Source organism: Grampus griseus (assembly GCF_964374135.1).
Source record: "Grampus griseus genome assembly, chromosome: 19".
NCBI lineage: Eukaryota > Metazoa > Chordata > Mammalia > Artiodactyla > Delphinidae > Grampus > Grampus griseus.
Genome location: NC_139013.1, coordinates 4594028 through 4661637, shown reverse-complemented (window position 1 = coordinate 4661637; position 67610 = coordinate 4594028). Strand labels below are relative to the sequence as shown.

The window sequence follows — 67610 nt, the reverse complement described above, 5'->3', positions numbered from 1 at the left end:
CGCTGAGATGTAAAGAACCTGAGCTTCATTAAGTCTTGAGACCATGTGAGCGATGTTAATTAAAAGACAGTGGGTTCGAGTCCCAATCTGAGGTGTGTGGTTTCACTTCTCTCCCTGTTATACTCCCTTCCTCCCAACTCTCTAGCACCCCGTGGGGATGCTTCTTTCCCGCTCTCTCTCTCTCTCTTCCTCTGCTCTTCTAGTCACTAGTCCTCTTTCTCTCCCAGCACCAAGCTGCTCTGAAGGCCAAGGTTCCAACTCTTTTATTCTCTCCCCCAGTTCCATGTGTGAAGGGCCTCATCACTGTTACTCCCCCGCTACCGCTGATCCAGAGCCCCTCTCTCTATGTTGCTCTCCAGTCCCTGGAGATCCGGCTTTTTAATTGACTTCTCTATTTTATTCACCTGCTACAATCAAGGCTTAATCACTTTCATTTTCCGTCTCTTTACAAGTCCTCGGCCACCCTCTATGGTCCCATCGGTTCTCCCCCATTCTTTTCTCCTTCTCAGTTTTTCTATTTCTCCCAGTCGCTCTGTCTCAGCTTCTCCTGATTCCCCTCGCCCCCATATTTACGGTGATGGCGACTGAATAAGATGCCCGCGCACAGGAAGGGACCACTTTCCAATGGAGGTGGTGTCACACGGCTGGCCCAGGTCACCTCCCCCTACACGGGGTGAGGGGAAGGGCTGACTAGGAAGGGGAGGCCTGGGGAGCAGAAGGACCGGCCTGAGGAGACGCGAGGACAGAGGCGCTGGGAGGGAGGGCGGGGGGCCTCAGGAGAGGAGCGGGCTCTCCAGAACCCCAGGACCGGGGAGAGGACGCAGCCTGTCCGGGAGCGGGGCGGCCGGCGCTGCCCTCCAGGGGCCGAGGAGCGAGGCTGGGGGGCGCGAATCCACCTCGCGGAAGAGGACTTTATAGGGGAAGGCGGAGGTAGTAAAGAATTTAAAGCAGGAAAATGTCACGAATAGAGGTGTCTACCTGGACCGAAGGTAGAAAAGCCAAGGGCACCGGGACCCGCCTCAGAACGATTTCAAACCCAAAGGAAAACATACCCGACCTGTAACGGCGATGTCTGGATTTACTGGGTCGGAGGGCCGGCTGCTGGGAGTTAAGGTCCATAGTGACTCCCAAGACCCTGAGGGTGGAGTCAGCGGGACCGCGCAGCACAGATTTACACTACAAACGAGAAACACGCTGGGCAGTGCAAGCTCCAGTCCGCACTCTCCGCTTCCCAGTCCATAAAAAGCTGCGCACGCAGTCTCCGGCAGGGCTTCCGGGGGCGGGGCCTGGGCGCCATCCTTCGAGGGGCGGGGCGAAGAGGGAGCCGAACCCTGTTCAGGGAACGCCGGGCTGCGGGGCCGGTGATGGGGAGGGAGGGGTAGTTCCCCCTGCCTCGAAGCTGCTCATTTTCAGTGTCTGTCTGGAGAAGGGACTGCGAGGCGCAGGTTTAAGCTAGAAAAACAATGTTAACTCACGGCTCCCAGTGTGACCTTCGCCCCGGTCTGAAAGAAACTGCGCGTGCGCATCCGGGCTACTGCCGGGACCTGAGCGGAGCACCAGCAACAAGGGGCGGGGCGTGAGGAGCCCAGGCCTGCGCAGCGACTGCGAGAGGGAGGGGCGCGTGCCGGCTAGGGGCGTGGTCTGCGCGTCTCTTAGTTTCCCTCCCAAGCTCTTTTCAAAGTTTAGACATGCTTTAGGATCTTTGTGTCGTGTGAGGTAGCATTGCTTCCAGCTTAGTTTAAGTTATTGTCTTTAATAGTTTTACAGTAAAAGCTTACAGTTGTGTGGGCCACTTATTTTGGAAATTAAGATATTTTCTTTTTAATAAGCTGAAAACGGTTTAAGTCAGAACCTATTTCTGCCAGAGGGTTGAACGCCCGTCCTGAACTGAGAGAACTGGGATCTCAGTGAGGGATTGATGGTGTTTGGAGCCAGGAACATTTCCTGCAGTTAGAATTAATTTAAGCAGTTTAAATAAACAGCAACTGGAGTTATCTCTGTAGGGATTACACAAACCTCTCCCTGGGTAGAATGGGCTCTTTAATACTAAAACGCTGTGAACAGCATTTTGTTTCTAGTCTCCATTCACCCAGGAGGCCAAATTTAACTGTGTTCAGTTCCAGAGGCTCTGATGGGGACAAGACTTGGATGTGAGGAGTGGAGGGCTAAGCAGTGACAATTTAGGTCCCTAATCTTTGCTTTAAAAAAGAGCAAAAGTTTTTTATGAACTGTATAAATTTGTCGACAAAAAAAAAAAATCAATAGTCAATCTAAGGTAGAAATGGAATACTTTATTTAAGCCAATCTGAGGATCATAACCTGGGAGACAGTCTCTCCGAGAGCTCTGAGGACTGCTCGGAAGAGGTACGGGTGAAGCCCAGTATATATGTGATTTTGGGGAAGAGATACAGTGCAATACAAGCACACGTATTGGAAGAAGGTTACTGCTATTGGTGAGGAACAGCTGTCTTAGTTAATGGTTTTATTGCTTTTTTTTTTTTTTTTTTTTTGCGGTACGCGGGCCTCTCACTGTTGTGGCCTCTCCCGTTGCGGAGCACAGGCTCCGGACGCGCAGGCTCAGCGGCCATGGCTCACGGGCCCAGCCGCTCCGCGGCATGTGGGATCTTCCCGGACCGGGGCACGAACCCGTGTCCCCTGCATCGGCAGGCGGACTCTCAACCACTGCGCCACCAGGGAAGTCCCAGTGCATTTTTAACTATGGGAAGATGCAAGAAACTGGGTTCATAAAATTGTCTCCTAAAAATATCTATCTGTGGGCCAGTTCTGCCAGTTTTCCCGGAGCAGAGAAGAGAGTGCCTCATGCTGATCTTCGCCCTGAATTCCTGTCAGGGTGGCTGTAGTTCAGTGACTGCGGTGGCTAATGTGTTTCTTGTAGAACTGGATGGTGAGCAACATTCTCTATTTTACAACCCCTTCCCTTTCGGTCTTAATTTCAACCAAGTTTTGGGAGGCATTTCGTGACCAATTTGTCCCATGGTGCTAAGAATGCTCATTCCCAGGTCAGGTGAGGATTTCGTGGATGGGCTCCTTGATGTGCTGTAACTGGACTAATCCCTGTTAACAGTAGACAAAAGCCTCTGGACCGCCTATCTTACCAGTCTGTTATGGTCCAGGTTCCCTCTTGTTGCTTCTTCCCATATCTAGAGTTACACTATTACAATCATTGATCTTATAGGACTATATTTGGTCAACTGTTTCAAGTCACATAGTCACTATTATTTTTATCGGAGGCTCGGTCACACATTTGGTAATGCAAGAAACAATAATCTTGTAAAATAGGCAGAATACAAGTAGTATAGCTATTATCATTAATAAGGTCCTAAGTAAGTATTTAAGTTACGAACTTCCACTAGGTGCGACCCATTATCTCCCAAGGTTGTCAGACCCAGTCTGTTCTGCACCAATTGTTATCTCTTTTTTTTAACCATTTTTAAAAATTGAAGTATAGTTAATTTACAGTGTTGTTAGTTTCAGGTGTACAACAAAGTGATTCAGTGTTATATGTGATTATATGTGTTCTGTGTTATGTGATTATAAGTGTTATATGTGATTCACACATATAACATATATTTATATATTATATATATCCTAAAATATATATATAATATATACTTTTTTCAGATTCTTTTTCATTATAGGTTATTACAAGATACTGAATATACTTCCCTGTGCTATGCAGTAGGTCCTTGTTGTTTATCTATATTACATATAGTAGTGTGTATATCTTAATCCCAAACTCCTAATTTATTCCCCCCACCCCCCCTTTCCCCTGTGGTAACCATAAGTTTGTTTTCTATGTCTGTGAGTCTATTTCTGTTGTAAATAAGTTCATTTATATCAATTTTTTTAGATTCCACATATGTGATATCATATGATATTTGTCTTTCTGTGTCTGACTTCACTTAACATGATAATCTCTAGATCTATCCATGTTGCTGCAAATGGCACTATTTCATTCTTTTTTATGGCCAAGTAATATACCATTGTGTATATATACCATTTCTTAATCTATTCATCTGTTGATGGACACTCAGGTTGCTTCCGTGTCTTGGCTATTGTAAATAGTGCTGCTATGAACATTAGGGTGCATGTATCTTTTTGAATTAGAGTTTTCTTCAGCTATGTGCACAGGAGCAGAATTGCAGGATCATATGGTAACTCTATTTTGAGTTTTTAAAGTAACTTCCATACTGTTCTCTCCATAGTGGCTGCTGCAACTTATATTCCCACTAACAGTGTAGGAAGGTTCCATTTTCTCTACACCCTCTCCCTCATTTATTATATGTAGACTTTTTGATGATGGCCATTCTGACAAGTGTGAGGTGATACCTCATTGTAGTTTTGATTTGCATTTCTCTAATGATTAGTGATATTGAGCATCTTTTCATGTGCCGATTGGACATTTGTATGTCTTCTTTGAAGAAATGTCTCTTTTGATCTGCCTATTTTTTGAACCAATTGTTATCTTTAAGGGAAATAATAGATTGACATTGTACATAAAGTTCACTACAGATGTCTGCATGTATAACACAGGTGGCGAGTCACCATGACCCCTTACAGGAGTGAGAAAGGAATGTTATCTTTTAAGGAGTTATGTAGCTAGCACCAGAAGAATAAAGTTGATCTTTAATGTCGAGCAGGTATTTTTCTTGTCTTGCCTTTAAAATATGAACTTTAATTCATCAAATTGCATTTTTAATATAATTGTTATTCTATTCCACACTTGAGATAAACTTGTTCACTTCATCATACACATATCAATAATATCTAAATATAATGTAATTTCAAATTCATTATACATTCATTTTGAAAGTACCTGGAAAGTTTATTTTTTATTTTAAAATTGGAAGGCATTTTAGCTCTTTGTTTTCTATTTCTGAATGTTCAGGTATGGATAACGAAGCTTGTAAAATATATAGTCTCCAGATGACATTGGGATTATTTTGACCTAAAGAATAATCGATTTTGCATTATTTCTATGGATATTTAGTAGGGAGGTATATTCTCTTTAATATGAACACTAGAGAAAGTAAAACTAGTTTACCTGAGGTCTGATAACTTCATTTCCACCCTCAACAATATTTAATGGTGTTCAGGAATTAGTAGAATAGAATGCAGTAAGCTAATGAGGGCCCATTTAGGAAAGAAGCTTGTCTTTCTGACAAACACACATTGGTTCTATGCATATTTTTCCTTTGTCTTCTCTATAATAGTAATGGTGATACTTTCACAAGTAGGAGACTTGAAGAACAAAGCGGTTTGTCTGCCCCTTGCCTACGTTTCCTCCCTCAAGTCTTCCAGCTTCCCGTCTACTGTTCGGTTCAGACACCAGCTTCCTGCTGTTCTACCTTCTACTGTTGGTTTACACAATCTCAACAAACCCAATCAAGTCAGCATTCGAGGCTGTGAATATTTAAGCCAATGTCATTGCAAACAACCAAGAACTTTTCTCCATCGAGCGGTCTAGGCAGCCAGGAGGCCTCTCCTTTTTCTGCTGATTTTAGGCTCTTTTATTTCCGAAATGGGTCTTGCTCAGCCTGAGGCAGCTACCCCTTGGTTGAGGTCACTGCAGTCCCGGTTGAGCTTACACTTGCCCTTTGCACTTGTTGAGGGTAAGGGGCATTGTCTGGATGGAGGACCCTCAGCTAGACCCATTTCTGCTGTTCCTGGTCAGCTCCTTCCTCACTCTTTCCAGGGCAAAGGATCCCTGCACACATCTGTCCCCCAAAGTGAAGACCATGCCGGAGGGTGTACGAGTTTCACTCTGTGTTCTTCTCATTAATTTGCTGACTACATACGGAGTATGTACTATAGTCCAGGCTTGTTTTGTCTGCATCAGGGGTAAAATGATAAGCCAGTGGGATACACTCCCCTACCTTATCCAGGCTGTTTTTCCATAATGGAGACAAGCACACCCTGTCACTTACTTACAGCCGTGCAAGTCAGATGCCCCAAAGCAAAGGACGTGTGCACTCATTCTCCTGTGGCCCTCTACTTCCTTGCCCTCCCTGGCATCCCCATCACATCCAGCTGTGCCTCCTCTGTGCGGTCCCCGTGTGGCTCATCACAGCTGGAGAAAGCACACCCCCAGATTGACTGGTCTCACTTCAGATTCCTGGCTCTGTTCCCTCACATTCCCTATGTGTCTGCTCCATGCCCTTCCTTTACAGGCCCTCATAGGTCCAATTCATCCTCTCCCATCTTTTCTCTCAAAGGCCCTGTTTCTTCTTCATTGAGCCCCTGGAGCGAAGGGAAGAGATCTCCTCTAACTGGCTCACCCATCTGCCTCAGGGCCTGTGTTGTCTCCTCAGTATCGACTGCGAAGAGTCTGTCCCTGCTCCTGGCTGCGGCTGACACTGCGATTGTGCCCTTGTTGCCAACTTCACTCTGTGTCAGGACCGCATGGCATCCTTCCTCCACTGCATCATGTATTTGACTTTTAGGGGGTTATTTTCATCAGCATACACAAAAGGTGGTGTTGCCCATCTTACACACAAAGACCAACACACACACATGCCGAAACCTTTTTATGCACTCTACCATCTTTAAAACAAAGCATTCTTAATTAACTACATTTTCCCACTACTAAGTACCTTTTTTCTATGCTCCATTTCAGAGCACAATATACTACAAACTTGTTTATGTTCTTTGTCTTCAATTCTTGCCTCTAGTTCTCCCGTGAACCCCACCCAATCAAGCTTTCACATCCACCATCCACTGATACTTTCTTTACCAGTCACCAATGACCTCCTCTTCTCTCAATCCAATAATTTATTTCCCCTTCTCATCTGGGCATTTCCAGAACACATTGTTTATATTAGGACACCCTGTCACTCTATTATTATACATGTACACCTTCATTCTTTTTTTTTTTTTGGCGGTACGTGGGCCTCTCACTGTTGTGGTCTCTCCCGTTGAGGAGCACAGGATCCGGATGCACAGGCTCAGCGGCCATGGCTCACGGGCCCAGCCGCTCTGTGGCATGTGGGATCTTCCCGGACTGAGGCATGAACCCGCGTCCCCTGCATCGGCAGGTGGACTCTCAACCACTGCGCCACCAGGGAAACACTTTCATTGTACTTTTAAACATTGTACCTTATTGCTGAATTACCCTTATGGAATATAAGCTACTGGAAGCTAGGGCATTTTGTTTCCTGCTATGTCATCAGTGATTAGAATCATCTTTTTTTCCAAAGGGGATGATGCTCTCTTTCTGTCACATTATTGTTTTATTTAAAAAATTAAAAAAAATAATTCTTTTGGTTGTGCTGCACGGCATGTGGGATACTAGTTCCCCGAGCACGGATCAAACCCGCAGCCCCTGCGTTTGAAGTGTGGAGTCTTAACCACTGGACTGCCAGGGAAGTCCCAGAATCACTTCTTACTGATAGAATGAATGAATGCATTTTATCAGTGCAAAGAAGAAAGTTTCTGTAATGGGTACAATCACAGATTAGTAGTCAAACGGTCAAGTAAAATATATTTGTGACACTGAATTCCTCACTTCCATAACTTTCCAACATAGTGTTACTAAGCATCTGTCGTAAACGGTCACGCTGCGTTTTGTTCACACATTGTGAATTTTAGGCAACATGGGCTAAACGGATCTAACTCATCAGGGAAGTAATGTTTTCATGGAATTTTTCCAAACCACCAAATATTAATTTCAGGATTCCCTCTCCAATGCTCCATTCTACTCCCAAAACAAAATAATAATCTTATTTGTCACGTAGGTTTGTGTTTTTGTTTTTGTAAGTGACCGACTGCCTAGAAAACAGTGAATGAAACAAGTAGGAGGTTTATCATTCTTGGCTAACAGGAAGTCCAGAGGGTGCCGTGGGCGGTGTGATAGGTCCTCTACCCTTCTACCGCCATGAGCACTTAAGTCTTCGGTGTCCTAATAGCAACCTGGCTGAGGGATGACAAAGAAGGGTGAAGGCTGAGGGGTAAAACCCTTTTCATTATTAGATTTTATCCTGTTTTCATGGCAACAATAATCCCAGACATTTTTTCACCCAAATATTATTAGCTAGTTGTGTTAAATGGCCACCATAATTGATAAGGGATTGGAATTTTGGAATTTCATATTCCCACCTCAAAAACAGAGGAAGGTAAAGGAAAAAGATGTTCAAGAAAACATTTTTCAGATCAAAGTAAAATACCCCTTTTATTAATGATATTAAATGACAAGGTAGCCAAGGATAATTGTGGGAAGAGATATATCAACTGACTTTGTTCTAAGGCCTGAGAGTATAATATTCCATGCAACTCATGGCCAGTCTATGAGGTGTTCCAAATGAGGCAAAAGTTATTAGAGGACTTAGTGTTGTCTAAATTACAGATTTATTTCCTTTCAGCTTCATCTCAATCTAAACAAACTAAAATAATTCTTCAGGGACTCCCCTGGTGGCGCAGTGGTTAAGAACCTGCCTGCCAATGCAGGGGAACACAGATTCGAGCCCTGGTCCGGGAAGATCCCACATGCCACGGAGCAACTAAGCCCGTGTGCCACAACTACTGAGTCTGCGCTCTAGAGCCTGCAAACCACAACTACTGAGCCCGTGTGCCACAACTACTGAAGCCCGAGCGCCTAGAGCCTGTGCTCCGCAACAAGAGAAGGCACCGCAATGAGAAGCCCGCACACCACAACGAAGAGTAGACCCCACTCAGCACAACTAGAGAAAGCTCGCGCACAACGAAGACCCAACGCAGCCAACAATAAATTAAAAAATAAAATAAAATAATAATTCTTCAAGTTTTAATACAGATATTCTGATTCTAGTTTAGAATAGTTATAGTTTAATGTCATCTCTAAATGTATTTTCATATTGGACTACAACTTAATGGAAATATAACTGTTATATCATAACTCAGTGATGTTCAGAATTGGGAAAGCTACAATAAATATTTCCCATGAAGCAGCAGAGATGTCAACAGGATTTCCCTGGAAATGGTAAACATACTCAATTGAGGGTGAACTTAAAATGCTATTTTAAAGTTATGTTTGTTCTGAAAGACATGAAATAATTCTTACATTATACTTCTCAATTATATTTTTCACTTTTAATCATTTTAATTTCCACATATAGTTGCATGGTAATTACACCAACATAATGACTTTCTTCACTCTTTTAATTGCTCCACATCAAGAGCTACGTGTTCCCCTAATTTCTCAGCCACTGTGCAGCTAGGCAAGACCGTGAGAACAGTTTCACCAAATAGAGTGTGAGTGGAAGTAATGCATTACTCATCTGAATGACCAAATCTATATGTCATAAATTACAATATCACAATCAGAGCTTCCTCTTATACAAATATACCTGAGAGAAGGGAAAGCACATATCCACAAAGACTTCTTGTAAAAGATGTCCACAGAAGCATTTTTCTTAACAGCCAAAATGTGTAAAGAACCCCTCCAATGAGTGACGACTGGGTAATCAAACTGTGGATATTACTACCCAGCAATAAAAAGTTATGAGGCACTAATAAATGTTACAATATGGATGACGCTTGCAGAGAGTAAACTAACTGAAAGAAGGGAGAAATAAGGCCACGTTATATGACTTAATTTATATGAAATGCCCCAAAGAGCCACATTCAGACCGAAGGTAACTTAGTGTTTCCTTGTGGCTGGGGATGGAATATGGAATAACTGCTCATGTGTGCAGGTTTGTTTGTTTTTTTTAAAGGGGAGTGATGAATGATGAAAATACTGTGGTTGGACATTGTAAATATACAAGTCCTACCATACTGTGCACTTAAAAATTGTGAATTTTATCATACGCAAATTACACCTCAACAAAACAAACACAATCTAGTATCTCCATAGCAAACTCAGGAAAGCGATCTGCTCTATCATACTAACCATGGCCTACCAGGTGTTGGGGACATGAGTTCCAGTTGCCATTGTACTAATGGAAGGAAAAGACGATGACAGGAATAAGGGCAAGACGGGGAGGAACTGAAGAGATACACTGTAAGATAAAATTAACATAGCGAGTTTCCAAAAATTCCAGTGATGCACCTGCACATTAGCAACAAGTCTCCTGCTTCCACATTCTGAGACTTTGGTTCATTATCTCGTATCATTTCAATTCTCTCAACCTAAATGAAAAACGGGAGAGGTCTCTTTCTTTGTGTTTAATATAACACGTGCTTTGTACCTGTCATTGCTCTACGTACACTTTCATACCACACAAAACTGAAAATAACTTTGATTTATGCATCCTCCAGATTCTTCACTGAATCCATAAAAAGGAAATACAAATTAAATATACAAATTGGGCTAAACAGTATTTTAAAAAGACGATAAATATGACTAACAAAATGGAATGTTACTACAGTTTAGAAACTATGAAACATATTACTTATTACTGTAACTTCAAATAGATTTTTATAGCCTTTCAAAATGGCTATTATGGGGCTTCCCTGGTGGCGCAGTGGTTGAGAGTCTGCCTGCCGATGCAGGGGACACGGGTTCGTGCCCCGTTCTGGGAAGATCCCACATGCCGCGGTGCGGCTGGGCCCGTGAGCCATGGCCGCTGAGCCTGTGCATCCGGAGCCTGTGCTCCGCAAGGGGAGAGGCCACAACGGTGAGAGGCCTGTGTACCACAAAAAAAAAAAAAAAAAAAAAGGAAACTCATGAACACCGATCCTTTCAAATTATTTCCCTGAGTGCTCCAATTACAAAAAATAGGCTGTTATATTTCTTTACTTCTGAAATTTCTGATATTTTCTTATATTTTTCGTATCCTTACTATATTTCTATTTTCACTTCATGTAAAGGTGCAATCCATGGGTCTAATTTTGGCCTCCATGCACAAAAAGGCAGGCAAAACTATAATCATATCGTGTATACCCATGAATGTTGGGAGGCAGGTATTAGGGTGTGAGAATCTGAAATTTCACTGTATTTTTATTATAGGCACAGAAATAATCTAGGATACACCATGGAGTGAATAGCTAAATGCAAATTATGAATATACATTTTCAAAACTGTAAGTTGTTTGAGTCTAACATGGAAAGAGATTGTTATATATGCCATTCAACCCAAACAGCCAAATAATGTATTATTAGTGTTCATCTATTCTGTCACTCCCCAGGCTCTCAAATTTATATCATATTGTATCTTAAAATTGTGTCCTAGTTTTTCTTGGTTACACGGATATGAATAAACCCCACCTAAAGAAGTAGGTCTTTTTGTTTTTTTTTTTTGGGCCGTGCAGCGCAGCTTGTGGGATCTTAGTTCCCTGACCAGGGACTGAACCTGGGTCCCTGGCAGTGAGAGTGCGGAGTCCTAACCACTGGACCGCCAGGGAATTCCCAAGAAGTAGGTCCTTTCATCTTACTGATCCCTTTCCTGAGACCATCATGGTGACAACTGAAAAGCATGTAATGAAACTATGACATCAACAGGTTTCTAACTTCAGGTTGCAGGTCATCAACAATAATGCAGCCTTTTCAAGAAACCTCAAATAACTAAATAAAAAAATTTCACAAACTGAAGATAATTAAACTTTCCCACAGATGTCCTTTCTCCATTGGCAGATTTAGTTCCCCCAGTATAAATTCTCTTATGTGTAAGTCGACTGACAGCGCTGGTTGAACACTTTATCACCTTTGTTACATCTGTAATGTTTCTTTCCGGTATGAATTCTTTGTGGTGGATCCTGAGGTCACTGCTTAAAGGCCTTGACACACTTGTACAGTTTCTATCTTACGTGAATTCATTCATGACCACAAAGGTCCACATTTCTGACAAAGCTGGTCACTGTCATTACATGTGGAAGGTTTCTCTCTGGTAAGAATTCTGTTATGTTCCACAAGCCTGGTTGCAAGCTTTGCCACGTACTTAAGGTTTTATATGATTTCTCTCCTTGATGGAGTCTCTGATCTTAAGGCTTGACCACCTGCATAAGTTTTATCTCAATCCTTATATTCTTTCTACTATGAATTCTCCGATGATCCCCAAAGCTTCAGCTTTTAATAAAAGCACTGCCACGCGTATCAGCTTTGTGATGTTTCTTTTCCGTATGTATTTTCTGATGCCTAGCAAGGTTTGTAAATTGGGTGAAAGCTCTGCCACACTCACTACACTCGTAAGGCTTCTCACCAGTGTGGATTATCTTATGTCGATTAAGATGCGAGCTATCTGTAAAGGCTTTGCCACACTCACTACACTTATGAGATTTCTCTCCAATGTGAGTTCTCTTGTGACGCCAAAGCTGTGAATTCTGGACAAAAGCCTTATCGCATTTATTACATTTATAAGGTCTTTCTCCTCTGTGGATCCTCTGATGTGCCGCAAGGTTTGAGTGCTGGGTGAAAGCCTTGCCACATAAGTTGCACTGGAGTTCTCCAGCGTGAGTTCTCTCATGACCCCAAAGCTGTGAACGCTGCATCGAAGCCTTGACACACACACTACATTTACTGGTCTCCTTCCCGGTATGCCTTCTCTGATGCCTGCTAAGACTTGAAATTTGGGTAAAAGCTCTGCCACACTCCTCACATTTGTACGGTTTCTCTCCAGTGTGGATTGTCTTATGCTGAGTAAGATTTGAATGTTTTGTAAAGGCTTTGCCGCACTCAACACATATATAAGGTTTCTCTCCAGTATGGATTCTCATGTGCTGGGTGAGGATTGACCGCACGGGAAAGGCTTTGCCGCACTCGTTACATTTGTAAGGTTTCTCACCAGTATGAATTTTCTCATGAATCCAAAGGAGTGAACGTTGAATGAATGACCTCCCACACTCTTGACACTTGTAAGGCTTCTCCCCAGTGTGCAGCCTCTGATGACTTGCAAGGACTGAATTGCGACTAAAGACCTTGCCACACACATCACATTTGTATGGTTTCTCTCCTGTGTGGATTATCCGATGGTTCCTCAGGGCTGAGTGCACACTGAAGGCCTTGCCACACTCATCACATCTGTAAGGTTTCTCTCCAGTGTGGATTGTCTTATGTTGCGTAAGATTTGAATGCTTCCTAAAGGCCTTTCCACACTCAACACATAGGTAAGGCTTCTCTCCAGTGTGGATCCTCTTATGCTGAGTAAGGCCTGAATGCTTCCTAAAGGCTTTGCCACACTCATTACATGTGTAAGATTTCTCTCCAAAATGCACCGTCTGATGACTTCCAAGGATTGATTTTCGACTGAAGACCTTGCCACACACGTCACATTCATATGCCTTCTCTCTTGTATGGATGACCAGATGTCGAGTGAGGTTTGAGCGCTGATTAAAGGCTTTGCCACACTCTTTACATGTGTAAGGTCTCTCTCCAGTATGAATTCTCTGATGACACGCAAGGTGCGAATTTCGACTAAACACCTTACCACATACATCACAATTATATGGTTTCTCTCCTGTGTGGATTAACTGATGTCTACTGAGGTTTGAGCCATAAGGAAAGGTTTTGCCGCACTCATTACATTTGTAAGGTTTTTCCTTGTATGCTTTCTGGTCTTGTGCCAGTACTGAAGGATCCATAAAGTCACTCTTATATGTATTAGAAATATTGGTTTGGACAATAGAAGAAATTGTCTGAAGTGGTAAAAATGAGGTACTACTGTTGATACTCTTGTCAGCCTGATTAAATTGATCAAATTTCTCTTCACTTTTAAATATATGCAGTTCATCCCGAAAGCTTAATGTAAGCTTATTTTCAATAAGTTTGTTTCCAGTATCCCTTCCACCATGTTGATTTTTTCTGTCAGTGAGATTTTCACTATGGGTTCTAGGCATTCCTTTGTAATTTCTTTCATCATCTCTCCACTGACACTCAAACACATGCATGTCTTCCTGGATCTCCCTGAAGTAAAAATCTCTGATTTCATGGCTTTCATGTCTTCCCAACATCACTGTTTGGAATACTTCTCCTGTGTCACTGTTCGCTTTTGGTTTTAATTTCTTGATCACATGTATATGAGAGACAGCTACAAGATATAAAGAAACATAGGTATCCTATTAATTACAGATCGTAAATAAATGTTTCATGTTGAAAACGTGATATGACGCCAAAGGTAATACTTATCCTGAACAGAGTTATAAAACTTCCCAACCATGATCTTCAAAATTTTTGACACACTGAAGAAATAGGATCCTTTATTAATGAAAGAATAATCACATGTAATTCAAATTAATTTTAGGGTAGCCTAGTCAAACACCCTATGACAAAAACACTCACATTGTGGAAACTTAGCTCTCAAAGGAAGGGTATTTTCCACCATGACCACAAAGATCACATACCTGTTGGCAGTAAACATACTGCTGTCTCATAACTGAGGAGAAAAAACCATAATATATATTTTATGCATAATTATTGTACATAAATAAGTACTAAAGGACAATGTACTGTAATGGTAAATAATCCAAAACAAGCTTATCTAATGAATAATCTAAATAACTCGCCATTTAGAATCACAAACCATTGCAGCATTGAGAAAATAAATCAATAAAACAATTTATAAGAAAACAAAATATTTATCTGAATACACATTATAAATCCACATGTCCCCATTGAGAATAGGCATTTTACAGCATTAATAAGTGGTGCGTGTCAGATATATTGCATAATACAGGCTGAAAAAACATCATCTATAAATCACAATATAAATTGATAAATATTCTAGTAAATCATGATAAAGCCAGCATAAATAATAAGTCACCATATTATAGAAAATTTTACTCTGTGGAACTCTTTTTTTTTTTTTTTTTTTGCAGTACTCGGGCCCCTCACTGTTGTGGCCTCTCCCGTTGCGGAGCACAGGCTCTGGATGCGCAGGCCCAGTGGCCATGGCTCACGGGCCCAGCTGCTCCGCGGCATGTGGGATCCGCCTGGACTGGGGCATGAACCTGCGTCCCCTGCATCGGCAGGCGGACTCCCAACCGCTGCGCCACCAGGGAAGCCCTACTCTGCGGAACTCTTAACATTTCCCCTTTAAATAAAGAAAGGACTTCTATTCTAGAAGGAGCACACAATATGAGAACTGGGAGTTATGTTGAAATCACCTACTCATGCAATATCATGTCAGGAAAATACATAACATTATAAAGAAGAGCTGGAGAAAGAAGTCAGAAGTCACAGTTATGATTTCATGACTGCAGTTATATCAGTCAATTAATAGAGGAATTCCCTCTCTATGCAGTGCCCTTTAATTATCCTGTTCACTGGCACCAAATTATATGTGATACAGAGTAATGTGCTTTGAAAATTTACTAATTAAGGTCAGAGACAACATTGTTGAGAATATACTGCAAAATAAAAACATACAAGGTGCATTGCAGACAAAGGGATATCTCATAATAAATATGACAGAAAGTTGACACATCTTGTTACAGAAAAGTAACTTTTTGAGTCTTTACTGTAAAACATACAATATTCTAAGCCATCTAAAAACACTAATTTGGGGACTTCCCTGGTGGCTCAGTGGATAAGACTTCACGCTCCCAGTGCAGGGGGCCTGGGTTCAACCCCTGGTCAGGGAACTAGATCCCACATGCATGCTGCAACTAAGAGTTCACATGCCACAACTAAGGAGCTGGCGAGCTGCAACTAAGGAGCCCGCTTGCTGCAACTAAGACCCCACACAACCTAATAAAAAAAACCAAAAACCAAAAAACCACTAATTCGTTTTAAGGCTTGAGGTAAAACACCACTATTTTTAAAATAAGGACAGCAGATTCACAGGGTTTATGTACATAACACAAATTTACACAGAAAGTGAGAGAAGCAAGATTTGAACCTGTACCTACAGAATCAGACATGTTCCTAAGCATGACTGGCCACTCAGGCAGTACAGATTACAGAATATTACAACGAATACCAAGAGCTTAGAAAGAAATACTTCAAGGGAGATATAAGAACTCAGCTGTGTCACTGTAACAGTGTGACTCGGCCACTCCTCCTGGAATTTGCTTTTGAGTCCTCAGCCCTGTGCATTCTGATTCAGGTCCTGTCTGGAGAAAGTTGTTCAGTGGATAAATAGGGGTCATTTTTTACAGTGTGAGTAGTGCAGGGGTAGGGTGGGGGGGTAAAGGAGTGTTGTGGAAATCGGGGAGTTCCAGAGTACAGACTTAATAACTCTAGGAAATAACAGTGTATTCCATCCAAGTCAAGATACCTGGTGAGAAAGGTCAGGTCTGAGGAAGGGCAAGAGTGGAGGGCAGGGAGTAGCAAACACGTGGGTGCACAGCTTGTGTTTGCATGTCTGTGGGTCTACAACCGTACGAGGGTGACTAAAATACTGAGCTCAGAGGGAAAGAAGAACTGGCAAGGAGCACAATGCTGTCCCAGTTTTAACTAATGTAATCATATACAGACTATGGGGCAAAAATGGAAGAGCAGGTTTACACCCATATCAATACATGCTGTGAAATTTGTTAAACTGAGTATCTCATGCGTTCCATCTCCAGGCATGTATTCAACACACAATGATATTCCAGGATATGTGCAAGAATGGGAGAATAAGGAAATGGCCATCAAGAGGAGATGGATGTGTTTACTCTGTACACACACATGCAGGTACAATAAAATGTTATCAATGGTACAGCAAAATAGGGGGATCTTGATTTCAAAATGATGATCTCCTGGCTGGGTGGGCAGAGAGTTTGTCTGGAGAAACCAAGATAGCAGGAGGTCTGAGCTAAGGTCTGAGCATTTTAAGATGTGATAATGTTAGTTTTTTTTTTTTTAAAAAAGAATTTTATTAAATAAAACACTACTTATATAAAATCTTTTAAAAAAGAAATCTAAGACTCTTTGTTTGGTATTAAAAATAATAGTGTCCCTTTTCCTGGGGTCTCTAATTACTTGAACTCATATCCTGGATCTCTTAATACAATCTCCGCCATATAAAAGGCATGAGGAGTGATGTCAGCAAGATGGTAAGACCAATAAACTCAAGGCAATGATTACCCCATGGAGACACCCAGTTAATAACAATATACAACCAAAGGGGGAAAAAAATCCTTTGGGAAAACTCTGGAAACCAGTAATAAGCTGCAGCACTCAAACAAATGACTACCCCCAAAACACTGAACCAAAAAGTGTCCGAAAGATCATGACGATTTGCTAGCCTTTGACTCACTCACTCCCCAGCACATTGCTGTGAGAATGAACAGGAGAAGCCTCCCAAAACCCAGATCTGCCCTCAGGAGGAAATGCAAATCAAAACCACAGTGAGATATCACCTCACACCCCTCAGACGGGTTACCATCAAAAAAGACAAGAGATAACAAGTGTTGAGCAGAACGTGGAAAAAAGGGATCGCTGCTGGGAAGAATGTAAACTGTTGCAGCCACTATGGAAAACAGTATATAATTTCCTCAAAATATTAAAAAAAACACACCCCGCTATCATATAATGCAGCAATTCCACTGCTGGGTATATATCGAACAAAATAAGATCACTGTCTTAAAAAGATACCTGCATTCCCATATTCATTACAGCAGTATTCACTACAGCCAACACACAGAAACAACCTAAGTGTCCAAAAGATGAATGGATAAAAAAAATCTAGTAGACATACACAATGCAATATTATTTAGCCACAGAAAAGAAGGAAATTCTGCTATTTGTACCAACATGGATGGACGTTGAGAGTATATGCTCAGTAAAATAAGTCACACATAAAAACTAATACTGAATGATCTCACTTATAGGTGGAAATATATATATATATATATATATATATATATATAAAAGAACAAAAAAGACCAAAGCTAGCAGAAGTAGAAAAAAGTAGATCAGAGATAAATGAAATAGAGAATAAAAACTACAGAAAACCACAACCACAACTGGGAGGAAGCTTCCCAAATTCCAGCTCCTTCCTTAGGAGGAAATGCAAATCAAAACCACAGTGAGCTATCATCTCACACCTGGTAGAATGGCTATCATCAAAATGTCAAGAGATAATAAGGGGAGGTGAGGATGTGTTGAAAAGGGAACCCAGTGCAATGCTGGTGGGAATGTAAATTGGTGCAGCCACCATGGAAAAGAGTATGGAGCGTTCCTCAAAATATTAAAAAACAAACAAACAAAAAAAGAATGAAACAGGAGGGAAGGAGGCAGGGCACAACCTTTGAAAGAATGACAAAGCCTGAGGACATGACATAAACTGATTAGAACCAAATGGATCCAAGATGACTGACAAGTCAACTTTTTCCACTAGACCTTGAGCCTCAGTATACGCTCACATCAGCAAGCTAAATGACACACCCACAAGCGCCATGACAGTTCCAACACCAACCATAAGGATCACAAAGTGGGCAGTGGCCCAATTCCTGGAAATCCCCGCCTCTTCCTAAAATAGCTGGAATACTCCTCCCACTCATTAGCCTATGAAATTACCCGCTCCTATAAAATTACCCGCTCCTATAAAAACTGACAACCCTATACCCTGGCACTTTTCTCATCTGAGACAGCCCACACTCTGTCTGCAGAGTGTGTTTCTCTCTAAATAAATCCACTTCTTACCAATCACTTTGTCTCTCACTGAATTCTTTCTGCCATGAGACATCAAGAACCTGAGCTTCATTAAGTCCTGAAATCAGGTGTGTGATCTCAGTTGGAAGGCTGTGGGTTTTGGCCGGGTTCGAGTCCTGGCACGTGGGTTCAAGTCCCAATCTGAGGTGCATGGTTTCACTCCCATAGGATATAGCAATCCCACTTCTGGATACATACTGAAAGGAAATGAAATCACTACCTCAGATATCTGCCCCCCATGCTGCTGCAGCATGATTTACAATAGCCAAGACATGGAAATAACCTAAGTGTCCAACGGTATGTAAATAAATTTTAAAATGGTACACACACAATGGAATATTATTCAGCAATAAAAAAATTAAGTAGTAAATCCTGCTACCTGTACCAGCATGGACAGACCTTCAGGGCATTATTCCAAGTGAAGTAAGTCAGGAGAGAAACACAAATACAGTATGACCTCAATTATATCACACGCAGTGGAATTTTAAAACAAAAACAAAAGCGAAATGATTAGAAAAAGAGTAGAATAGTGGTTGCAGGGGCTGCGGATTGGCAGTTTCAGTTATAAGGCGAATAAGTTCAGGGGATCTAATACACAGCATGGTGACTGTTGTTAACAATACTGTAATTATATACTTGAATTTGATAAGACAGTAGATGTTAAATGTTCTCACCACACACACACACAAAACTGTAATTATGTGAATTGATGTATGTGTTAACTAAGCTGTGGTAATTATTTAGCAATATATTATATGTATATCAAATCATCACTCTGTACACTTTAAATTTACACCATGTTATGTTTGATTATCTGTCAACAGACCTGGGGAAAAAGAAAATACAAAGGAGTACACAAAAGAGATCCTGGCTTATCATGTGAATAAGTATTTCAAAAAAAAAAAAAAAGCAGAGAGAGAGAAAGGAAGAAAAGATGGGGGAAAAAAAAGATCTCAAAAGACCAAAACAGAGCCAAAGCTCCAGAAGGAAAGAAATAAGAGTAAGATTAGAGATAAAGGAACTAGAAAATTTAAAAAACACAATCACAAAAACTAAAAGTTGGTTCTTTGAGAGACAAAATTTACACTCAGCAAGATTAAGAAAAAATCAGAAGACTCATAGCTAAAATCAGAAATGAAAGAGGGAACATTACAACTGATTACAACTGATGCTACAGAAATCGAAAGGATTCTAAGAGAATAGTATAAGCAATTCTATGTGTAAATAAAGAGTGGTAAACCAAGGAGAAATGGCTAAATTTTTAGCAACACAACCTCTGAAGACTGAACAATTCAGAAATACAAAAACTGAACAGACCTATACCTAGTAAAGAGACTGAATCACTAATCAAAAAGCATTCAACAAAGGAAAGCCAGATAGCTTCACTGCAGAATTCTACCCAACATTTAAAAACAAAGAATGCAAAAAAACCCAAAAAAAACAATGAATGCCAATCTTCCTCAAACACTTGCAAAATAACATGAAGTGGAGGAAATACTTCCAAACTCATTCTATGAGGACAGAATTACTCTAACACTAAAACAGACAAAGACACTGCTAGAAAACCACAGACCAATACCTCTGATGAATACTGATGCAAAAATCACAAATAAAACGATAGTAAACCAAATGCAACACCGCATTAAAAGAATTATACACCACGACCAAGGGGGATATATTTTTGGAATGCAAGGGTGGTTCAACATATAAAAACTTTTCCATGTAAACCTGCACATTAAAAGAGTAAAAGGATAAAAAAAAGCTACACAATCATCTCAATTGATGCAGGAAAACGATTTGAAAAAAGTTAACATGATAAAAAACACTCAGTAAAGTGGAATACAAAACAGCTACCTCAACACAGGAAAGGACATGTATTAAATGGCCAAAACATCATACTCCATGTTGAAAGACTGAAAGCTTTTCCTGGAAGATCACGAACAAGACGATACATGCTCTCACTATTTGTATAAAACATATTACTGAAAAAAAATTACTAGAAGTGCTAGCCAGAATAGGAAGAAAAAGAAATAAAAGGTATCCAGATAGAAAAAGGGAAGAAAATTATCTGTTTCCAGCCGATATGATCAATTGTGGAGAAAGACCTGAAGATTCTGCAAAAATCCTGCTAGAACTAATGAATGAATTCAGAAAAGTTGCAAGATATATTACCAACATGTAAAAATCAAGTGTGTTTTTATACATTAACGATGAACAATCTGAATGAAAATTGAGAAAACAATTCCACTGACAATAACATCAAAGAATAAAACACACATAACCTTAGCAAAGAAGAAGATTTGTACACTGTAAACTAAAAACATTGCTGAAAAATATTAGGAAAGATACAAATAAATGCAAAAATATTCCAAGTTCATGGACTGGAATAAAATATTGTCAAGATGTCAATATTACCCCAAACAATCAACATCTTCAATGCAAATACCTAGCAAAATCCCAAGTGTTTCTTGCAGAAATAGATAATTTCATCCTAAAATGCATATAAAATCTCAAGAGACAAAGAACAGCAAAAACAAGCTTGAAGAGAATAAAGTTGGAGGTCTCCCACTTCCTTATTTCAATACTTAACACAGGGCTTCCCTGGTGGCGCAGTGGTTAAGAATCTGCCTGTCAATGCAGGGGACACGGGTTCGAGCCCTGGTCTGAGAAGATCCCACGTGCCGCAAAGCAACAAAGCCCGTGCGCCACAACTCCTGAAGCCCATGCACCCTAGAGCCCGTGCTCTGCAACGGGAGAAGCCACTGCAATGAGAAGCCCGCACACTGCAACGAAGAGTAGCCCTTGCTCACTGCAGCTAGAGAAAGCCCGCACACAGCAACAAAGACCCAACACAACCAAAAATAGATAAAAATAAAATAAATAAACTTATAAAAAAATACTTAACACAAAGGTACACTCATCAAAAACAGTGTGGTACTGGCATAAGGACAGAGAGACCAGTGGAACAGAATAGAGAAATAAATGTCAGAAAGAAACAATGTGTATATGGTCAAGTGATGTTCCACAAGGGTGTCAAGACCAGTCAGTGGGGGAATGATAGTGTATTCCACAAAAGATGTTGAGAAAACTGAATATCCACATGCAGAAGAATGTAGCTGGACCACTGGCTTACACCACATATGTCTAAACATGAGCTCCAAAAGTATAAGACTCATAGCAGAAAACAGGAGGAAACCTTCATGACATTGAATTCAGCAATGATCTATCAGACATGACATCAAAAGCACAGGCAACAGAAGTAAAAACGGATAAACTGGACTGCATCAAAATTTACAAGGTATTGTGCATTAAAGCACACTCAGTAGAGTGAAAAGACAATCTACGGCATGGGAAGAATATTTGCAAATCATGTATCTGATAATAGGTTAATATTGGGAATATAGAAAGAATTCTAAAAGGGTCTGATCAGCAATTCCATCATGGGGGTAGGGGTGGATCCCCACACCAACAAGCAATGTTCAGGCATCAGCTGGGTGTCCTACAGTTGAACTCAGTTGTGACACTATCTACCTGGAGATAGTCATATCTGACAGGCTAAGGGCTTGGTGTTATAAAACTGCCCCCTTCACCTCACACTTTAGATGCCAATCTCAAGTCCAGGATGTCACCAGGGCTTCTGACCAGCAGCCTACAGATCGGAGGTTCCAACGATTTATTTGTTAAGAATGTTTCATAGAACTCAGAGAAACATGTTACTTATTAGATCATCAGTTTATTATAAAGGATATAACTCAAGAACAGCCAGCTGGAAGAGATGCATAGGGCAAGGTATGGGGAAAGGGTTCGGGGTTTCCACGCCTTCCCCCAGACCACCATTCTCCCCAAATCTCCACGTGTTCACCAACCTGAAACCTCTCAGAACCCTCTCCTTCTGGGTTTTCATGGAGGCTTCATTACGCAGGCATGACTGATTAAATCAGTGGCTATTGGCAGGCAAACTCAATTTCTAGCCCCTCTCCCCAACCCCTCCAATCAGGGGTGAGACTGAAAGTTCCAACCTTCTAATCACATGGCTGGTTCCCCTGGTGACAGCCCCCCATCTTGAGGGAATTTCCAAAAGTCACCTTATTACCATAAACTCAGCTGTGACTTAAGGGGGTTTGTTATGAATAACAAGACACCCATTCTACCTTCATGGCTCTGAAGTAGTTTTAGAAACTGAGGACAAGACACCTAATATTATACCAAAAGATGCTCCCATTGCTGTTATCACTCAGGAAATTCCAAGAGTTTGGGGAGCTCTGTGCTAGACATGGGGAAGAGGGTCCTCCTCAGAACTGAACCATGTTGGCACCCAAATCTCAGACTTCCAGCCTCCAGAACGGTGAGAAATAAATTTCTGTTGTTAACAAGCCACCCAGTCTATGGGACTTTGTTAGAGGAGCCAAAACCGACTAAGAGACCTGTGATCTAGCAATTTCATTTCCCTGTATATGTAACAAAGAAACTGAAAGCAGGATCTGGAAGAGATATTTGCATGCCCGTGTTCACAGAGGCATTATTCACAATAGCCAAGAGGTGGAAGCAACCCAAGTGTCCACTGACAGATGAATGCACAAAAAGGTGATTATTCAGGCAAAACAACAAAAGACTCAGATCCCAGCATGTGCTACAACATGGGTGAACCCTGAGGATGTTACGAAATAAGCCAGTCACAAAAAATACGAGTCCACTTATGTGAGGTTATCAAACACAGTCAACTTCATGGAAACAGAAAGCAGAATGGTGTTTGCTAGGGGCTGCTGAGGGGGGATAATGGGGAGAAATCAAGTGAGTTTAAATACTCATGGTCATCAACTGAATCTATAGTCAAACAACAAGAAAAACGTGGTATATGTTAACTCTTCTAAGCTCAAATGATGTAAAACATTATGAAAGTTATTTGACACAATAAAAAAAAGAACATGAGGTCGGGGGTGCTTCTACTCTTAATACTATGTATTAGTAGACACATAATTATTTCGAATCCATCAATAATATGCAATGTGTCTAAAATTAATCAATCAGACTTCATAAATATCATCAGGAGAACAGAAGTAACCTTATGGAGACAACAGCTGAATGGCCCTCATGGGGGAGGACTTGCATTAATGGGCACTGTAGTAACAGCAGTTCCGTGCAGAAACATTTTCTGGCCGTGGCGTGGAGACTGATGGAGGAGACCCACGTGCACAGAGGTGGTGACCAACACACACAGCAGATAAGCTGGAGGACAAGAGCACAGCACCAGTAGGAGGGACAACGGGGACCAGGCGCACTTTATATGAAGCTAATGAAAGGAAGATGGGGAACAAGATGGTCTTCTAGTGTTCACTCAAGAATGCAATTTCCAGAAGAGGGACTGGGAGTTTGGGATTAGCAGATGCAAACTATTACATATGTGTATGAATGAATCACTTTGCTGTACACCAGAAACTAACACAACATTGTAAATCAATTATACTCCAATATAAAATAAACTAAAAAAAGAAAAGGAATGGAGTTTCCAGAACGTTAGAAGTTTTGCAGGAAATACAGGTGTCAGAAACAACAGTGGAGAAGTTCATAAAGTGCAAGAAATGGGCTAAATTTTCTATAAAACACAACGCATATATAAGTATTAATTCACTATATCAACATGGACATTATGAACCTAGACAGGAAGCATGATTATTAGAATATCACAGTCATGCCCCAAAATAAAAACTCAGTGAAATTTATATAAAATTCAACAAATTATGTACAGAAAATTGAAAACATACAATAGAAAAAGCAATGCATTTTATATAACAAATTATGGCAAGGCAATCCAATGGTATTCCCGGGATTAAGAGAGTGACAATAAAAATACATATATTCTCAAGATATTAAAAATCTCAACTTAAAAATTGTAATAAATTTAATATTTGGTACTCAGGTGAAAAGAAGTAGAAGGAATTAATGAGACTATGTTTTCAAAATATTCTGGACTAAGTGCAGGATTTAGGGAAACAGCTGCTGAGCCATACCCCCAACTCTAAAGGAGGAAATACTGTAATATATAGAAAACAATATCCACTCCCTAATCCCCCCCTCCCACACACTGCAAATATGAAACAGAGAACACAAAGAGTAGCAGCGGCTTAAACACAACAAATTACGGTACTTCACTGAAAGTATCATTCAGCTTCATAAGTTCCCTCACTAAATTGCTTCAAAATAACGTGTTGAGGTAGAATGAACAATGGCACACACAGAGGATAAAAAATGTGGTATGGACAATAGTTTAGTCAACAGCCTCAGAGATATGAGCATATGATCTTCATAACAAATGTTCCCAGCAGAAATTCGTGTGTTATTTATTGTGGCACAAAGGGGATGGTCATTCGCATATGTGAACACCATTGTCACAGTGTCCTTGAGAGATGCTTTCATGACACTCCTCCAAACTGGAAAGATTACTGAAAACACTTATCAGTCAGGCTCTCCTGATACTTTCCACCTCAGTATCCTGGGACATGCTGACCACTCTACTGAGTAGCTTCAAGTGGTGCTTCTTATGTAGCAGGATAACGTCGCAAGATATGAGTGACAGTATTCTCCATCAAGAATTTTGTTACCAAGGAAACCCACTCCACAGGAGAATCCACCAAAAATCGTCCGTTACTTAAAGGTGGATGATCACGGCAAAAAAATAGGATAAAATTTCAGACCCTAGGACTGTGTATTTCAGAAGCAAGTTTCAGGGGCAAATTCATGCAAACTTAAGAGAATATGAAATCTGGAAGAGTCTATATTACCCAACTAGATAGAGTAGTGCAAGAGGCAGGAAGATACAAGATGTGGGGTCAGATATTGTAGGATCTTGAGAAGGGACCATGTGCTCTATCCACAGATGCCAAGCTAAGAGCCTGAAAGACTGGCATATGCTCCTCATGTAGGACTGGGGATTAAAAAGATATCTCTGTCCACCGTCTTTACAGTATTCCTAAGTAACAATCACAGATGATCCAACCCACCTCCCGTTACACACCCCCAAGCTGTGTGACAAAAATAGGACAGGGGCTTCCCTGGTGGTGCAGTGGTTGAGAATCTGCCTGCCAATGCAGGGGACACGGGTTCGAGCCCTGGTCTGGGAAGATCCCACACGCCGCAGAGCAACTGGGCCCGTGAGCCACAGCTACTGAGCCTGCGCGTCTGGAGCCTGTGCTCCGCAACAAGAGAGGCCGCAACAGTGAGAGGCCCACGCACCGCAATGAAGAGTGGCCCCCACTCACCGCAACTAGAGAAAGCCCTCGCACAGAAACGAAGACCCAACACAGCCAAAATAAATTAAAAAAAAAAAAAAAAAAAAAGAACAGGAGGAGGGGTGGAGGGATTTGAACAGGCAGGCAGGGCTTGAGACAGCCCCATGCAGGTTCTGGGGTGACAGATGGAATCGAAGAGCTGCCAGTGTTTTCTCATCTCTTGATTAGGTCTCCTAAGTACAGCAAATGGAGATGGAACTGGGAAAGGTCCAGGGGTTAGGACTGTGGAGGTGTCAGCTCTGATCCATATGGACTAAGAACTAAGCGTCTGATGGAATCAAGAACAGAACGAGAGACCAAGGGGAAAAGAGACCCCTTTCAAACATCCCGTCCCACGCTCCTCAAGGAGCCAAAGAGCTCACAGGAGCCAGATGACGGGGTGTAGATCATGATAAAAACTCTGCCTTTGTCTGTTTTGGAGCTGCAGCACCCCTGAAGGGTGAAAAGACACATTTTACATGTTGAAGGACAGAGTGGTAAGTTAGGGAGGAGAAAAATTTCCTCTGAGAGTTCACAAGAAATAAACTTCTGTTTTCCCATAGAACTCTCCCACTTAAGGAAAGTTTCCCAAACACTATTAATGGTGAGGTTTCCTCTCTGCTCTTCTGAGCTCCGACCTGTGTTGGCACCTCTGATACGTTCCCATTCATTTGATTTTTTGCTATTTTTCACTTCACTCTGCAGAGCCCAGAGCTCTTTCCCTTGCTCCAATATGGAGACAATATTCACAACAGAAACAGAAATTCGTACTCATAAAAAGAACGGAACATGGTGTCCTGTGGTGTTTCCAGAATCCCAGTTCCTTGTTCAGCTGAGGAGTGAGGACATTACACATGGGTCTGGAGAAACATTTCACAAATTCATCCACCGCCTCCTTCTGAATACACAGGGAACAGTATAATATGCAGACATCTAGCTCTCTTCCTAGAACTACTGAATCAAAAGCACAGGGGTAGAAAACAAGAAATTTGATATATTAAGGGTTTGCCATTGGGCTTTGTAAATACTGAAGCTCTGGAACAACTAGTATATCATGAAATGGGCAGATTCCTGAAGAAAAGCAATTTTAAACTCCTGATGTCGAATCATAAAGCTTTTCATGTCTGAGTCAACAGGGCTTTCAGGTCAGTGAAGCAAAACAGGGCCTCCCAAGAGGCACACAAGGGAAAATGCAAATATACACAAGGGCAGATCCTAACTTCTAGAGGGAAGTTATCCTCACCCAGGGAGAGCAGGTTCCCGTAGGTCTCCAACATCACGTCCCGGTACAAGGCCCTCTGAGCAGGGTCCAGGCATTCCCACTCTTCCCGAGAGAACGTGATGGCCACATCCTCAAAGGTCACCTGTCCCTGAAACAAAAGATACATCTCACCAAGGGGCCATGAGGAGAGTTCTTACCGTCACATAAAAGGAGAAGAGAGAGGATCAACCGGGTTGAAGACTGCGTTCTGACAGATGTGAGTAAAGGCATTTTGAGCAAGTTATATGCCTGAAATTTTAGTTTCTTTGCTTCCACAAAAGATTACGATATCCTCCGAGTCAGTGTGGATTACTGGCTTTTGTGGATGATACATGAAATATACAAGTAAAAATGCAACACGGGTTGTCTGCACAGGAGTGTCAGATGTTACGTTCCACACATTGAGGGTATTCCGTATGCAGATGAGCTAGGACATGAGTGGTGTCTTCAGAGGCGACTCCACAGTGGCTTTACCGAGAGATCAGGATCTTAAAATTGTGATGAGGATAACAAAGAACAATGATGAAACGCATGTGAACACGTCCTATGTGCTAAGCATTACGCTTGAGACTTGACATATATTAACCTGTTATCGACATAATAGCTCATTAGAGAAAGACCTGTTCCCACTTTACAGAGGAGAAAACTGTGTCACAGACACTCTAAGAAACGCGCCTCAGATCAAATAGCTAAGAAATGACACAGCGAGCACCTGAACTCGGGTGGTCGGCCCCTAATCAAACCTAAACAATCAAACAGTTAAGTACAGCATGAAAAGTACCCTGACAGAGGGCTCCCTGAAAAAGCCTGAAACGTAAAAGGAGAACAACGTGCAAATGCATAAAAAACCATATATAAATACATACGTGTCTACACATAATGTTACCATTTTTGCTACTATTTAAATTATTAATGGGATAGTGTAAAAGAGGATTAACATGTAATTTCAACTGCTAAAAAAATATAAAATTTATAAAATGACATTTTATAAAAGCCATGGACTTTCACATCCATGCACTAATGCACACACATGTAGACACACCATTCACTAAAATGAGAGCAGCTGTCTCAACATATTTTGGATGATTTTTTAAATTATCATTTTGATCAATGTATTTCAACATCTCTGGGACAATGAAAATGTACTAAGTGTACTTAATTTAGTTTGTCAACATTATTCTATAATAGGTTAGTAAAAAACAGATACAAACATGAAGAAATATATAATGCTTTAATGTCTGTAAAATACATATACTCAAAAATACAAATATAATTTTATCCATTTAAATTTAGATATGTAGCTATTAAAAAAAGCCAAACCAAGTTTGTTTATTCCAGTAATAAAATACTGATTCAAAATTGGAAGGGTTATTAGTGGTGCACATTAATTTAACAGATTAAGGAAAGAAATTATCAAAATAGTAGAGTTGAAAAATTCTTGGATAATTAAAAATCATGACAAAAAGAATGCTAAAAAAAAAACAACCAAACTTTTATTGAGCAAACTGAAGCGTCAGAGAAGACTGGCAAGTCCGAAGAAGGGCATTTTGGAAGGACAGACAAAATAATCAATTGACAATACGACTTTACCTGATTCACAGCCATTCCTGACTCCTTTTCTTTCCTCTCCCTCCTCTTCTGGGCTTCTTCCTCAGACAACATGAGTCTTTAGAGGTTGACCTTGAAAGTTGGAAAGATGCTGTTTAATGCTTAGAATCAACACACCCCCTTCCTGAGTCACCACCACACACACAGGGAAGCCCTCAGCATGTGGAACAGACGGTCCTCTGCTGCCCACTGTCCCAGGAGGGACTCAGGACAGTAACTCCCACACAGAGTCCAACAGGTGAGTTTCCCACCCTTTCTTCAGATCAGGCTCCCCTCCTGGTGAGGCCCTCATGTACCCAGCAGCAGCGGGCACCTCAGCTGGACCCGACGATCCCCTGCAGGTCACAGACCAGCCCTGATCCATCCCCACGCAGAGCAGAGCCCTCACCCTCAGCCCAGATCTCAGCCCTCAGGAATGGGGGGACCCAGAGTCATGATGCTCAGTGAGGGATCCGGATTGGAACATCCTGGGGCAACATAAATATTATTGAACTTTGGTCCCACACTGACTACATGAAGAGGGTACCTGGTCAGAGGGTACAAAACATGTCTATGCATAAAGCCTCATCGATCTAATGGGAAGCCTGGGTTGAGCACCACTCACAGGAGGCAAGCCCAGCACAGCCCCCACTTTCTTATTCTTTCCCAGCTTTATTGAGGTGTAACTGACGAATTAAAATGGTATAAATGTAAGGTGTACGATGTGATTATTTGACAGATGTGTACACTGTGAAATAATTATCACAATCAAGTAATTACACTTCCATCAACCCACAATTACCATTTTGTGTCTGTGTGGTGAGAACACTTAACATTTATTCTCTCTGCAAAATTCAAGCATATAGCAATACACTACAATTAACTACAGTCAGCATGCTGCACACTAGCTCCCCAGAACTTACTCATTTTACAACTGCAAGTTTACCCCTTTGACCAAAATCTCCCCATTTTCACCAACTCCCAGACCTCGGTAACCACCATTCTACTCTCTGGTTCTATGAGTTTAACTTTTTCAGTTTCCACACATTAGCGAGATCAGACAGCATGTCTTTCTAGGTCTGGCTTAGTTTACTCAGCAGAATGTTCTCCATGTTCATCCACGGTGTCGTAAACGGCAGGACCCTTCATTTTTAAGGCTGAATAATAATAGTTCACGGTATGTATGTAACACATTTTTGTTATGCATTTGTCTGCCACCAGACCTTTGTGTTGTTTCTACATCTTAGCTGCTATGACTAATGCAGGAATGCTCACAGGAGTGCAGCTATCTCCTTCCAAATACTGATTTTGTCTCCTTTGCATCAACAGCCAGAATGGCCTTGCTAGGCGGTCTGCCTGACCTATTTTCAAGTTTTGAAGAAACCTCCACACTGAGTTCCACAACTGCTGTACCATTTACATTCCCACCAACAGTGTAGGAGGGTTCCCTTTTATCCTCACCCTTGCCAATACTTGTTATCTCTTATCCACTGGCTAACAGCCATTCTGAAAGGTGTGACACCTCCTTGTGGGTCTGCTCTCCCCTGAGGCCCGGTTCTCACCAGGACTCAGCCAGTGGAAGGGGAAGAAGCAGAAGGGAACGTGCAGGGCAGGCGTTATGGACCAGAGGTGGGGGTGAGGGAGTGGCTGGCATGTTAAATGGGAGGGGGGTGGTCAGAGAAGGCTCCACTCAGACGCTGACATCAGACCACAGACCTGGCGGAGGAAGCGTGTTTGCCACCTGGGTCTGAGGGACAGCCCCTGTGAGGGCCCTGGGACAGCAGGAACCTTGACCCCAGGAAAAGGAAGGAGCCTTGGGTGGCTACAGCAGGGTGAGGAGGTGGGCGGGAGGGGAGGTCAGAGAGGCACCGGGGGAAGCTGATGATGAAGGGCCTTGGTCTCCAAGCATTTTTCTTCCATAAGAAAAAAAGAATTTTAGCAACCACGTATTCCATCACTCGTTTTAAGTAAACATCTAATAGTTTTGTATCTTACATTTTAGAACAATTACACATAATGTAGTGTTTTATATATTTTATATACATACCAAAATGTTCATCAGAGCCCCAGGAAGGATGGTGTCGCCCTTAAGCAAGATGTGTTAGACGGCAGGGGGAACACGGTCAGGGATCTCAAGGAGTCAGTTTCAGACAAATTAAGGCGGAGATGCCTGTTAGATGTCCCAGCAGAGATGTCGAGGAGACAGCTGGACACAGGATTCCAGACTTTAAGGGAGAGATGTGGGCTTGAGAGGGCAAACTGGGAGACGGGCAAGTGGTGTTGAAAACTCATGAGAAGAGATGATGGGGAAAGGCAGCGGATGTAGACAAGAGAAGAGGTTCAACGACTAAAACTTTTGGAGGCTGCCACGTTCAGAAACCAGGGTGTTCAGAAAAATTCATCAGAGGACAGCAAGAAGGGAACAGGGAAGTGAGAAGAAAATTGAAGCAAACGGACTTTTAAAGGTTAAATCAGTCTTTCAAGAAAATCAGTCTTTCAAGGAAGAAGGAGTGATCCAGTGCGCAACATGCTGCCGATACAACAAGCAAGATGAGAAGAGGAAATAAATTATTCGACTGAGCGATGAGGTCATTGGTGACTCTGGAAAAGAAAGTATCAGTAGATGGTGGATGTGAAAGCTTGATTGGGTGGGGTTCACAGGGGAACTAGAGGCAAGAATTGAAGACAAAGAACATAAATAAGTTTGTAGTATATTGTGCTCTGAAATGGAGCATAGAGAAAAGGTACTTAGTAGTGGGGAAAATGTAGTTAATTAAGAATGTTTTGTTTTTTTGTGGGTTTTTTTGCGGTACACGGGCCCCTCACTGTTGTGGCCTCTCCCGTTGCGGAGCACAGGCTCCGGACACGCAGGCTCAGTGGCCATGGCTCATGGGCCCAGCCACTCCGCGGCATGTGGGATCTTCCCAGACTGGGGCACGAACCCGTGTCCCCTGCATCGGCAGGCGGACTCTCAACCACTGCACCACCAGGGAAGCCCAAGAATGCTTTGTTTTAAAGATGGTAGAGTGAGCTTCCCTGGTGGCACAGTGGTTGAGAATCCGCCTGCCAATGCAGGGGACACAGGTTCCAGCCCTGGTCCGGGAGGATCCCACATGCCACGGAGCAACTAAGCCTGTGTGCCACAACTACTGAGCCTGCGCTCTAGAGCCCTCGACACAACTATTGAGCCTGCGTGCCGCAACTACTGAAACCCACATGCCTAGAGCCCGTGCTCTGCAACAAGAGAAGCCACTGCAATGAGAAGCCCGAGCATCGCAACAAAGAGTAGCCCCCGCTTGCTGCAACTAGAGAAAGTCTGCGTGCAGCAACGAAGACCCAACACAGCCAAAATAAATAAATAAATAAATTTTTTTTAAAAAAAGGAAGAGTGCTACTTCCAATAGAACATCTTTAAAAAAATAAAGATGGTAGAGTGCATAAAAAGGTTTTGGCATGTGTGTGTGTGTTGGTCCTTGTGTATAAGATGGGCAACACCACCATTTGTGTATGCTGATGAAAATAACCCCCTAAAAGTCAAATACATGATGCAGTGGAGGAAGGATGCCATGCGGTCCTGACACAGAGTGAAGTTGGCAACAAGGGCACAATCGCAGGGTCAGCCGCAGCCAGGAGCAGGGACAGACTCTTCACAGTCGATACTGAGGAGACAACACAGGCCCTGAGGCAGATGGGTGAGCCAGTTAGAGGAGATCTCTTCCCTTCGCTCCAGGGGCTCAATGAAGAAGAAACAGGGCCTTTGAGAGAAAAGATGGGAGAGGATGAATTGGACTTATGAGGGCCTGTAAAGGAAAGGCATGGAGCAGACACATAGGGAATGTGAGGGAACAGAGCCAGGAATCTGAAGTGAGACCAGTCAATCTGGGGGTGTGCTTTCTCCAGCTGTGATGAGCCACACGGGGACCGCACAGAGGAGGCACAGCTGGATGTGATGGGGATGCCAGGGAGGGCAAGGAAGTAGAGGGCCACAGGAGAATGAGTGCACACGTCCTTTGCTTTGGGGCATCTGACTTGCACGGCTGTAAGTAAGTGACAGGGTGTGCTTGTCTCCATTATGGAAAAACAGCCTGGATAAGGTAGGGGAGTGTATTCCACTGGCTTATCATTTTACCCCTGATGCAGACAAAACAAGCCTGGACTATGGTACATACTCCATATGTAGTCAGAAAATTAATGAGAAGAACACAGAGTGAAACTCGTACACCCTCCGGCATGGTCTTCACTTTGGGGGACAGATGTGTGCAGGGATCCTTTGCCCTGGAAAGAGTGAGGAAGGAGCTGACCAGGAACAGCAGAAATGGGTCTAGCCGAGGGTCCTCCATCCAGACAATGCCCCTTACCCTCAACAAGTGCAAAGGGCAAGTGTAAGCTCAACCGGGACCGCAGTGACCTCAACCAAGGGGTAGCCCTCAGGCTGAGCAAGACCCATTTAGGAAATTAAAGAGCCTAAAATCAGCAGAAAAAGGAGAGGCCTCCCGCTGCCTAGACCCCTCGATGGAGAAAAGGTCTCAGTGTCTAGGATTTCTCACTCTGCAATGACATTGGCTTAAAAAAAAAATCACAACCTGGGACTTCCCTGGCGGCCCAGTGGTTAAGACTCTGTGCTTCCAACGCAGGGGGCACAGGTTCGATCCCTGGTCAGGGAAGTAAGATCCCATATGCTGCGGTGGGGCCGGGGGGTGGGAGGGTCACAGCCTGAAATCCTGACTTGATTGCGTTGGTTGGGATTGTGCAAAGCAACAGCAGAAGCACAGCAGGAAGTGGGTGTCTGAACCAAACAGTAGAGGGGAAGCTGGAAGACTTGAGGGAGGCAAGGCACAAAGAGAGAAAACACGTTTCTTCCTCAAGTCACCTACCTGGGAAACCACCAGCACTGCCATTCTAGCGAACACAACAGAGAAACGTGTATGAAGGGCGAGTGTGTGTTGGGTAGGAACACAAGTTCCTTTCTGTCATCTGACCTCATCAGCTCACCCCATTCTACACTCTACTAACTGCTGAGCCCCAGATCCACTGGTGAGTATGAACAGAGCTTTTCCTTCATCCCACTCCTGAGTTTTCCCGCAAATACCAGGGCTGTAACTCCCCAAATGAGGCTCCCCTTCCTGTCTCCAAATTCCCTTCTCAGACCATAGCAGCCCTTCTCATTGGTTCCGCATTTAGTTTAAAATATCTTGCTCATCTGCTCCCCAGCTGCCTTGTGACTGTTGTGTGTGTGTGTGTGTGTGTGTGTGTGTGTGTGTGTGTGGTGTTTTGGGACAGATGTGCAGAGGACAGCAGAGAACCCACCACTGGCCTGGTAGGAGGAAAGTAGAAGCTGCATTTTCCCAACAATGAGCCTTTGTACTTCAATTCACCTTGGTGTTGACTGCCCCCGATTCCTGGAACAATCCTTCCCCGAGTCATAGGGCGTTATGGCCCCTCTCAAGTTGTGTCCATAGACACATCCCCCACAGGTCCTCCGTATGAAACTTTTCTGCCATCTGCAGCTTAAGACCCAATGTTTCCCTTCTGGAGTCATACAGACTTACGAAGTCTCATGTGGCCCAAGACACTCCCAAGACACCCCATAATGATCCCTTATCCTACTATGAAACCCCACAAAACATTCCAAACCCTAATAACTCATGCATTTAGATGGAACAGTACACATGAAGACCCTCGAGGACCCACTAGACTGAAGACACCACATTTTCATTCAGTGACCTCAGCACAAACACTGTCATCTCCAAAAACTACTACTAAGAGAGGTGTCTCCAGTGATGCACATGTCCCAACAAGACCCCAGCATCTTTGAAGAAAACACTCCAAATTCTCTTACGTATCTTCCAAAATGCTACTGGAACTTTCTTCACCTGCAACTCAAAATATCTCAAAACACAAAAGGTAACCCAGAAAATGATCTCTGAAGGTTTTCCCTGTAATTACTATATGGGATGCATGATGATTCTTGCCTTCCCAAAAGATCCCACAGACGTCACTGAGTGGCGTGGATTCTGTGGGACACCCTCTAGGCACCCGTTAGGACCAACACCCCATCCTCCTACATACAGAGCTCTCCCTGTGGGCTCAGCTCAGGCCTTGATTCTAACAACATCGCAGGAATACATTTCTCTCTGCCAAATCCACTGCCTTCATTCCTCCACAGGTGTGATCATGAGTTACTCGATTAAACCCATGCGTGCAAATCTCAGTCTCCGCATCTGTGTCCCAGGAAACGGGAGCTAAGACACTAGAGCACCCCAAACCATTCCATGCAGCCTGCAACCACCCATCAACCCACTTGCAGATGCTCCAGCCAGAACTGCGGCATCCCTTGGCCAACAGTTCCACACACCCCACGATCCCACAACTCTGCTTGGGACAGGTGCACACACCATTCATTGGGCTCATCTAGAGGCCCACACTTACTTCCGTATCCCTCCGGCAGACACCTACAGGCTCCTCTCCACTTTCTCCATTTTTCCTCCTCTCCTTCACGCATGCCTGAGCAAACAGGGCTGAAAGGCACAGAGACCTATGGGCACAGGATCGCGAGAGGAACACACACAAGCTGCAAACTGAAGGCCACTGGGCATTCAGTATGGAGCTCAAGAAGGTGGTCCTCCTGGAAAAACGTTGAAAGGGGTCAGCTTAGAAATAAGCTCTGGGCAAACGTCTTCATCATGAATAGAGGAGCTCTGTTGGAAGAAGGTTCCAGGTCAATCCAGCCCATTTTTCATCACTTGCAGAGAACAGACAAGAGGTACTTGAGAGGCACATCTACTTAGTAGCTCACAGATCACATAAAAGGGAAGAAAATGCAATACTAGATTGACTGACGGAACTCACTTTCAACTGTTAAAAGATCACTGATATCCTTACCAAGTACTCATTGAAACAGGCCCTCACCCATCCTCTACGTTGCCATCTGTTCTCCCTCATTCTTATTTTCACCTTAGTTTTCCTATTTCTCTGTCAACCGCTCTGTCTCTGCTTCTCCTGATCCCCCTCGCCCACATATTTACCGTGATGTCGACTGAATTAAGATGCCCGCCCAGCGGAAGTGCACATTTTCCAGCGGGGTGGACTTTGAGACCGAAGAACACTGAGCGTCACACGGCTGGCCCAGGTCACCTCCCCCTCTGCGGGGTGAGGGGAAGGGCTGACTAAGAAGCGGAGGCCGGGGGAGCAGAAGGACCGGCCTGAGGAAGACACGAAAAAAGACGGGCGTGGAGGAAGGGGGGTGTCAGGAGAGGGGCGGGCTCTCCAGAATCCCGGGACGGGGGAGAGGACGCGGGCTCTACGGGAGCGGGGCGGCCAGGGCTGCCCTCCAGGGGCCGAGAGGACGAGGCTGTGGTGGAGCGAATCCACCTCAAAGAAGAGGACTTCACAGGGGGGGCGGAGGTCAGTAAAGGATTTTAACCAGGAAAACGCAGCGAAAAGAAAAGCCAAAGGAACGAACTAGCCTCAAAGCCATTTCAAACCCAGAGGGAAACGACCCCTGCCCTGTGACGGCGACGTCTGTACTCACTTGGGGCGGAGGGGCAGGTGCGGTGATTTTAAGGTCCGTAGTGACTCCCACACCCAGAGGATGGGTTGAGGTGGGGGTTGTTATGCGCAAATTTACACTAGAAAGAAGAAACTTACGCTCCGCCTGTGACCTTCGCTCCGCGCTCTCCGCTTCCGGGTCCGTTGACAACTGCGCACGCGCAGAGTTGAGCGGCGGGGGCGGGGCCTGGGCGGAACGCTACCGCGAGCGGCGGGGCGTGGGGCCCGGGTCTGCACCGCCCCAGGAGAAGGCGGAGAAGGGTGCGTTCCTCCGCCTAGCTGCGAAGGCGTAGCTTTCGGCTTTAGGAATACTTGGGTGTCTTTTGCGTTTTATGATGCAGCGTTGTTCCCTGCCTGGATTAAGTTACTGTCTCTAACCGTAAAGCTTACTGTTGTGTGAAACACTTATGATGTTAATAACATGTTTTCCTCATAACAAGTTGAAAACGGTTTAAGTCAAAAGCTATTTGTGCCAGTGAGTTGCGCCCCAGTCCTGCTAGTGAGGCTGAAGCAATTCAGTGGTGAGGGATCGCTGGTTGGATCCAGGAACATTTCCTGCAATTGGATTTAATTTAAGCAGTTTAATAAACCAGAGCTGGAGTTGTCTGTGTAGCGATGCTGACTAGAATGTGACATACAAAACTCTGCCTCTGAATAATGCCATTTGCAGTAACATGGATGGACCTAAAGATTATCATACTAAGTGAAGTAAGTCAGAAACAAACACAAATTTCATATGATATCGCTTATATGTGGAATCTTAAAAAAAAATGATACAAATGAACTTATTTACAAAACAGACTCACAGACTTAGAGAGGGAACTTACGGTTACCGGGGAGAAAGGGTAGGGGGAGTTTGGGGTTGACATGTACACACTGCTATATATAAAATAGATAACCAGCAAGGACCTACTGTATAGCACAGGAAACTCTGCTCAATATTCTGTATTAACTTAATGGGAAAATAATTTTAAAAAGAATAGATACATGTATATGTATAACTGAATCACTTTGCTGTACACCTGAAACTAACAACATTGTTAATCAACTACACTCCAATATAAAATAAAAATTTTTTTAAATTTAAAAATAAAAATACTTGTTTCAGAAAAAAACCCCAACAAAAACCAAAACCAAAACCAAAACTCTGCCTCTGTAGATTCAGCCACTTCATACTGACACCCTACTTGACAGCATTTCCGTTTCTATTCCCTGTTCTCGCAGGAGGCCAGCTGGACACTGTGCTCAGTTCCAGAGATTCACAGGGACAAGACTGATAAAAGCAGTTTTCACATATTGAGATATAGGGAAGTCATTCTGGCTTATACATGAGTTAGCTTGAATTTGACGTTAAATAAAATAGCCTGTTTGTGGCCTAGCAAACATACATTGTACATCTGCTTTAATTATTAAAGAAAAGGGCACATTGACCAGAACTAAAGAGTGTTCATGCTAAAAATAAAGATTAAATGCCTCTCTTCTTGGGATGCAGATGCTGGCTCTCCTTTTATGATAAGACTCCTTGGGCTTCCCTGGTGGCACAGTGGTTGGGAGTCCGCCTGCCAATGCAGGGGACACGGGTTCGTGCCCCGGTCCGGGAAGATCCCACATGCCGCAGAGCGGCTGGGCCCGTGAGCCATGGCCACTGAGCCTGCGCGTCCGGAGCCTGTGCTCCGCAACGGGAGAGGCCACAACAGTGAGAGGCCCGCGTACCGCAAAAAAAAAAAAGACTCCTTTCCCAAGTGCCAAGGCTATGCTTGCTGACTTGCTGGAGTACGTGCTGATTTGTTTTTTTTTTTTTTTGAAACCCGTAGAAATGTAACCCTGACTTTTTTAATGTTCTTTGTCCTGACAAGATGTAAAAGTGTGGCAGAAAACCCTGCTTCTCTGAAGCAGTTTCTGAGTAATCTGGGAAGCAGGCTCTGGGCTAGTCCTCAGTTTGGCTCAAATAAACGTCATTTCTATTCTTATTATTGATTGTTTACTGATTATTTTCGTCGACAAGATTTTCCAGTCTGAGACTGGAGGCCTGAGGCATGTGATAATTTAGGTTGGTAACCATTGCTTTTAAAATAGGGATATTTTGTTACAATTAAATTATAAATTGCATTGTTTTCTTTTTGCTAAAGTGTTTTAATTATTTGCCTTTTTAAAACCAACTCTTGGGGACTCTCCTGGCGGTCCAGTGGTTAAGACTCTGCGGTTCCACTGCAGGGGCGTGGGTTTGATCCCTGGTCGGGGAACTGAGATCTTGCATGCCGCGTGGCGTAGCCAAAACAAACAAATAAAACAAACCCTTTCCCCGAGTTTTATTGAGATATAATTGATATACTTCATTGTATAAGGTTAAGGTGTATAGCATAACGGTTTGACTTACATATATTGTGACATAATTATTGCAATAAGTTTAATCAGCATCCGTCATCTCATATAGATACAATAAAAAGAGAAGGCACAAAAGAAATGTCTTTTTCATTTTTGATGGGAACTGCATTTGTCTTTATAACAGTTATAAATATTGTGATGGATTACCTTCAAATATCTTTCAGAAAAACTTGTTTACATCCTAATATGCTTAAGTCAATAATATCTAAATGTAATTTCATAGTATCTGTATGTTCATTTTGAGAATATTAGAAAGTTTACTTTTAATTTAAAAATTGTGATATATGTTAGCTCTTTTCCGTGTTTTCCATTTCTGCACGTTCTGTCAGGTGTGGATGACAAACCCTGTAAATATATAGTCTTGAGAAGACTTTGGGATTTATTTTCACCTAAAGAATAATCAATTTTGCAATATATGTAAGGCATTTAGTAAGGAGGTATAGTCTTTTTAATATGAACCCTAAAGAAAGTAAACATGAAATAATTCATTTCTATTATGGTTTATCACAGGGTATGAATATATTTCCCTGAGTTATACAGTAGGACCTTGTTGTTTATCCATTCTATATATAATAGTTCGCATCTGCTAATCCCAAACTCCCACTCCATCCCTCCCCTAATCCCCTCCCCCTTGACAAACACAAGTCTGTCCTCTATGTCTGTGAGTCTGTTAGAAATACTCTATGTGAGTAAAACTATAAAACATTCCTGAAAAATATGAAAGTAGGTATAAACAAATGAAAATTGGCATCTTGTTCTTGGTTGGAAAAACTCAATATTACAAAAAGATCAATTCTCCTTAAGCTAATTAAAAACTACTGCCTCCCTGTATAGACAACTTTAGCTAGTTTTGGAGCTAGCAACGTTATTGCAAAAATCTTACAGAATGAAGAGCAAATAAGAAGAGCCACAAAAACTCTAGAAATGAATCAAAATGAGGGAGGCTATCTCTAGGGGATATGATTATTCATGAGTAGACTGACAGATCAGTGCAGCTAAAATTTATGCCAAAATGCATAAGAAAAGTTAATAAGCAGCAAAACTACAGCGGGGCTATCATTAATACTTTATATTTGGGAAATGGAGATTCCTACAAAAATGACAATAGGTTGGGACTTCCCTGGTGGCGCAGTGGTTAACAATCCGCCTGCCAGTGCAGGGGACACGGGTTCGAGCCCTAGTTCGGGAAAATGCCACATGCCACGGAGCAACTAAGCCTGTGCACCACAGCTACTGAGCCTGCGTTCTAGAGCCCGAGAGCCACACCTACTAAGCCCACGTGCCACAACTACTGAAGTCCGCACGCCTAGAGCCCGTGCTCCACAACAAAAGAAGCCACGGCAATGAGAAGCCCGCTCACCGCAACTAAAGAAAGCCCACATGCAGCAACGAAGACCCAACGCAGCCAAAAATAAATAAATAAAATAAATAAATGAAAAAGAATTTTTTTTTTGAAAAAGAAATTTTGAGCTAGTTTGTTACATTTACAAATATTTGATTTGTAAGCACTTACTTGTAAGTCAATTCAGTAGAGCTCCTTTAGAAGTTAATTTTAATAACACGATCTGGAGTTAGGGACATATCACATTTATTATGTATAGATAGACATACATTCATCCAGATAGACGCAGAGATCTTTTTGTTTTTTTTGTTTTTGTTTTGGCCACGCTGCACAACATGTGGGATCTTAGTTCCCCGACCAGGGATTGAACCGGGGCCCATTGCAGTGGAAGCACAGGGTCTTAACCATTGGACTGCCAAGAAAGTCCCCTACACTGAGATCTGAGTTTTCCTGCTTCAGTTTAAAAGTCCTTCCCCCTCCCCACTCCTTTGTTCTTTTCCAGCTTTAAATTCTACTAACTGACCCAAGGCTGTAGGTCAGGCAACGTGGGCTACATTTCAAGGATATGGTAAGAGTTGTAAATTTTAAGCTTTCTCCTGGGAATACTTGTTCTCCCAAGGTCAGAATTGAAAAGATTAAACCAGCTTTCTCTACAGTTTTGGAGTGTCAGTAGAGTGCCATCCTGGCCATTTAAAAGTTAAATGCTTGCAAGTATTGGCTTTGTTCCAACTGCACACGAAGCTGGCCAGAGTTCCAGTGAGTGGCTGTTGACTAGGGAGCTGTTCAGCCTTTGAAGTGCAGTTTCTCTTTATTACTTTGGGAGCCTAATTCAGACATAATCTGAACAACTTTCTGAGGGCACTGTGATGGATCGCATGCGTGCTGCTCCTGAGTCCAGCTCCCCAAGAGGTTACTCTTGGGTCGGTTCGAGCCTCTTACATGTCTCGGTTTCTCCCTCCAGCAAAAACTGCTGTGCCCCTCGGCGGCGAGCAGAATTTACTTACTGGTTGTAGTGGGGTCCCTTGTAGGACCCCAGCACATCTAAAGGATTGATCCTCAGATATGTCCACTAGGTTCTCAATCACCTGAGAAGGCCTTGTGGCTGGAAGGAGTAAGCGTTCCTTTCTCTGTCTCTCATTCTACTATCAAATGGTTTGTTCAGATTATATATAATCTTTTTAATTTAAGCCAAATTAAAAAAAAGACCAGCCAACCCAATTCACTCCAAAGTTCCCCCTCCAGGTCCCTGCCTAGGGAATGTACCATACTCCCTCTTAGGACTTCAAGTCCCAAGAAAAAAACAGCTTGAATAAAATTCAGGATGTCATGTAAAGCAATGATGTCTGAATATCAGGAGAAATCACCAAAGCAGCTGAGGAGTACCGAGAAGTGGATGTGTCTCAAAGGACCCATGCTGGTACCAAGCATCGGTTTGGGGTAGACTCCAGGTGTCCTCTGATAGGTGTCTCTGGTATCATACTGAGTACAACAAGAAAATGTCAACAAAAATTCAATTAAGAATCAAGGAGAGGGCTTCCCTGGCGGCGCATGGGTTGAGAGTCCGCCTGCCGATGCAGGGGACACGGGTTCGTGCCCCGGTCTGGGAAGATCCCACATGCCGTGGAGCGGCTGGGCCCCTGAGCCATGGCCGCTGAGCCTGCGCGTCCGGAGCCTGTGCTCCGCAACGGGAGAAGCCGCAACAGTGAGAGGCCCGCGTACCGCAAAAAAAAAAAAAAAAAAAATCAAGGAGAAAAAAGGGAATTTTATTTGAGCCAAACTGAGGATTCTAACTTGGGAGACAGACTCTCATAAAGCTCTGAGAACTGTTCTTTCTGTTGGAAGTCAAAGGCACAGTTGTATTCATTTTCAAGACAAAGGATCGTTCATCAAAATGACATACTGATAATTTTTCAAAAAGTTCACCAAGGATACATATCCAGGTTAGTACATACAGAGCGAGCAGCAAGTCACCATGACCTCCTACAGAGTTGGGAAAGAACTGTATTCTTTTAAGAAGTTAAATCACCAGTGTCACAAGAAAAAAATAAATTGATCTTCATGGTCGAGCAGGCACTCCCACGTTTGAGGAGCTGTGGTTGATGTGTAATGCAGATGCACACTGCACTTTAGGGAGGGAGGAGGTCCAAACAAACACAGAGAGAATTTTATGTTTAATTTTTTCTTGTCTTTCCTTAAAATACAAATTTTATTTCATCAACTCCAAGCACAAAAAAGAGATTATTTTTATCCCTATTTCTGAAATTTTATTTCCTAATATTTTTTATATGCTTACTGTATCTTCATCTCCCGTAAAGGTGCAACCCAGGGGTCTTGTTTTGGCACACACAAAAAAAGGTATGTAGAAATCTGATCACGTGGTGCTTATTTACAAATGGGGAGGCAGGTTTCAGGGGGTTTGAGTCTGAAATTGTACTGCTATGGTATTTTCATTATAGTTACAGAAATAATCTGGGTTACACTATGGAGTTCATAGCTCACACGCAAATTATGAATATACATATATTTCAAAAACTGTTGTTTGAATCTAACATAGAAAGAAATTGTTACAGATGTCATTCAACTTAGAAAGCATGATGATGTGTAATTACTGACCATTTATTATAAAGTGCCCCAGTGCGGTGGGATATGCTTGGGTTAACAGAGGGCACATGATTCATTAAGGGTTGTAAATAAGATTACATTTTACTTGTTGTTGTTTTCCTATTTTTTGGCCACGCCCCGAGAAATGTGGGATCTTAGCTCCCCGACCAGGGATCGAACCCATGGCCCCTGCAGTGTCTTAACCACTGGACCTCCAGGGAAGTGCCAACATGTTACTTATTTGGATGTGAGTATGATACATTCTAAATAAAATGGTGTCAAAATGCAATTCCAGAGGCCAAATCTGCAGCCTTCACAAGCACACTCTACTCTGGTTCTTTTGATTACTGTCCTCTATAATACTGTGTCTTCAGTCTTCAGTTTCCAAAAATAAGATTCATTTTTATTATTTTATATATACAGCAGCCATTCCCTTTCAAAAGACAGGGAGACCATTGTTCCCCCTCCCCATTTTTCCTCCCACGTATGCCATCTCTAGTAACCCATCATTCTACTCACATGAAAACCTCGTTCTCACAATATCCTGTCCTGCTCTCGTTCATGAACAGCTGGTAGAGTAGGCCCTTCCTATAATAATCAAGAGAGGGCCTGAGTCCTGTCAACAAATCCAGAGAAGGGGCTGTGACCCCCAAAAGCACAGTGATTTAGAAAACAGTTTTACATTTATATTCTGTCACTCCATACATTTGTGTAGTTTTTCCTCAAAGATGTATAATCTGATATCAAGTGAGGTATGAGTCCTGGCTACAGGCTTTGCCATACACATTGGTTTTACACGGTATCTCTCCATGATGGAGTCTTTTTTTCCCTTCACTGAAACACAGTTGATACACAATATTTTGTTTCAGGTGTACTACATAATGGTTTAACAATTGCATACATCACAAAATAATCACTTCGGTAAGTCTAGTAGCCATCTGTCCCCGTACAGTTATTATTACTGACTATATTCCTTATGCTGTATATTACACCCCCGCGCTTTATTATGTAACTGCAGATTTGTACTTCTTAAAGCCCTTCTCCTGTTTCACACACACCTCGAACCCTCCCTCCTACCTTCTGGCAACCATTTATTTGTTCTATGTATGAGTCTATTTTACTTGTATTTTGTTTTCTAAATTCCACATATAAGTGAAGTCATGTGCTATGCCATTCTCTGACATTTCACCTAGCAAAATACCCTGCAGAGCTATTCATGTTGTTATAAATGCTAAGACTTCATTTTTTCATGGCTAATATTCCATCACATGTGTGTGTGTATGTATGTGTATATATGTATCACATTTTCTTTATCCATTCACCTATCAGTGGACATTTAGGTGGCTTTCTTAACTTGGCTATTATAAATAATGATACAACAAAGTGCATATATTTTTTTGAATTAGTATTTTTGTTTTCCCTGGAGCAATTGCTGGATCATATATGGCAGTTCTATTTTTAATTTTTTGAGGACCCACCATATAGTTTTCCATAGTAGCTGCAACAATTTACAATCCTACCAACAGTGCACAAGGGTTCCCTTTTCTCCTCATTTTCACCAACACTTGTGATTTGTTGTCTTTTTGATGACAGCCATTCTGAGAGATGTGAGGTGGTAGCTCACTGTGGTTTCGATTTGAATTTCCCTGATGATTAGGGATGTGCCTCTTTTCACGCACCTGTTGGCCATCTGTATGTCTTCCTTTTCCATGATGGGAGTCTCTCAGCCTGATTAAGGCTTGGATACTTGCACAAGTTATGTGTCAATCATTACCTTTTAAGGTTTCTTTTTGCTGTGAATTGTCTGATGATCCCCAAAGCCTGAGCTTTGAATAAAAGCATTGCCACATATGTTAGGTTTATGTTTGTTTTCAGTGTGTATTTTCTGATGCCTAGTAAGGCTTGCAAATTGGGTATAAGCTTTGCCACACTGACTACATTTGTAAGGTTTCTCTCCAGTGTGGATTGTTTTATGTTGAGTAAGATATGAACGCATTGTAAAGGCTTTGCCACACTCATTACATTTGTAAGGTTTCTCTCCAGTGTGAGTTCTCTCGTGACCCCAAAGTTGTGAACGTTGGATGAAAGCCTTATCACAGTCTTTACATTTATAAGATTTTTCCCCTGTATGAATTCTCTGATGTGCCATAAGGCTTGAACGTTGGGTAAATCCCTTGCCACACACGTTACATTTGTGTGGTTTCTCACCAGTATGAATTCTCTCATGACCCCAAAGTTGTGAAAGTTCAATAAAAGCCTTGCCGCACACATTACATTTGTGGGGTTTCTCCCCAGCATGCATTTTCTGATGCCTAGTAAGGCGTGAAAATTGGGTAAAAGCTCTGCCACACTCATTGCATTTGTAAGGTTTCTCTCCAGTATGGATTGTCTCGTGCTGAGTAAGATTTGATCGCATGGTAAAGGCTCTGCCACACACGATACATTTGTAAGGTTTCTCTCCAGTATGGATCTTCTGATGTTTGTTAAGGCTTGACCGCTCAGCAAAGGCTTTGCCACACTCATTACAATTGTAAGGTTTCTCACCAGTATGCAATTTCTCATGACTCCAAAGGAGTGAATGTTGGATAAAGGCCTTACCACACTCATGACATTTATATGGTTTCTCCCCAGTGTGCATTCTCTGATGATTTGCAAGGTGTGAATTTCGACTAAAGACCTTGCCACATACATGACATTTATATGGTTTCTCTCCTGTATGCACTCTCTGATGTGTAGTGAGATTAGAACACTGGTTAAAGGCTTTGCCACACACATTACATCTGTAAGGTTTCTGTCCAGAATGAATTCTCCTGTGATTCCTGAGGTTTGAGCTTTTGCTAAAAGCCTTCCCACAGTCATTACAGCTGTAAGATTTTTCTCGAGTGTGTGTTCTCCTGTGCTGCGCAGGTGACAAAGTGTTTTCCACACTAGGAGGAACTCTGTGAAGTGGTGAAACTGAGGAACCACTGCTGACGGGCTTCTCACCTTGACCGCACGCATACACTTTCTCCTCAGCTGCACATCTCTGCAGCTGAGCCGCCTGGGCCTGCAGCCTCACTCCAGGTCTACTTTCCAAACACTTGAGATCTCTGTTTCTAGCAGCGCTGACGTTATTTTTCGTTGTTAACGAACTTCTTATGAATGGCTTGTCGTGCGTGAAATATTCACGTGCATTACTTCTTACAGAAACACTCTGAGGAAAATTAATTAAGGACTTCTTATCGTGATCTTCTCCATGAGTGAGATTTTTGTTATGGGTCAAAAGTACTTCTTTGTCATTTCTTGCATCACATCCCCACTCACTCTCACACTCCTGCACATCTGCACAGACTTCCTTGAAGTCAAAATCCTTGATGCCATGGTTGTCATTTCTGTCCAGTATCACTAGATGGTATAATTCTCCTTTAGTAATGTCATCTCTTGGTGATAACTCCTTGATTGCAAATCCAGCAGAAAGGCTTCCTATTAAATCAGTTGGAAAATAAATATTTTATATTGAATTACATAATTATACAAAAAATGTGTTTAATAACATATGGAAATATATAAGAAAAAAGATATTTTAAAAAGTCTGTATATCACGATAATAATTAATAAAATGTTTTAGTAACCCATGATAAATCTAGCAGGTAAGTTAATAAGTAACCACAATTATACAAAATAATAGTCTCTGGCATTCTAACAGACTTTTCCATAAAAATCAAAGAAAGAATTTACATTCTAGAAGGAACATATAAAAGGAAAAGTGAAATATATGTTGAGAATCACTGAACTCTGTCTATCTCCTGAGTTCTTCCAAGGATATAAAATATGAAAGGAAACTAAATAGGTCCTGCGGTCAGGACTACAGAGGACTTAGCCCTGATATGTATTAAATGAAAACCAAAAGAGATCAAGGGGAAAGAGGACTCCAGAGAGAGCTATCTCAGTCCCTCTCAAACCAAGGCACCAAAATGGTCAATGGTGTCAGAAAATAGAGTATTGTAGGTCGTGACAAAGCTTCTCCTCAGCTCTGAATGAGCTGGAGCATCACGGTAGAGGGGGAGCTTAAGCTTTTATATATTTGAATAACAGAGTGACAAGTTTTAGTGTGGGGGAGGGATTTCCTTTGAGCACCCAAAAGAAACAAACTTGTATTCTTCCACAGATCCTTCCCATTTGAGGAGAATTTCCTAAACAATATTTAATGGAGCAGTTTACTTTGTGCCCACCTGAGCTCACATCTCGATATATTCCCACTTGCCTGGATTTTTCCCTATTTTTACTTTACCCTCCAAAGTCCAGGGCTCTTTCCCTTGTTCTAAAATGGAGGTAATATTCAGCTTAAGAGAGATTTCATTCATAAAGTAAAATGGAGTATGACATGCTATGCTGTTCTAGAACACATGCTCAGCTCTTTGTTCAGCAAGAAGAAAGAAAATTATAGTTGGGTCTAGAAATGTATTATAAAAATTAGTCAACTGTGCCTCCTGAATGCTTAGATTATTTGAACTATGCAGATATCTAGCCCTCTTCCACGAACTACAGAATCAAAAGCACAAGAGTGAAACCACAGAATGACATATTTTTAAAAATCTGCCATAAGGCTTTCTGACTGCTGATGTTCTGCAACCCCCACTAATCAAGCATGAATACAGGACATCTGAAGAAGCGAGAAGTTATAGAGTCATAAGCCACATTATGAAGGCTTTTCATTCTGAATCCAAACAGCTTCAATCACTCTCTCAAGAACAGAGGAGATCTGAAACTCTCACAAGCATGCTAGGGGCTCATAAAAGACTCAGAAGGGAAAATGCAAAGATATACAGTAGTTACCAACTTCCGGAGAGGAAATATCCTCACCCAGGGAGAGCAGGTTCCTGTAGGTCTCCAACATCACGTCCCTGTACAAGGCCCTCTGAGCAGGGTCCAGGCATTCCCACTCCTCCTGAGAGAACGTGATGGCCACATCCTTGAATGTCAACAGTCCCTGAAAGGAAAGCACATTTCACCAAGTGGACAAGGACAGAGTTCTGAGTTTGACACAAAATTACAGAAGCAGCTCTGGCTAGAGCAAATGTTCTGACTGATCCATAAGATAATTGTAAGCAAGTTACATTTCTCGGTTTTTTTTCAACTGAGGTGAAATTCACGTAACATAAGGTTCGCTGTTTTAAGGTATCACTCAGAGGCATTTAGTACATTCACAATGTTGCACAAACACCACCTGTTTAGTTCAAAAACATTTTGATCGTTGCTAAAGGAAATTTACCCATTAAGCGATCGCTTCCCATTCTCCTTTGCCCCCATCCCTGTACACCACTAATGCCTACTGTCATTACACATTTACCTATTTGTGATATTTCCGTATAAATGGAATGGTATGAAATGAGCTTTTCCGTGTGGCTTCTTTCACTTAGAATCGTGTTTTTGGTTCATCCATGATGTAGTATCAGTACTACATGCCTTTTTTAGGGCTGAAGAATATTTAATTCTATGACTACACCACATTTTACTTATTCACTCATCCCTTGATGGCCATTTAGCGTGTTACCACTTCTTACCTAGTGTTAACAGTGCTGCTGGGACTTTCATGTACAAATATGTGTGTGAATACCTGTTTTCAATGTTTTTTTGGTATACAGCTAGAGAGGAATTAGAATCACGTTGTTTAAACTTTTTAAGGTCTGCCACACTGTTTTTCACAGCAGTACATTTTACCAGCAATGTGTCAGGATTCTCATTTCTCCACATTTTTACTAATACTTGCTATTTTGCATTTTATTATACTCATCCTAGTTGGTGTGAAATGATATCTCTTTTTTTTAAATTTATTTATTATTTTTGGCTGCGTCAGGTCTTAGTTGCGGCATGCAGGATCTTTTGTTGCCATGCGTAGGTTTCTCTCTAGCTGCGGTGTGCAGGCTCAGTAGTTGCAGCGTGTGGTCTTAGTTGCCCAGAGGCATGTGGGATCTTAGTTCCCAAACCAGGGATGGAACCCGTGTCCGCTGCACTGGAAGGCGGATTCTTAACCACTGGACCACCAGGGAAGTCCCAAATGATGTCTCATGGTGGTTTTAATTTTGCATTTTCCTAATGACTAACTTCGTTGAACATCTTTTCATGTGCTTCTTGGCTGTTTCTATATCTTCTATTCTTGAATTTTAGGATCAGAGAAATGTCTACTAGAAGTCTTTTGACCAACTTATAATTGGATTCTTTGTATTTTTGTTGCTGATGTGTAGGCATTCATATACTCTATAGAGAGTAGACCCTTACCAGATATGTGATTTGCAAATATTTCCTCCCATTTGGTAGATTATGTTTTCACTTACATGACAGCGTCATTCAGTGCACAACCATTATTAATTCTGTTGAAGACAAATTTATGTATTTTGTCTTTCTGCTTTTTGCTTTTGGTGTCGTATCAAAAAAATCCACTGCCAAGCCCAAGGTCATGAAGATTTACCCCTATGCATTCATCTAACGGTTTTATAGTTTTAGCGCTTATATTTAGTTTTTGATTCATTTTGAATTATTTATATGGAGAAAGGCAGAGGTTCAATTTCATTCTCTTTCACATGGATATCCAGTTGTCCCAGCACCACTTAAGAGACTATTCTTTCTCCATTGTATATTCTTGGCACCCTGGCAAAAAAGGAATTAACCACAGATGTATGGGTTTATTTGTGGACTCTCATTCTACTGCTTTGATCTGTATTTCTATCCTCATGCTAGAACCCCAGTCTTGATTACTCTAGGTTTGTAGTAAGGTTTGATGTTGGGAATAGTAAGTCCTTCAACTTTGTTGTTTCTTTTCCACATTTATTTTGGTTATCTGGGGTCTGTTCAAATTTAATATGAATTTTATTTTAATTTATTTCTTTGATTTATTTATTTTTGGCAGTGTTAGGTCTTTGTTGTTGCATGCGGGCTTTCTCTAGTTGCGGAAAGTGGGGGCTACTCTTCGTCGCGGTGCACAGGCTTCTCGTTGCGGTGGCTTCTCTTGTTGCATAGCATGGGCTCTAGGTGCGTAGGCTTCAGTAGTTGTGGCACACGGGCTCAGTAGTTGTGGCTCACGGACTCTAGAGCGCAGGATCAGTAGTTGTGGCGCATGGGCTTAGTTGCTCCTCAGCATGTAGGATCTTCCTGGACCAGGGCTCGAACCTGTGACCCCTACATTAGCAGGTGGATTCTTAACCACTGCGCCACCAGGGAAGTCCCCAATATGAATTTTAGGATCAACTTTTCCATTTGTGTAATAGAGACTGCTGGGATTTGATGGGGATTGCATTGAATCTTCATAACACTTCGGAGAGTACTGCCATCTTAACAACTCTAAGTCTTCCAATCCATGAACAGAGGATATCTTTACATTTATTTAAGTTTTTTTTTCATTTCTTTCAGCAATACTTGTAGTATTCATTATATAAATCTTCCATTTCCTTGGTTAAATTCTTATTCTTTTTGATGCTGTTGTAAATGGAATTGTTTTACTTTGAATTTGTTGATTGCTAGGTACAGAAATACAACTGATATTGAGTACTGATACTGTATTCTGTAACTTCAGTAAATTTGCTTATATCACTAGTAGTTTTTTGAGGATTCTCTAGGTCTTTCTAAATATGACATCATGTATCCTGTAAATATAGTTTGACTTCTTTTCCAATTTTGATACCTTTTATTTATTTTCTTTCTAATTTGTATGGCTATAACTTCCAGTATAATACCAAAGTATAGTTGCAAAATGGGGCTCGCTGTCTTCTGCCTAACATTATAAGAAAGTTTTCAGTCTTCTACCAGTGAGTATGATGTTAGCTGTGGGATTTTAATAAATATGCCTTTTCAGATCAAGGATATCCCTTCTATTATTAATTTTGAGTGCACTCTGTTTTTGTTACATGGAGTGTTCTGTACATGTCTGTTATGTCTTGTTGGTTTACAGAGTTGCTCAGTCCTTTATTTCCTTATTGGTCTTCCGTCTGCTTGCTCTACTTATTATAAGGGGAGTACTGAAGTCTCCAACTATTATAGTTGAACTGTCCATCTCTCTCCAAGTTTTGCTTCAAAATATTTGGGGTTTAGTTGTTATGTGCATATTATTTATGATTGTTTCATCATATTGATGGATCGATCCTTTTATTGATATATAATGTCCTTAAAAATCGTTGGTAACAATTTTATGACTTAAAGTCTATTTAGCCTGATATTAGCATAGCTAGGATTGATTACCATTTCCATGGAATATCTTTCTCTATCCTTTCACTTTCAACCTATTTGAGGATCTTACAGTGAGCATTTTGTAGAAAGATACAGTGGAATCATTTTTTTTAAATTTCTGCAATTGTTGCCTTTTAATGTAGGATTTAATCTTTTTACATTTAAAGTAACTCTAAACAAGGGAAGAATTGCTTCTGCCATTTAGCTATTTGCTTTCTATATGTCCAATATCTTCTTTGTTTTGTAATTCCTCCCTTGCTTCCTTCTTTGTGTCTCTGTCTGCATAACATTTGGATTCCCTTCATATTTACTTTTCTGTATATTTTAAAATTATTTTCTTAGTGGTTACCCTGAAAATTACAGTTTATTACTTTATATTAAACTAATATCTGAGTTCCAGTTGATACTCACTTAGCTTTAATAGCATATAACAATTGCTCCTATACTGTCCCCCTTTATATTGTTATTGTCAAAAATTACTTCTTTATACATTTTGCACTCAGTAACAGATTTACAATTACTGTCTTACACATTTGTCTCTTAAGTTGCATAGGAAAAACTGAGTTAAAAATCAAAAATACAATAATACTGGCTTTTAGGTATGCCTATGTAGTTACATTACCACTGTTCTTTATTTGTTCCCACAGCTTTGAGGTACTGCTGTTATCCTTTCATTTCAGTCTAAAGAACTCCATTTAATATTTCATGTAGGATAAGTGAGTCAGCATGAACTCCTTCAGTTTTTGTTTATGAAGGCATCTCTAAATTTCACTATCAGTTTTAAGGCATACTTTCCCTGATAATGAATTCCTGGTAGTTTTTTTATTTTAACCTTTCAAACTTTAAATATATCATCAGACTCCTTCCTGGCCTCCAGTTTCTGATGAGTAATAGGCTGTTAATCTTATTGAGGATCCCTGTACACGAGAAGTTGTTTCTGCTTGCTACTTTCCCCATTCTCTTTTTGTCTTTTAACAGTTGGTTATGTGTGTTGCCCAGGCTCTCTATGTGTTTATCCACTTGAAATTTGTTGAGTTTCCTACATTTGTAGTTTTAAAATAAATTTATGAGGTTTTCAGCTCTTATTTCCTCAAATATTCTTTCTGCCCATTCTCCTTTCCTTCTGTGACCCCTATTATACGTATACTGGTATTCTTTTTTTTTTTTTTAAACAAATGTTTATTGAGTTCTCATTTTGTGCCCACATTGTTTAACTAAGAATCACCATGTGCATCTTCTTTCATTTTTTTATTTTTTGGCTGTGCCACACAGCATTCGGGGATCTAGTTCCCTGACCAGGGATCAAACCTGTGTCCCCTGTATTGGAAGTGTGGAGTCTTAACCACTGGACCACCAGGGAAGTCCCCTATACTAGTATCCTTGAGAGTGCCCCAAAGGTTTCTTAGTCTCTGTTCATTGTTCTTCTTTTTTCTACCTTTCGTCTGCTCAGAGTGGATAATTCCAAGTAATGTATGTTTTAAGTTCACTGACTCTTTATTCTGATGGTCAATCTGCTGTCAAAACCCTGTAATAAATTTTCAATCTCAGCTATGGTAGTTTTGGGCGCCAGAATTTCTTTTTCTTCTCTTTTCTATAATTTCTGTCTCTTTATTGATATTTTCTATTTGTTGAAACACCGTTCTCCCACTTTGCTTTAGTTCTTTGTCCATGGTTTCCTGTAGCTCTCGGAGTATGTTTAAAACAGTTGATTTAAAATCTTTACTTAGGAGCCGGCGGTGGTCTCAAGGGGTGGCGCCGCACTGCTCCCTGCGAGCTGGTCCCGTGGCCAGGCCGGTAGCCAGCCTGAGGGCGCGGCGCCATGAAGCTGTACAGCCTCAGCGTCCTGTACAAAGGCTATGCCAAGGCGGTGCTGCTCAAAGCCGCATACGACGTGTCCTCCTTCAGCTTCTTCCAGAGGTCCAGCATTCAGGAATTCATGACCTTCACAAGTCAACTGACTGTGGAGTGCTCCTCGAAAGGCAGCAGAGCTTCTATCAAAGAATATCTGGGCCATGTCTACGTGAGAAACGACAGTCTAGCGGGAGCAGTCATTGCTGACAGTGAATACTCATCCCAGGTGGTGTTTACCTTGCTGGAGAAAGTACTAGATGAATTCTCCAAGCAGGTCGACAGGATAGACTGGCCAGTTGGATCCCTGGTACCATCCAGTACGCAGGCCTGGATGGTCACCTCAGTAGATACCAGAACACCTGAGAAGCTGACCCCATGACTAAAGTGCAGGCTGAACTAGATGAGACCAAAATCATCCTGCACAACACCATGAAGTCTTTGTTAGAGCGAGGCAGAAAGCTAGATGACCTGGTGTCCAAGTCCAAAGCGCTGGGAATACAGTCTAAAGCCTTCTATAAAACGGCCTGGAAGCAAAATTCATGCTGTGCGATCATGTGACAGCAGCTGGCAGAGGCCCCTGCGCTGGAATGTCACCATCATTCACATCACAACTGCAGCCACCAGGGAGCAGAGCCGCTGTGGAACGACCCGAGTGGGACAGACTCAACTTTGGCTTTAGAGCTCATGGGAGGAACTGAAGGGTGGAAGGGACCTGGGGGTGGGGAGGGAACGTTCAGATTCACATGTCTAGTAATTTGAGGTCCCCTAAAAGTGTATTTTGGGGCTGAATGAAACCATAAAGCTCAGTGACTCCCGTAAAAAAAATTAAAAAAAAAAATCTTTACTTAGTACGCAATGTCTGTTCTTCCTTGGAAACACCATCATTAATGCAGTAATCATGGTTAAGCTGCCCAATCTGGAGAAATCCTTAGACATCTGTACTGAAGTTGGCCTGCACAAAAGCAGCCACTATGGCATTTTTTTTTAACAGTAAAAAGTGTGAAAACCCTTGTGTTTTCATTAAGAGAATAGTCCAATGAGGAAATAAATGAGAAAGTCATCTCTATGTTTACTAACATGAAAATAACTCCAACACATATGGCATGTAAATATTTAAATTTGCAGAATGGGGGGGAGGGATAAATTGGGAGATTGGGATTAACATATACACGCTACTATATATAAAACAGACAGCTAATAAGAATCTGTGGTATAGCACAGGGAACTCTACTCAATACTCTGTAATGGCCTGTATGGGAAAAGAATCTAAAAATAAGAAGAGTGGACATATGTATATGTACAATGATTCAGTTTGCATACGCCTGAAACTAACATAACATTGTAAAGCAACTCCAATTAAAATTTTTAAAAAATTTGCAGAATAAAATACCATAACAAAACATTTACCAAAAAATATTTTCTGAAGTCACTTTAGATTATAAAATGTATTTTTATAAGATTTGGGCTAAGAGCTAACAGTTGTACCTAATGGAGACAGTAAGTGATGGTGGAAGACATGACAGAGGAGGGGATGTTTTCCTTCTCAGTCTCTAAACCGCATCACTACGTGGAGCTGAACCACAAATATACATACATGAGATGTCTAATTTAAAAAAATATAACCCTGAACAACAGTTAGTAGAATCAGAATGTGGCTCCAGGCTCTCTGATGGTAGAAAGTTCTGCTCCTATGTCTTGGCTAAATTATAATCATTTTAATCTAAAACACCTGCTGCATGAGTCTTTACTGGAACACCTGGGTCTTTGTGAGATGAATGTGGTGTGAATAATTTATAGAGCCTTTCCAGTTAGACAATTAACTTGATTCCACTTTTTAAAACAAATTATGTACTAAAACACCCTCTCTATACCTTATTTCTATTTTGGAACTTTCCATTCTATTCTAAAGTACTGATAATTTGGAGTCAGAAACACACTGATTCACTTAACTTCAGAGGCACTTATAAAATCTGACAAAGCAAGTCTCCCCATATCAGTCTTCCTTCCCAGACCTCCTCAGGTATCTGTGCACAGTAGTACATCACTTACATATGTAGTCGCTTTCATCCTGGGTTACGTGGAGATAAAGGGGCACTCAGAAGGGTGCACTACACAGTCCTCACTGCCCTACCTCACTGACACCACAGAGCCAACTCCCCATCTCCGATCCACACCTGAGTATAAAACCTTTCACGGATGACCACCTGAAAGGGGGCTCTTCCCAAGTTCCCCGTCACCGGGTCACAGTGACATGGAATCTGCAGGGAGGTGACAGGAGACTGAGGGAAGGCCCTGTGTGTGAGTAAATATTTTAGACAGGAACCTTCAGAGACCAAGAAGCTCAGCGCGTCCAAAACGTGTCATTTTAGGAAGGAGAGAACAGTCCACAAAGAGTATGACCTTCACCTGGGAAAGGGCCATTCCTTCTCCTTTCTCTCCTCTTCCTCTGAGCTTCTTTCTCAGGTAGGATTATTCTGTGTGACAAAAACACGTTCTTAAATGCTTAGAATCAACATACCCCCACCCCCGCGCCACAAGTATACACACAGGGAGAACCTTAATTCGGGGGAGAGAAGGGCCCCAGCAACAGGAGGGATGCAGGCAAACAACCTCCTGTAAGGAGCCCAGTCGGTGAGCCCGTCACCCACTTCTTCAGGAAGCCCTCCCTGCTGCTGCTGGAACGCCCAGCGCTGCAACGGCGCCGTCCTTGTCCACTTGGCCCTCAGCCAGAGGCAAGTGCCTCGTCCCAGCCCCTGGCTCCTCCCGAGGAAGCCGGCATCCAGTGACTGGCTGATGCAGGATAGGATGCTTGTCCCATCCCACAAGAGGGAGCAACTCCAAAGGGCCACCCCAGCTCCAGAGCTCCCTGAAGCTATACTGAAGACTTCAGATTTTTGTCCTGAAGGCGATGGGAAACCCTAAGAGGGTTTAATGCCAACAGATGACACAATTAAACTTAAGATTTACCCTAAAACCTGTAATTATACTTGTTTCTTCAACTTAATTAGTGGCACAGTATCTATTCTTCCAGGGAACAATGTATCATCTTCAATTACTCCATCCTTTCCTCTTACCTACATCTAATAAATCATCAAACGACACAGACTCTACCTTCTCAATAGGTTTCAAATTCATCCTTTCCTTTCATGTGACACTTTCTACCCCACATGCATCCTCACGTGTCACTCAGATAATTTCAAAGATCTGCGAAGTTTCCCTTGCCTGTGATTTCTTCTTCCTTCAATCCATAATCCACACACTTATGAGAGTTCACTATTTAAAATGCAACACTGACCTATTAGTATCTTGTTTTAGCCTCTCAATGACCTCTTTGTGTCAACAGGATCAAATCAAGCTCCTTAGGAGAGACTATGTCGTGAGTCCCCTGGTGACAGGATCCCTGCTTTGCCTGCATTTCTTTCACTCTCTGCGTCACGCTCTGCGTCCAAGCAACGTTACAGGATGCTAATATCCTCTTCTCCACCCTGACAATACACTTACTTTCTTTATTTTGGAATGCTGCTTCTCCTTCATTAGCTGTTGAATTAATATAAACTATTTAAATCCAACTTGAATAATAAAAATAAACTAAGATGAAATGGCTGTAAGAGCTGCCTCTCCTGATTCTTTCTCTTCCCCTAACGGTCCCATTTAATCCCACCCAGAAAGAATCATTCACCTCTGCAGTTTACGCATGCTTCTGTTATTTCATTTAACAAGGTATGTTTAAAAATATTCACATATCTATTTTCACTAAAAGAATGTAAGCTCTGTGTAACAGGGAACATGTTTTCCACTCTGGTAGCTTGCATTCGGTTCCACATGCTGGCAGCCACCTCCTGAGATCTCTTCTGAACATAATTTGAAAGCCCACCTTATGGTAACTGACTTACCCAGCTCCTCATCTTTCAGTGGGGTCTGCTTATAGGCCATTTGAAACAAGGCGCTTGAGTGGTAAGACAATATCCTTTTTTCAAAATTGTATTTATTTATTTATTTGGCTGCGTCGGGTCTTAGTTGAGGCACGTGGGATCTTTTTAGTTGTGGCATGCAAAAGCTTTAGTTGAAACATGTGGGATCTAGTTCCCTGACCAGGGATTGAACCCAGGCTCCCTGCATTGGCAATGCGGAGTCTTAGCCACTGGACCACCAGGGAACTCCCGAGACGATATCCTTAATCATGTAACACTCGATGAAAACATAATTATTAAGAAAGAAATATCTGTGTTTCAATGTGTTATTGGAAATAGGTTGTTGAGATTGAATGAGCAGAGGTATAAGTGCAGAAGCAGAAGTAAGCATACACCAGTTGGAAGATGTCATTGTGTTTACAGCAATATTATTTCATAGTAATATCATTTTATTATGAATATCATTTCATTACCTTCCTACTGGATTACTAGTGCTAAAATTTGTCTGTATACCAGAAGGTACAAGGATGTGGCTCCCAACACATCCACTGGTGCAACCTCAAGCACTATTTAAAAAGTGGATTTTATGCCAGCTGGGACTGGACCCAGGTCATTGAATATGAGGATATAATAATACCTAAGGAGCTAGGGTAGTCCATATTGATGAGGTATTTTCTACCTTCAACAAGTAGCCTTCTTACCCCCTCAATGTAATCAGAGTAGGAACTGTTCTCCATTTGACTGCATTACCTGCCCACTCATACTCTCGTTGATACTGATTAGCGTGGACACACACAGCAACACATCCAACACTACAAGTTTCCACAAACACATGGTCTAATCTTTTCTTCATAACCTCTGCCTTCAGTAAAACATACTGTGTATTTTTTTTATGACAAACATCATAAACCAATAAATACTGTGTTTTTTTGCACTCAGTTATAGTGCTCCAATGTTTATGTGAAGATTGTAATTAAGCAATTATTCAAAAAGTTGTCTCGGGTCCTCTGGCTCAGTTCTGCTTTCTCATATAGGCATCCTACGTTATCAAAGGTTCTTCCTAAAATTTGGCCCAAAGTCTAAAACATAATATTATACTGAAGAGATGGAGGACCAACCATCTGTGTTTATGTTATTGATATTAAATGTTGCACTTATAGCAACATATTCTAAAGTCATATTAGTTTTTTTCCCTATTTTGTTGAAATACAGTTGATGTACAATATTACATTAATTTTGGATATACTACATAGTGATTTGACATTTGCATACACTATGAAATGTTCATGTTAAGTCTTAAAAAAAGATCTTCCCCATGATACAGAGATAGAGAAAGAGAAGCTGAGAGAAAGGTATGCCTCTGTCTCTGGGCCTATGTCCCTGCCCCTTTCTTAAGAGTTTTTCATACTTGTTGGAGGACTGGGGCACGTTTCAAATTCTAATTATAACTGGTCACTCATTCCAGAAAACTGCCAAATGCAAACACAAGACCAATTTTGAAAATCATTTCAGGGATCTCACTTGCTCAGACCCAGAAAACCTGATCTACTTTAATTTCTCCATGTTATAGGTGATGCATGAGACTCACAGGGGAAGTAATTTAACCAAGTTACTTTGAAGAAGCCTGAGTTGAGTGAGCAGAACTGAGTGTAAGTGGTGGCTTGCATAGGTTTAAGTAGAAAGAGTTTGTCCTAATTCCAGATTACTTTTCATATTCCTTAGCGAGAGAAGCTTCTCTTTCAGGGGTTTAATCAAACACAAACATTTAATTTTAATTCCTCTACTCCAGAAAAAAACAGAATCAAAAATTCCAAATTATATTGGGCTTCCCTGGTGGCGCAGCGGTTGAGAGTCCGCCTGCCGATGCAGGGGACACAGGTTCGTGCCCCGGTCCGGGAAGATCCCACATGCCGTGGAGCGGCTGGGCCCGTGAGCCATGGCCGCTGGGCCTGCGCATCCGGAGCCTCTGCTCTGCAGCGGGAGAGGCCACAACGGTGAGAGGCCCGCGTACCGCAAAAAAAAAAAAAAAAAATCCAAATTATAAATAGTTATTACTGCAGGAGAACATGGAAGAGGATCGCCTGTGGAGATGAGCTCTAAGCAGTCTCTTCATCATGAAAACATGGCCTCTGTTGGAACAAAGTTCCACATCAATCCAGCCCATCTTTCAACATCTGCACAGAAAGGACAAAAGAGGACTAGAGGGGAACATCTACTTAGCTGCAGACTTCAGCTCAGAGCTCACTAATTTAGCATTTTTTCTTAAGGGAAGAAAAAAGCTGTTAAATATTAAACTAACTGGTTAAACTAGGATTTGAGTGTTAGAAGATTATCGACATCCTTAACCACATGCATAGTGAATGCTGTAAAGTTATCTACCAGACCAGACATCAAAGAACAGTTCCAAGTTAGGATATAAAGCATAAAACCCTCATAATCTGAACAATAAAATTTAGAGGGAAAATAATCTGGAAATTTAAAAAATAGCCACTGGGTTCTGAGATTAAAGTTAAAACAAGTGTGAGGATACATCAAATTTAGAAAAGGATGGCATAAGCCACAGTAGAAAAGGGAGAGGGCAACAGTACTGTTAATGATAGCCATTTTAGGAACCTCCCTGGTGGTCCAGTGGTTAAGACTCTGCCTTCCAATGCAGGTTCGATCTCATCCCACATGCCTCGCCGTCAAAAAGTCAAAACATAAAACAGAAGCAATACTGTGATAAATTCAATAAAGACTTTAAAAATGGTACACATAAAAAAAATCTTTAAGAAACAAAACAAACAAAAATAGCCATTTTAAAAAAGCACCAAGTGGTGAAAGAAATTCTTCCCCATTTCTTGAAAGGTAAGAGGAGGACCTAGAATTGACTAAGTCTCTGCCTTCTGGATGAATAGGGCTTGCAAATGAAATTATCATCTGATGCAATGATTAGAAAATGCAGACGCCTCAAACACCTAGCTTGGCAACTGTCTTCTGCATAATTAAAACAAGTCAATAAATTTTACATAAATTAGATTATAGAGCCACATGTTAGTACTTCAGAACTTAATATCCCACGTCCAATCTACTCAATACTCACCTAGGTTTGGGGACCCCATTTTCTCCACCACTATGTGCTTTTTTCTCTGTGTATGTCTTTCTGCGTCCTTCTGCTTCTCTTTTCTCCTTTGACCATTTCTGTGTTTCCTCCTCTCTCTTCTATGCATCGTTTTCTTTCCCTCTCTCTCTCGATTCCTCCTCCCCCAGACTGTTTGGCCTCACTCTGTTGCAACCTCTGTATCAACACCTGTTGTTCTTTCTCCACAATATTTCTTTCTTTTTTTTTTTTTAAATCCATCCTCTGACAAAGGCCTTCCTGACAACTTTCCATACAGTTAGTCATAAAATAAAAAAATACAGAACACAGCAGACAGTATCTCATACGCTAGAAACCAACATGACAGGAGTTCCTTCTCATTTTTCTCATCACTGTAAAAAAAAAAAAAAAAACAAAAAAAAACACCCAAACCTAAGAACTTAGTTTTGGTGAGGCACAGGACGTTGGTCCCCTACCAAATGAACCGAAATAACCCAGCAGAGAATTCAAACCAAGATTTGGAGCGGGGCGGGGGGAGGCGGGGGATGGTGGTCGTGGTCAGTCTCCACAATATTTCTGATGCCTCACTAGCTGCATATATTTCCGCCTCTGTATTCCCTCACTGGTCTCCCGGGAGGGAGGTGAAGAGCGCAAATCCACCTCCTGAGTCAGGACGCAGGGTGGGTTGGGGTGGGAATGGGGGTGGGGAGGGGGGCCGGGAGTCAAAGGTTTGAGAAAGGGAGTCAGAGTAGGAAAACATCGCTGCAGGAAGTCAGTGTCTATATGGACCGAAGGCAGAAAGTTGGGGCCGGTACCTGCCTCAGAACGATTTAACCGGAACCAGAACCAGACTCCAGGGACCCGAACCGAGTCTTCTGCCGACGCCGAGACAGGCGAAAGATTAGATTCAGAGCAAGAGCGACGAGCGCGTTCAGGGGTTTTAACTTACCGGGAGACCCCGGAAAGCCGGGTGTGGTGGAGCAGTGCCCGAAGACCTCATAGCATAATTTCCAGAAAAACCGAGACTTAACTCTCCTGAGTGCCCGCGACGCTAAGCCGGATCCGCTTCCGGGTCTGCAGGGAACTGCGCGTGCGCACCGGAGCGGGGGCGGGGCCGGAGGCGGGGCCGGGGCCGTCAAGGGGCGCGTCTCAAAAGCTCCGGCGGGTGGAGGCGGTGTCTCTGGTGGAGCCTCACCACCCCGCACCCGCCACTGGGAGATTCTGGTCTGTTCCTCTTCCTTGCGGACAGGCTCCGCGTTTCTACTTCGAATCTTTTGAACGTGTCTGTTGTCCTTTGGAGCCAGGCTACGTGCAGGATTAGAGATGCGCGGGCCACTTGTATTGGAAGCGGAGGGTTGAGAACGGTTTACGTGAAAACAGCGAGCAGATGAAGATGAGGAACCACCAAGGGCGGCACGAACGCTGAGACCTTGGGGGCGGGGCTTGGCGTTGTGGGCGTGATCCCGGAACTTCTGAGGCCCCAGGCAGTTACAGCTTTTTATTTAATTAAGCGAAAGCCTGAGTTTGATTTAGAGGTGATGGAAACCGGAGTGACAGGAAAGGCAAAATTGTGCCTGTGCGGAATGTGCAGTTTTATACTCACTTCCCTCCAGAGCATAATTTAAACTTCTGTACCCCATTCACTTGGAGGCATCAAAAAGATCAGTGAGGAAAAATTTCAACCCCAAACCTGTCATTGTCTGAGGTACTCCGTTGGAGACAGTGAACAAGGAGTTGGCTATAGTCAGGAGGTGGAGAAACAAACTTTAGGAAGGAATTCAACCATATATATATTTTTTCTTTTTTTCTTTTTTTTTTCTGCGGTACGCGGGCCTCTCACTTGTGGCCTCTCCCGTTGCGGAGCACAGGCTCCGGACGCGCAGGCTCAGCGGCCATGGCTCACGGGCGCAGCCGCTCCGCGGCATGTGGGATCCTCCCGGACCGGGGCACGAACCTGTGTCCCCTGCATCGGCAGGCGGACTCTCAACCGCTGCGCCACCAGGGAAGCCCTCAACCATATTTTTGTATTTTACTGTATAGATTTTTCTTTCCTTTGAGTTGTATCATGCTATAGGATGTGAAGAGTAAGACCATTTTGATAGAAATGTCCATTTCCCAAATATCAACTACTAATGATGTTATCTTCAGTGTAGTTCTGCTGCTTATTAACTTTTCTTATGCACTTAGGCATATTTCTGAATTTTTAACGTCACTGATTTATCAGTTGTGAATAAACATATCCCCTTTGTCCCAGGCTCCCGGTGCAAAACTTCAGAAACCCTTGGAATTTCCACTAACTGAATCACTCTGCTGTACGCCAGAAACTAACACAACATTGTAAATCAAGTATACCTCAATTGAAAAGAAAAAACAAAAACACCTTGGAATTTCCTGAATGATAAGAGTGTCTTTGCTATTATACTAATAAGGTAACTCTGAATGGGGGTTCCGTACAAAGCTATGGAATGGGAGCCTGGACATCAGAAAGACCAACCAGGTGATCAGAGGATTGGAACATGCAGCTACCCAACTTCTGGAGAGAGGAGGGAGCCTGGGGATTGGGTTCAATCACATGGCCGGTGATTTAACCAGTCATGCCTGGTAATAAAACCCTGATTAAAAACTCTGGACAGAGAAGCTGGAGGGAGTTTCCTGCTGGGGAACAGAAGCTACTGTGCCAGGAACCCTACCAGAACCTGTTCTATATATTCCTTCATCTGTTTTTTTTTTTTTTTAGTAAAATGATGTCAAATGACAAAACAATGTAGTAACTAGTTTTTGTTTTTTGTGGTACGCGGCCTCTCACTGTTGTGTTGTGGCCTCTCCCGTTGCGGAGCACAGGCTCCGGACGTGCAGGCTCAGCGGCCATGGCTCACAGGCCCAGCTGTTTCGCAGCATGTGGGATCTTCCCGGACCGGGGCATGAACCCGTGTCCTGTGCATCAGCAGGCGGACTCTCAACCACTGCGCCACGAGGGAAGCCCAATGTAGTAACTAGTTTGATGTCCTTTATTCAAGGGAAAACTGGATTTCCCGTCGCCCGCACCACGCCCGGGTAGCAGCTCAGCTGCAGGTTGGTGAACCCACCAGCCTGGGAGACAGTGGCGGCCTTCACACATTTTTATTACATTTATTCCTAAGTAGTTTATTTTCTTTCATCATTTTGTAATTGCATCCTCAGTTTCCAAGTGTAACTTGTCAATTCAAGTGTTTGTACATACGTAATCACTTATTTCGTATAATTTGAAGCCATGTCATGGGTGCAAACTGATTTGTAATGTAATATCACTGAATTGGCCCCATTTACTGGAATGATAAATTGCTAAGCTTAGGTACAATAATAGCTGGTAGGTGTAGGAAAGTCAAGGTGGAGATGAAGCAGAGGTGAAAAGACCACTGCTTCCCTACCCACACATACAATAAAAGAAATTCCATGTGGGATCTTAATCCCATATGGGATTGTATTCAGGTATACAATACATGAAAACATTACTATTTCATCACTAAGTGACATGGGAGTGATAAGGCAAAGGCTAAAACAGATTCTCAAAGCTTTAATTTTATTTTTCTTACATAAAAATTATATACATTTATATGCTGAGACTGCATGATCCCAGTGTAAAGTGCAAATCAAAGAGTATATAGAATTAAATATAACAATATATTAATATAAAGCCAATGACTATATCTATATTATATTTAATATCCTCTAGGAAATATAACAAACTGAAATCTATGAAGTAGGAGAAAATTTAAAAGTAGGTACATACGGTGAAACAGATGAAGAATAAATACACATGGTCAAAAAACATTTCATATATCTTGACTTCCAGTTTATCTAAAGTAAATAAAAAGCAAACAAAAACATGTGGTGGCGTCACCTTCATTTCATCAAACTGAAAAATATAAACATTTCTCAAGGTGGATTGTTATTAAAGGTTTGTGGATATCTGTCCTGCACGGACTGGAGGTGAAGGAGGGAAGAGCTACAGCCTTTTGCGAATATATGTTCACTTTGCTACACTTTAAAGTATGCAAATGCATATGAATTACACCCTGATATTTGTTCTCATTATAAAACAGTGCTTGACTTTCCTCACTATAAAATAATGCCAGTGTAGCATGTGCACCTCAGCGCTAGCGCTCCTGAGAGGCAAGAGGCCTGGGGGGTTAATGCAGCAACTTGATTGTCCTAAGGCGCATCCATTGTCTAACACGAATGTTAAAAGCGTCGTAATAGTCGTCCTCAAGGAAACCCATATTTCACCATTTTGACTCAAGTTTTCAAACTCCTTTCCTATGACCACCCCAGGTTCTAGTGTTTACGAGGAACACCCCTGCCGGCCACCTTGGAGAATCTGGGCAGTTGCAGGGCTTTGCTCTCTTTCAGAACTGCAGTCTCTGCTGATTAGGCTTGGGTACCCTTCGTTTAAGTCAAGCCTGATCCACTGACAGCCTGTCTAGGGAAGAGGCAGACTGTCCTTGGAGCACGGACCTTCTCCTCCATCCCCGGCTGGACTCCAGGGAGCCGACAGTGGGGTTGGGACGAGCCAGCCCTCAGCAGGGAAGACATAGGCCGCCTGGTTGGCCATGGCGTACGTGGTCAGCACTGCGGTGCACAGAGGCCCCCGCAGCTGGGCCAGCTGCTCCCAGAGCAGCGGGGAAGAGCCCTTCTGATTGTACACATTAACTATGTTCTGATAAATGGCCTCAGACATAGAGCGCAGGGCGGTCAAGAGGCTTTTCCGAAGTGGAGGCGGCTGGTCTCCTGGGGACCTGGATCTGGGCCTCTTGCTGCGCCCAGGGCGCCTCCTCTGGGACCTCCTGGGGCGGGCATCCCGGATTTCTTCACTCTTCCTGCTGTGGCCAGAGTCAAGGACCTTCTGTTTCTTCTTTTCCAAAGTCGCACTGCGCTCATCTGGAGAGGCCCCTGCGGAGCAAGCATGTAGGTGAGAGACCTGCCACATTGATTCTCATGGACCCCCATTCCCAGGATCTCACAATGTCCCTTCCGTAAACCCCATCTCTCTCCTGCTCCTGCCCTGCCCCCTCAGCTCTAGAATGAGGTGATGCTATGCCCACCTTGGGCCCTCCAATGCTCCCTGGATCCCAGAGTCTCCAAACGGCTTCAGCCATTGAACACGGCCCTTTGGGCCCACACACTGGATAGGTTCCCTGCTTTTCTCTCTGTACACCTGGGGACCCAAAAGCAAGATCCTACCTGTTCTCTCGCAGGTGCCGTCCCTGGAATTGAGCTTCCTCTTCCTGGAGCTCTCCGGACTGGAGCCGCGTTCTGCATCTGTGGATCAAGTGACAGTTTGAATGACTGCCTGCACCCGGCACGCTGGAAACCTAGCCTATCCCGGACACACAAGGAGCCAGGATCCCAACCAAAGCTCGTGTCCCAGCTGCACATCCTACAGTCCAGGATGTGCAAGGCCTGGCTCCCAAAGCTCACCCACTTCCCTGCCCAGGGAGACTGACTTACGCCATATGCCCTGTCCCTCCACCCCAGAAAAGCGAAATCTTACCTGACAGAGTAGTGCAGCTGTTTCTGTCCTGTGTCTCGTTTTCCTTTGAATTCTCCTCATCTGTCTCGGGCTCTGACCCTGGAGAAAAAGAGGCATTGAGATGACTGTCCTCCCTCGAGGGACACAGAAGCCCTTAGTCCATCCCTAGCCTGTATTTGTGGGCAGTTCTCTCTACCGAGGGCATTCAGACACATGAACTGGAGCAATAATATGGTTCCAGGGGATCATTGCCAGAATACTCAAAGCCCCCATAGGGCTGGGGGACGTCTCCCATCACCGATCTCCAAATAAAATCCCAACAAAACACAAATTCGGTGTCCCTGATTCCATCCCTCCTTCCAGCCTCAGACAAACAGCCCAGGACCCTATCTGGCCTTTGGTCGTGGCTGTCTCTTCACTGGGAAGAGAATGTCTTGCCTTTTTCTTGGGATAGTTTGTCCTCCGCATCTGAGCCTCTTTCTTCCATGGAGTCCTGCTGGACGGGAGGCTGGTCAGTGGGGTGTTCCATGGAGGGGCTGTGCGGGTGTAGGTCTTCAGTGCCCGATTCCATCTTGAAGCCCAAACGAAAGGTCCTCTCTCAGAGCGGTTCCGAGTCAGAAGTGTCCACAGGCGCGATGTGCCTGCCTTTTATTAGACCCTCATGGGGCGTGGCTTGCTCCTATTGGCTGATTGGATTCTACAATCCTATCACTTATCCCAGCCTGAGATGGTGCGAGATTAGGAACCTTGTTGGTTGTGGTTGTACGGGGGAATCTGACACAGGAAGAGAAAGTGAATCTCTGTTTACCCTTAAGACCTCTTCAAAATGTTCAATGTTTTTCCAGTCTTGAATCATACATCTCAAACTTCTCCTTTGGGTGGGGGTTAGGTGGGACATGGAGATGATAGACTTGAATGCAAGTAGAATTATGTATTTGTCTAATAAATAAGTTGGAAGCCATCAAATCAGTTCTAGGAAGTAATCGTTTAAGGATATAAAAGACAATAAAAGACTCCCAGGCTTTATAACACAAAATTATTTCAAAAAATTTTAAATATCATTTAATACCCAGTTCATATTCACATTCTTCTAAATCTAAATTACTCAAACACATTTTATTGGTTTTGATTTTTTTTAGCCAGGATTTAAACAAAGTTCCTACATTAAAATTACTTCTCATAACATTAGAACTGGTACATTTTGTCTAAAAATATCATTAAAAGCAGTTACAAAATGGAACCACCTACTTATAATCCCCATCACTCAGAAAGAAATTGTATCCAGATATATAAAGTTTAATTTCTACCAATTCAAATCAAAAGGAAACTATTCACAATAAATTGGAAAACAATTGACAAAACAATTCACACGTTAGTAAACTCATATGATGAAAACTATGTTACATTACATACAGCATTGCTAATAATAAAGTCAATGCAAATAAAAACACCACCAAGTTTTCACATACATACTACTAAAAAAATTCAGATGTTGCCCAGTGTGCCTATGATGTGGGGAGCTGGAGATTCTCCTCTGGAGTTAGTGAGATTTTTGGGCTTAACCACTTCAGGAGATACATGATTATGCAAACTAAACCTGAAGATGCGTGAAAATGATGACTCAGCAATTCAACTTCTCACTTTCTGTTTATAACAACAAGGAGATTGCCCAAGTGTATTCATGGGAGCATTGATAGTGGAAGGAAAAACATAAATGCTCACCAATAGGATCAGGGATTATAACCAAAAAGTCCAGTGCATTGACACACAAAAATTACAAACAGTGGTGAAACACAATGAACTATAGGTACATGTGTAAAAAGGAGATTTTTCCAAAACAATTGGGAGAAAAGTCCTGACAAAATATTAGACAGTATAAGGACATGTGTATAAATATTTTACATTTGCGGAAAATGATATATGGTGTTCAAAGTATGTACATATATGTTAGAATTTCTTAAAATTTTGGGAATGAGAAATATCAAATTATAGTTGATTGTATCAGATATATACATATGTGATCAAATCAAAATGCAGAAGAAAAGTAACCAGGAAATAAGTATCTCTTAAGGTCTTGTGGGTGAGAGACCGGCCAGATCAATTCCCATTGACCCCCATGATTAGATCTCATGTGATTGCATTGTGTTCGAGGGCAAAGGGAACAAAAATGCCCAGTGAACTGATAAGGCATCTTTTTTTTTTTTTAACTCTTGAGTTCATGATATTTATTTTTTTAATTTTTATTATATATATATATATTCATTCTTTTTCATATTCTTTTCTCATATAGGTTATCACAGAATATTGAGTAGAGTTCCCTGTGCTATACAGTAGGTCCTTGTTGGTTATCTATCTATATATAGTAGTGTGTGTATGTTCATTCCAAGCTCCTGATTTATACCAACACCCCCCCCGCAACATTTTCCCTTTGGTAACCATAAGTTTGTTTTCTAAGCCTGTGAGTCTGTTTCTCTTTTGTAAATAAGTACACTTGTACCATTTTTTAGACTCCACATATAGGTGATATCATATGACATTTGTCTTTCTCTGTCTGACTTACTTCAC

The 67610-nt window shown here is 42.2% G+C and overlaps 1 protein-coding gene, 1 long non-coding RNA gene and 1 pseudogene across 4 annotated transcripts in view; 1 reads left to right on the top strand and 2 right to left on the bottom strand.

Annotated features, from left to right (window-relative positions):
- Positions 1-1229, bottom strand: part of LOC309837256 — a 35086-nt gene extending 33857 nt beyond the window's left edge. Inside the window, exon 1 of the long non-coding RNA XR_014298239.1 lies at positions 1053-1229. This is a non-coding gene — a long non-coding RNA (uncharacterized lncRNA). The remainder of the gene's footprint in view (positions 1-1052) is intronic.
- Positions 1230-8566: 7337 nt separating this feature from the next.
- Positions 8567-36306, bottom strand: LOC309837250 (uncharacterized protein). Of its 2 annotated transcripts, none has more exons than XM_082677677.1 (4): positions 36268-36306; positions 28624-28713; positions 27016-27142; positions 8567-13957 (listed from the first exon to the last, which is right to left on the bottom strand). In XM_082677677.1, exons 2-4 carry the CDS (start codon positions 28693-28695, stop codon positions 11997-11999), a joined length of 2160 nt encoding a protein of 719 aa, XP_082533803.1. In that variant the 5' UTR covers positions 28696-28713; positions 36268-36306; the 3' UTR covers positions 8567-11996. The 2 variants fall into 2 exon arrangements, with proteins under 2 accessions (XP_082533803.1, XP_082533804.1); XM_082677678.1 differs by lacking the exon at positions 36268-36306 and adding an exon at positions 35050-35252.
- A 16208-nt stretch (positions 36307-52514) lies between these two features.
- On the top strand, positions 52515-53104 carry LOC309837255 (synaptobrevin homolog YKT6-like; annotated as a pseudogene). Its single transcript has one exon. The product of its transcript is annotated as a synaptobrevin homolog YKT6-like (transcript).
- The last annotated feature ends 14506 nt before the right edge of the window (positions 53105-67610 follow it).

Coding starts and splice junctions, on each gene's coding strand:
- LOC309837250 (XM_082677677.1), bottom strand. CDS start 28,695: ATGTTGTCTGAGGAAGAAGCCCAGAAGAGGAGGGAGAGGAAAGAAAAG. Junction 27,143..28,623: donor CAGGAATGGCTGTGAATCAG/GTAAAGTCGTAT, acceptor CTTTTGTTTCAG/GGACAGGTGACCTTTGAGGA. Junction 13,958..27,015: donor CGGGAACCTGCTCTCCCTGG/GTGAGGATAACT, acceptor TATATCTTGTAG/CTGTCTCTCATATACATGTG.